The 55,029-nt window shown below is 49.8% G+C and overlaps 5 protein-coding genes across 8 annotated transcripts; all 5 read right to left on the bottom strand.

Moving 5' to 3' along the window:
• Positions 1-4,344: 4,344 nt before the first annotated feature.
• Positions 4,345-8,639, bottom strand: LOC120669123. The gene is made up of 2 exons (XM_039948931.1): positions 8,545-8,639; positions 4,345-4,921 (listed from the first exon to the last, which is right to left on the bottom strand). The coding sequence occupies exons 1-2, from the start codon at positions 8,637-8,639 to the stop codon at positions 4,345-4,347; spliced, it is 672 nt and encodes a 223-aa protein (XP_039804865.1).
• Positions 8,640-12,328: 3,689 nt separating this feature from the next.
• LOC120670112 (probable glutathione S-transferase DHAR2, chloroplastic) lies at positions 12,329-27,727 on the bottom strand. The gene is made up of 7 exons (XM_039950116.1): positions 27,321-27,727; positions 22,277-22,367; positions 22,019-22,162; positions 21,471-21,588; positions 20,232-20,372; positions 13,535-13,648; positions 12,329-12,620 (listed from the first exon to the last, which is right to left on the bottom strand). Exons 1-6 carry the CDS (start codon positions 27,535-27,537, stop codon positions 13,562-13,564), a joined length of 798 nt encoding a protein of 265 aa, XP_039806050.1. The 5' UTR covers positions 27,538-27,727; the 3' UTR covers positions 12,329-12,620; positions 13,535-13,561.
• A 1,707-nt stretch (positions 27,728-29,434) lies between these two features.
• LOC120670797 (urea-proton symporter DUR3-like) lies at positions 29,435-35,262 on the bottom strand. The gene is made up of 5 exons (XM_039950958.1): positions 35,118-35,262; positions 34,846-35,044; positions 31,827-31,934; positions 31,033-31,695; positions 29,435-30,932 (listed from the first exon to the last, which is right to left on the bottom strand). Exons 2-5 carry the CDS (start codon positions 35,032-35,034, stop codon positions 29,697-29,699), a joined length of 2,196 nt encoding a protein of 731 aa, XP_039806892.1. The 5' UTR covers positions 35,035-35,044; positions 35,118-35,262; the 3' UTR covers positions 29,435-29,696.
• Positions 35,263-38,042: 2,780 nt separating this feature from the next.
• Positions 38,043-43,538, bottom strand: LOC120670784. Of its 4 annotated transcripts, none has more exons than XR_005673368.1 (4): positions 43,021-43,538; positions 38,612-38,724; positions 38,399-38,458; positions 38,043-38,217 (listed from the first exon to the last, which is right to left on the bottom strand). XR_005673368.1 is itself a non-coding variant. In XM_039950931.1 (4 exons), the coding sequence occupies exons 1-4, from the start codon at positions 42,975-42,977 to the stop codon at positions 38,105-38,107; spliced, it is 300 nt and encodes a 99-aa protein (XP_039806865.1). In that variant the 5' UTR covers positions 42,978-43,535; the 3' UTR covers positions 38,043-38,104. The 4 variants fall into 4 exon arrangements, 2 of the variants coding, with proteins under 2 accessions (XP_039806865.1, XP_039806864.1); XR_005673369.1 differs by lacking the exon at positions 43,021-43,538 and adding an exon at positions 38,807-38,825; XM_039950931.1 differs by having other exon boundaries at positions 42,964-43,535.
• A 4,730-nt stretch (positions 43,539-48,268) lies between these two features.
• LOC120671141 (cysteine-rich receptor-like protein kinase 21) lies at positions 48,269-51,271 on the bottom strand. The gene is made up of 6 exons (XM_039951397.1): positions 50,963-51,271; positions 50,335-50,524; positions 49,961-50,242; positions 49,058-49,208; positions 48,811-48,960; positions 48,269-48,693 (listed from the first exon to the last, which is right to left on the bottom strand). Exons 1-4 carry the CDS (start codon positions 51,142-51,144, stop codon positions 49,086-49,088), a joined length of 777 nt encoding a protein of 258 aa, XP_039807331.1. The 5' UTR covers positions 51,145-51,271; the 3' UTR covers positions 48,269-48,693; positions 48,811-48,960; positions 49,058-49,085.
• Between the last annotated feature and the right edge of the window lie 3,758 nt (positions 51,272-55,029).

Here is a 55,029-nt window from a genome sequence, read left to right as displayed (position 1 = left end):
AAGGAACGAGGTTCGTCGCCGCCACTATTCCCACCTCAAAACCCTAACCCGATCAGAGAGGGAGGCTGCAGCGGCGGGAAGCGCCACCACGCCATCACCGGAGTGCCGTCACCACAGCGATGCCACTGCGCTGCGCGTCGCTGCCTAGCGCAAAACTTCACCGATGAACCAACGGTGGCTCTGAACAAAGAAAGTAACCCCTCGATTTACGCCCTACTCGATTCAATATATCTAACAGGTCCTGGTGCGTGTGTGCGTGCAGCAAGGTCTCGGAAAAGGCTAGTAGTTAATTAGTGGTGATTCCCTTTGTTTACGGAGCGAGTTTTGAAGGAGGACAGTGGGTTTGCATTTTTAGCAAACCAATCATGCCTCAGGCCTTGTTTAGATGCGAAAAGTTTTGAGTGTAAAGTACTGTAGCACTTTCATTTGTATTTGGTAATTATTATCCCGTCATGAGTTAAGTAGGCTCAAAAGATTCGTCTCGCAAATTATAGTCAAATTGTGTAATTAGTTATTTTGTTTAGCTATATTTAATACTTCATGCATTCGTTTAAAGATTCGATGTGATGGAAAATCTTGTAAAGTTTTGAAATTTTGGGTGCATCTAAACAAGGCCTCAACCATGCTAAGATCAGTCCCAACCCTCCTACTAGGATGTTGTCTATAGAATTTTGCTGAAGGTTGCATGTCTATTTTCAGGCCTGTCATTGCGCGAAATAATTGTTGCAAGTACTGTCTGCTAGCTCAAGCCTCCAAACAATGCAAGGGGTGTGTTTAGATGTGTAAAAAGAGTGTAAAAAGTGGATGCGAAAAGTCACATCAGTCACTGTAGCGCACTGTAGCACGTTTCGTTTGTTTGTGGCAAATATTGTTCCTATCATGACCTAACTAGTCTCAAAAGATTCGTCTCGCAACGTACATCAAAACTATGTAATTAGTTTTTTTATTTAACTACATTTAGTACTCCATGCATGAGTCATTTGCTATATTTAATGTTTTGATGTGATGGAGATGTGATGGAAAGTTTGGAGTTTGGGGGGGAGTTTTTGGGAACTAAACACAGCCAAGGAAGCATGACCACTATTTTCTTTCTTCTTTTTTTTTTCGGTCGATGAGACTACACCGTGCCACATCTGCGCAATCGGTCAGTAATTCAGTAGTTCATCTATCTGACCCACCACGCAACTCTCGTTTTCGCCGCGGTGCATTGCACGTACGCATCATGCCGGCGTCTCGGCGTTCTCTCATTCTCCGGCCTGCTGGCCTCCCCCCAGCGGCAGGCGCGGCGGCGTCGATCGCAGTGCCTGCCGACGAGCCTGGCCGACCGGTCGATCGGGGCGCCAGCGATGATGGCTTGGCCTGGCCGCTTTGGAGCTCACGCATGGCATGGAAAGGCAGCGGGGCGCGCATGATGGTGCCCCCGCGCGGAGGGGCACCGCGGGATGGCCGCCCGCCCGGCCACTCATCACGGCCACCGGGCGCCCCCCGCGCGCGGGGCCAGGCCAACCCCACCCGCACCGCAGAAACCGCGGGTGCCAACGCCAATAAACAACCCGAAAGGGCACGGGGCCGTGCTGCCGCCTGCCGCGCCGCGCGTGGCACCTGGCACCCCCGCGCGCGGGGCGCCGGCCGGCCGGCCGAGCACTAGCCGCGGTTGGGTTCGGCTCGGCGTGGGGGGCAGCGGCTTTCCGTTGGCACCAGCCCTTGCCTCGCCGCGCGCGCGCGCGGGAGGAGGAGGGTGGGCGCGGGATGGGAGGAAGCCAGCAAGGATCGGGTGCGTGCGCTGCGCGGCGTGGCCTGGTCCAGCCAGGCCGCCCGGACGCCGGCCCGTCACCTGAGCTGGCGCGCCGGCCCCTCGCCTGCCGGCCTGCCCGCCCCGCCCGCCCGCGCGGTGGCGCGCGTGTGGGGGTGTCGCACTCGCGCCGGCCGGTCGCTGCCACGGCACGTCGTCGCAGCAGATGCCGTGGCTTAGCGTGCCGGTCTTGGCTCGCAAAACCAGTGGCTACCGTACAGCACACTAGTCCTGGACTTGCTGCTCATCCGATGAGTCAGTCTCATCTCGTCGTCTCCGAACTGGAGATCTTTTTTCTCCCCTGACCAGGGACTCGCTCTTTTCCCTCTCGCTTCGTCACGGCGACTCGAGGACAGGGCGTGCTGGCTAGCTCCACTACCGCCTGCCTTTTTCCCTCGACACCATGAGACCGGCTTTGGACGAGCTCCGTGACGGTTGACGCATCAACGGCTTCCTGTCGATCGTGCCCGACCGACCGACCGACCTTTCCGCAGGCAACTCGAATGGAGCTCGGAGGAATCGGAGCTCGGGCGGTGCAGAGCGTGACAGCGGATCTCACTCACTCGTACTAGTGGACGCCCGACTGGAAAGCAGAAGTCCGATAGCTGGAATCCCATAGCAGCGGAGGAACGGGAGATTCTTGGACATCCTCTGGATCTTCATCGTCATCACTCATCAGGCCCGACGCTCTGGTCCAAAGAGGAACGGCGCAGCGACGACGCGCGTGGCGAAGCCCTTTGTTCCAAGAGGCTGGATCGAGCACGCGGAGGAGCCAATGGGGGCGGCGAAACATGCGCGGCGGCGCTACCCTTTTCCTATCGCCCTGGCAAAAGCGGCGCCGCTTTTGCCGTGCCGCCACCGCATCTGCTCTCGATCGCATGCCGGCCGTGCCGCGCCGGCGTGAGCGTGACCTGTGACCGTCCGGCGATCGAGCGCCTGCCTGAATCTTTCGCCGCTCCACTCTGGCCCCGGCCTGGAATTTGAGCAGTGTGTGTGTGCGAATCGAATCGAATGGCCGGCTAAAGCAAGCACGCACGTACGGGAAAAAGCTTCTTCCATCCCGGCATGGCGACTGGCGTTCTTGTGGATACCAGGTGTCGAGGTTCCATCCGTGCCCTTCTGAATGAAGAATCTTGGATCCGTCGCCATCGATCCGGAGGAGATTTGACGGGCGATGCCAATACCCCCCGGAGTCCGCGGACGGAGCACTTTAGCCTTTGGGAGATGCTACACTGTTGGGTGTCATGATTCAAGACTGGTTCGAGTTCCGTGAGTCGATTTTTATCTTAACCTATGGCTAATTTTAAGGGATAATATTTAGTCTTAAATTGATAGGTTAAGAATTAGTCTAAGATGGGTTGTTTGGATCCATGAGTAATGCCCACACTCTCCTTTCCATTCTCATGTCTAGCTGTGTGTGCATACTCACTTTTTTGTAGGGACCATGCATAATTATTCCCACTAGTCTATTAACCCGTGCTGGCGCACGGGCTAATTAAACTTAATATAAGAATGAGGTCAATAATTATGTATCTCACGTTCTTTTTCATCAATTAAATATTTTAACGCATACTCTAAAATATATATTTATTAGAGTTAAATACACCAGCGGCTCTCAAACTTGTCCCAAGGTGCCACTTAGGTCCACGAACTCGCAAAATCGAAATCTGGCTCCCTGAACTTTTTAAGTAGTGCCACTTAGGTCCATACCCCTTTAAAGGGCATGAATATATGCAAAAGACCCTTGAATTTTATCGTCTTCTACCTTCACATCCTTGAGGGATAGAAGGCAGGGCTGCCATGCGCCTGCCTCTGCGAGCCGCCGGCCTCCACGCCGCGAGCGCACCTCCCGCGGCCGCGAGCCACCGGCCTCCATGCCGCACGCCCACCTCCGGCGAGCCGCCGACCTGCGCGCCGCTCCTCCCTTCGCCGGCGCGCCTCTCCTCTCGTGCTGGGATGCAATTTGGGATCTTCTACGATTGCATCCCAGCACGGACAGGCAGCACTCCCAGTGCCACGACCCGTGCGTGGTCGTCGCCCTGCGCCCCTGCGGCGTCGGCCCCGCACAGCCGTCGGTGGCGGCAGCGGCGTGTGCAAGCCGCAGCAGCAGTGCCGCCGCCGTGACCACGGACTCGCCGCCCAGCACCGGCGCCCTCCGCCTAGGCCCCCTCCTCTGCGAACGCCCTGCCGCAGCGCACGTACCCGTCATACGCGACCTGCCGCCGCCGCTACGCCCTCAACCCCGGCCCCGGCCCCAGCCCCCACCTCCGCCGGTGATACCGCCGTGGCCTCGGACTCGCCGCCGCCATCGTCGTTGGCAACGGCCGCAACGCTGCCGCGGCCTCGGACCCGCCGCCACCGTCGTCGTCGGCGTGCGCAGTGGGCACAAATAGCAGTAGCGCCACCGCGCCCTCAGACACTGCCACTCGGCGCCAGTGCCCTCCGCGAGCGCCCCGCAGTGCCACACGTCCTTGTCCTTCAGGCTTCAGGGCCTACTGCTGCTGCCACGCCCTCTAGGCCCCTGCCCCGGCATCAACACGGCGGAGCTAGCACTACCGCCGCCGCTCGTGTCCCACCACGAGAGGAGCTTGCAAAGGGTGGAGGTGTGCGTCGGCGACCTCTGAGGCGAGCGCGCAGCTATGGACGCCGGGGCCGGAGCATCCGGCGGCGGTGGGAGCAGGGTGCGCCCTCCACACCCCGGCCTCCGCCTCTGCCGGCAACACCGCCGCGGCCTCGGAATCACCGCCGCCATCATCGTCAGCGCGTGCAGCGAGCGCGAGCAGCAGGAGTAGTAGCAGCAGCGCCATCACGACCTCGGCGCGTGCGGCGGCCTCGCCGCGAGGCAGCCCAGCATGGGAGCCGGCGCTAGGAGGTGGCCTCGCCGTGGGAGGCGGCCCTCGATGGGAGGCGGTCTCGGCGCGGGAGGCCGGTCGGCTGCGAGCGCTCGCCGGCAGCAGGCTGGGCGTAGGCAGGATCCCGGCCCCAGCCTCCCGCGGTGGCTGCCCGGCGGCGGCATGGCTGTAGGGCAGGTGATGGGGCGGCGGCGCTCTGGACGTCGGGGCAGAAGTGGCTGCCGGCGGTAGGAGCAGCGTGGCGGATTCAGAAAGAGGTGAAAGAGATGAGGAGGATCTACATATAGAAGATGATAAAATTCAAGGGATTTTTTTTGCATATATTCATGCCACGTGGCACCACATCAAGTGGTATGGACCTAAGTGGCACAATTTAACAAGTTCAGGGTGCCAGATTTCGATTTTGCAAGTTCGTGGACCTAAGTGGCACCTCGGGACAAGTTCGAGGACCGCTGGTGTATTTAACTCTATTTATTTTTATTATTTAGTTACAATAGATTTCATTTTGCATCCCACATCCACATGTATTCGATATATATATTTAGTTGAACTATTTATTTGTAAATTAGTAGTCTTATCTCTTCCATCATACATAAATACATGTGATACATCGGGGATATTATTTTTATATAACCAATAATATTGGTAATGATAGAAATTGTAATTTAGATTTTTATATTGATACTTTAATATTTTATTTATAATTATGTAATTTAAATTCTGATTTAGAATAATTTAACTTCTAATAATGATATAATTAGATAATTTATATGCAAATTTAGCAGGCTATTTGTATTATAATGGCATAGGTGGGTAATTTACACGAAGATTAGGGGGTTACTTTAGATTTTTTATAATGGCATGTGTGGGTAATTTAGATATATGTTTAGGGGGTTACTTTAGTTTATTTTCATAATGGGAGATGCGAGTAATTTATAAGAAAAAATAACAAATCTGATGGCTATTATAATTAGAGTTGTTAGATTTATGGCTAGATGTTTCTGATTTTTGTGAGAATTTATATGATTTCTCTATTTTTTAAGAGTGTCCACCTAGGATCCTAGGTGGCTTCATGTGGAGACTTCAAAGGAGCCTCCAATTAGTAATAGTAAGATTATCACCTCTTGGAGGGGCTAAGAATTTTGGGAGGGATAATCCCGTTTAGCTCAAAATTATCCCACATGTTTGAATGCATGAGAGATAATTTGAAGTTAAAAGGTGAGGGCTAAGGATTATCCCTTGCATCCAAACATGCCCCAAGAAAATGCAAGTGCAAGTTCGAAAGTGGATCATTGGACTTGTCGAGTTGGAAGATGAAAGAAAATTGAGTTGAAAATTTGGCTTTGTTTTTCCTCTTCAGCTTCGTACCGTTGGTAATCCACTAGTTTGAAAATCCGGCAGGCCGTTGCATTTTCGACAAAACAAAGAAAAGAGGACCAAATTTCTTACGGATTTACTTAGGTCACTTAGATCGGAGGCCAGGATTCTGATTTGGCCCCCGCGTCGCTCTCCTCCCAGGGCGACACGGGAGGTGCCCAAGCCAGCTGCCGCCAGCCCCTCCCCACCCTTCCCTAGGCCTCGCCGCCGCCTGAGCTGCGCCTCGGAAGTCTGCTGGTCTGCTAGGACGGCGGCGTGATCTCTTCGACAACGAGCTTCGCCCGCGCAGATCTGGGAGGTGATGGTGCGCGACGGTGCTCGTTCTCCAGCGGAGGCAACAAGGCACGGGCGGAATCCCCCCACCAGGCGGGCGCGGCTGTGCTGGGCGGTGGCGGTGCCGGCGTGGCCGGATCCGGGGCCCCTGCGGCCGGATCCGGTGGCCACGGGACTAGATCTGCCTTCTTCATCCGGCGGCGGCAGGGCTCCTCGGGCGCCCAATCCGAGGCGATCCGACATCCCCAGGACATGATCCACATGCGCCGTTGTGTCCATCGGCCTCGGCGACGGTGGCCGCGGTGGCGACTTGGGCGTCGCTGATCTTCAGGCTATAGCTGCACAGTCTAGCCGCCGGTTCTCGGGGTCGCCGGGATATCAGCCCAGTCTGGCTACCGTGGTTCCTCGTCGTGAGGGCCTCCGGCTTCGACGACGGAGAGGCTAGCTCCGGGTTTCGCGACTACTTCTAACAACGACATCTTCATTCTATTTTCGCATGTGTGCTCCACGCAATTCCAGAGACTCGTGTCATCTTGGCTTCAATCTGCGGATTCTCTACTCCGAAGACAGATTCAATCTGCACTTCGTTCGGTGGACTATGCACGTATCCATATTGGCCACTTTGTAGCATGGTATTCGCGGCAAATGAGGCTACTGATGGTTTGCTAGACTTGGAGTTCGTGCCTGTTTGAAGTGGGCCAAGTCTGGTCTGTTTGGTAGCATTGGTTTGGCAAGAAGAGGGATCAGCACCAGTGACTTTGTCTATGTGGTACTTGTTTGGTACTGATTCTTCGATGTCAGGAAGAAATTCTAAGGTCTGACCTTAACTAGTTGTAACTGGCAATGGCCTTGCTGAAAGCATTGTTTGGATTCTGAAAAATTGCTCTCTAGGGTGAAAATCTATGATCTGGCCTTAATTGGTTGGGTCACTGCAATGGCGGTGCGTGCGCGTACCGTTTCCTCGTTGGAGGCGTTGTCTTGGGAGCCTAATTCGAAGTCTAGGTCATGCTATGGTAACGAAGGAGGCAAGGAGCAGAAGATGAAGTTGTATGTTGTAGTTTGCTACGGCATGATTTTTTATCATGTCGCTTTTTTGTTCCTTTTACTCTTTAGGCTGCGTGCATCCGAGTTATACAGAGGTCAGGTTGTATTTTAGTATGATTATATCATCTTGATGTAATTGTCTAAGATCAATAAACTTTTCTTTTTCCAAAAAAAAAGGTCACTTAGATCTTGTATTTGCGCAACTCATCAGTGTTGCCCACTCAACTGCTTTTCCTCTGTTTAGTTGTTTTTGTGTCTTGTTTTTTGTTCAATCGATCATGTACTCTATCTGTAGTGCACCCGTTAGGTATCTTGTTTAGTTTTTTTTTTTTTGTTTCTAGTGTTCCCAATCAACTCCCTTCCCTTATTTAGTTGTTTTTGTGCGTTGTTTTTGTGTGTAGTGTTACCCAGTCAAATATGTGACTTACAAGAATGTAAGTATCTAAGTCTGATGAGGAGACGGATCCAATTTCTTAAGCAACTATTTTCATGCATGTGTATAATTTGAACGGTGGATTCTGCCCGCGTGGTACCTAGTGGGTTGAAAACTAGTTACTAGGGATGCAACTGGGTTCGCAGGCTTGCCCACATGCATGAATTGGAATATACTAAATTTCGTCTAAAAAAAATGGAGATCACTAACCCATGACTATCATGAGAGGCCAGTTTGTTTTTGTTACGAGTGAGAATTGTTTTATTTTGTTGCGAGGAAAGTGTAGGTGATATAGTATCTTATCTTCTTTTTTTTTTTGAAGAAGAATATTGTATCTTATCTATCTGGAATTTAGAGAATGATGTTTCTAATAAACCCTAGATGAAACTTCCAATAAACCTTAACGAAGTCCTCGAGAGTTACTTCATCTCTTCCACCGAAATTAATTATATGTCATGCTAGTTTAGTTTATTCTACTAAATTTAGGGTTGACCAGTAACTCAACACAACAAGTGGAAGTACCTCGCGCCACATGACATGAATAGTAATATGACTGAAACATCTTCGAACATTTAATGAAAAACCTGGACGTTCGAAGGCTCGAAGTTACTGCCGGCTGCTATCCTGATCTCTTAACGGTCTCGCTCATGATCTGCACAGAGGATTCAAACACATGACATCTACTAGGCGCCATGCATCATCCCGATCTTCTGATGATGATCTGATTGGTGATGTGCCGTGTGCAGCCGGGCGTGCATGCAATGCACATGCACCTTTCCATCATGCCGACGATCTGCTGCCCGTTTCCTCCTGTCAGCTTCCACTCTGGCGGCACGGCCAAACTGTTGCCCGGCCAGTGGACAGACATTTAAGCAACCCTGCGCGCATGGCAGCTTCGTTCCCTCCCGCGCGTGAGCTGCCAAAGCATGGGGGAGGGGAGGCTCGCCTGCACCGCACCTGTCGGGTCGCCGGCGAGAGAAGGCAAGCGGATCAGACACCCATCCCCCGGCGAGCACTGGTCGGCGGCCCGGCCAATCGGCCACGTCCGTGTCCGTCCATGCAGGCGCCTACGAGGGAGGCGGCTGTGCAGCCTGCCCCCATCCTCCGTCCGTGCGACTCGCGATCGCGATCATCGATCACGCGTGGGTCGGCGGCGAAGCGCGGCGCCATCGGCGGCCATGTCGCGCGGCAGTGCCGGAACGCGATGCGGCGTCCGGATGCGCCCGGCCTCGTGCGCCCGCGGCATCGGCCACCGCGCGCGTCCAGAACGTGCGCCCCCGGCCCCTTGACGTGGACGGGGGGAGGCGCCTCGACGCGACGGATCGGATCCCGGCGCGGATCGAGCTTGCAAGGTAGCCCGTGGCGGCTTCCTCCCGCGCGACAGGGGGCCATGGGCCGCCGGTGCGCCGGGACATGGTGGGGGCGCGCGGCAAGTGAAGCGATCCGCGCTGGCCGCGCGGTCCCTTCTATTCATCTCGTCGGCCCTATACCCCTAACCCCCGTCAGCGTCCTACTCCCAGTGTTTACCTTACCGCCGGTAACCGATTTCCCGCCGTTCAGCGGTATCGGAAAATTTTAGCGGTAACCGTTTTTTTTTATTTTAATTTTTTTTAAAAATTTTAAATTTCGGCGATTTTTTTTTAAATTTACTGTCGGTATGGGTTACCGCATAGTAGCGGTATCGGTAAATTTTGGCGGTAAGGTAAACCCTACCTGCCCCCCGCCGGCACTGTCGTGGAAGCAGCAAGCGGACGACCTGCGGCGCCGTGGCAAGCTAGGCCGCTGGTTCGGTGTTCCGTGGCGATTTGGACGCGCGCGACGCGAGGATCGCGGTGGGCGGGGACGGGGGCCCGTGCGGTGCGAGGGGCACGCGTGGGGCTGGGGCCGCCGGTGCCCGGCCCGCGGCCGACCGGGCAGCGGTTGATCGGAGGGGAGGGCAGGCGGGCTACTGGTACTTCGGCTGCCTTTCTTTTCCCTTTCCCTTCCTGTTTGCCCGGGAGAGATGTACCGTCTGGCTCTGCAGGCTCCAAGGTCAAGTCGGCAAGGAACATGTTCAGAAAAGGAGAGCTGGAATGAACAGTGCGCTGATCGCTTGCAGGCCTCAGAAATTCAGAATCGGAATGGCAGAAACGCCCGACGTGCCTCGCATGGCCTCACTCATGGAGTCATGGGGGAGGGGACCCGGGCGCCTCTCGACCGCCCGGAACGGCGCGTGCCGGCACGGTGATCGGACGGTCAGGGCACGGCGGCGACGTACTCCTAGCTCTCCAACCAGCCTGCGCGCCGCCCACTCGGATGCACGGCAGACGGCAGGCGCCGAATTGAATGTCCCGCGTCGAGACACTCCGGCCGCCGCCGGGTTCTCGACGAGCTTCTCTCTCTGCTCTGCTCGCCCGGCATTAATGCGGCATGGCGAGCGCCGGATGCACCCGTGCGCGAGGTCGCCGCCGCCGCACTGCTCCCGCTCGTGCCCGAGCAACAGTGGGATTCCGGCCGGGGGGAACAGGAGCCGAGCGCGGCCTCGCCGGCGGCGGTGCCCAGGAACGCCGCCCCAAGTTCCCCACTGACCGGGGAATTTCTCGAGCGATCGAGCCATGTGCGCGGGCGTGTCTGTATCCCACGGGAAAGGGACGCGACGGGAGCGGCCTACAGTTTCGCACAGAAGGCGCCCATGCCCACGCCCATGCCCGTGCGATGCGGCCGCCGATTTCCCGTTCCGCGCGCGGTGCTCACCTCACCTGAGAGCTCACCTGGAAACTGACGGCGACGGCTTCCGGTCCGGCGCCCGTGGCGCGTCGCCGTCTGCCGGGCGAAGCGTCCATGCTGGGCTCAGCCGCCATGAAAACGAGCTCCCTTGATTTTTCAGGCGTACGGTGTGCCGTCACGCAAGGTGCTACTGCAACCTCGCTCGTGCCGGGGCGGCGTCAGCGCACGCGACGAGAACAGTGGAGCGAGCAGCACTCCACAGCCAGCGGGGAAGACGAGCACGATTCCTTTTTGGATGCCATCATGGCACCTGTGGGACGTGAGAACGCACGAGCTTGGACGTGACCTCTTCGGCGGATACGGGTAGCGAGTCACACATGGGGAGCACGGCAAGCGTGGTCGATGCCCAATCAATCTAAACCCTCGGCGATCAAATCACTCGATGGAACCTCGACGATCAATCAGGTGCCGCAATTTCTCCACCTGCACCCGATTCTTACCGGCACGAAAGAAAGAAAAAGCCGAGATGCCCGGTGATCCGACAAAAACAACCGCTAGAGAACTAGAACCTCCACAGTCCACAAACACAGGACGTGACAGAACAGTTTGGCAACTCGAAATGCCGTGCTCTGCTGGTTGCCAGTGCGGCACACGATGGGAGCACCGAAGCGCATCCGTTGATCTCGACTGCTTCCACAACGTGCCTGGATGCAACATGTATACGGCCCATCATACGAGCCGAACCCAGCAGTACAAGCTTATGCATCATGTGTGTTCACGAAAGCTGGCAGGAGTAGGACGGACAGTCTTCCCTGACTTTGGCCTCTAATCGCAAACGGACGAGCCTCCTCTGAAGCTACAGGGCCACATGTCAGTGGGTCCCGTCGCAAACGTGTGGTCCGGATCCCACACGTCAGTGACTCAACCGTATAGGAACCAAAGTCACGGGAACACCCCTTCCGGTTCCGGGCAGGACGGTAAGCAGAATCATTGTACGCAACGAATTGCAGGGTGAACTGACGTAAACGGTGCTTCATACCACTGAGAAAAGTGCGCAGCGGCTAGTGGAAACGCAGTACGCACGACCCAGTACGTCCAGTAACATTGCGGAAACATCATTGGGACAAGTGACCAGCGACGACGGACGCACACATAACAAAAGAGAAAAAGGAACATAGCAAAGCATCCATTCCAGATAGCATCATCATCTTATCTTATGTGCGGGCATTCTTTTGGTCGAGCTGATGTGAAGGCCGGAGTTGAGAGGGAACGAACATGCTTATCTTACATGGAACGCACACCGGGTTCCTCTGTGAAAATATCAGGCTATAGGCAGTAGTCAGATCAGGGAGATATGAACAACCCACATGTCAGACCTCTGCTGCTATTGTGGCTTCCGAGTCTTGCAATAAAACATACAACTCCTACCACGGGCATAAGCGTGACGGTTGGAACTTCCACGCCTCAGACCATGTATGCTGAATGCAAAGCTCTTGTCAATCATTGCAGGTTCAGTGTCTAAGTGTTGCAGAAACATGGCGAAAGAGAAGCGGCAGCGAATAATGCAGCAGCTCAGCTTCACGGACAGTGATGCTTCAATGAACGCAAACGTCTGGATGAAATATATTTGGAGGTTTGCAGCTTGAAATCAGCGGAAAGCTATCTCACTTTTTGTGGGGCCTTGGATTAGGATGGGCAAATGATTGCAAGTACCCTTGGATCTAACATTCAGTGTTTCTGCAATTGCATCCTTAAATCACAAGGAACGGCCACAAGTACGTTATGAAACGGGCAATTCTTTGTTTAGGCTATCATGATTTCACCAAGAGGTTGTGTCAGCACCACGGATCATTGGTTTGGAATGTTCGTTTGTTAAATAAAGTTGGTATTGTGCGTTAAACAGCTATACAACAGCTCCCCTTTGTTCAACAGAACGGTGTTGGACAATAATGCTCAATTCCATGAGAGGTTTCTGATTTTTATTGATATTTTCTATCTGACAGAGAAAGCAAAGGAGATCAGATATGAATACCTTACATGCTATGCTCTGGAAAACTCCAACAAAAACCCAACACCTTTCATGTACAGACTTAACACATGCGACGAACATGTGCATCTTGATCCTCTGATAGCCATGTCTCTCCTAATACAAAAGAAACATAACATCACATGATAAGCCATTTGGTACAAGCCAATTAGCCAAATCAGCATGTCTCTATTAAAATCAGTTGCACTTCACGTGAAACTGATTTAAGCAAAGAATGACATCACACGTCTCTATTGCAAACAGCAGAATGGTAGATTCTCACTTTTCAACAGAGATTCACAAAGCTCACATGGAGTGTCAACTGGCAGGGTCCATTGCTAAGGATACAGAGATAGTACTGTGACAACTGACTTGGGAAAATAGAAACACCTTATGGGTTATGGTTAAATGCAGACATGTTTGCGCACAACCAAACCTTACTTTTAACAACTAAAATTGGATGATCATAATTGCGAAATATTATATGATAGTCTGGCTGCGATATTCAGCATTATCAAAGAAGCTAAACATCATGTGTTATTATCTTCTATTTAGTTTCTACATGTGAATAAGTTGAGCTGACGCCAAAGTGCAGAAAGGGAAAGCAGGATTAACTATGACAATATATTGGTTGCTGGGCTTGGTAATGGTAGGAGGCCCATAATAAGTTCACAACAGTTGCAGCCACTAGCTTCTAGCCTAACATAATTTAGAAATTAAAGGCCAAAGGCTAAACTGCTACATAATCATTAGGCCATCATTAAGTGGGGGAACAACTACTATTGGAGTACTCTTAACCATCAACAACATTATAGACAGTTCTCTACATGTATTTTACACATATGATTGAAATATTGCTTTTGCATAGCCAATAACAAGCCTGCCTCCATACTTCTAGTTACGACATAAGTATGAACTGTGCATCCTATCATCATTATTGGCTTATTGCCACAAAAGCAAATTAGCAAAACAAGCAAATCTAGACATGCAAATGTTCTTTCTTCGACAACAGGAATATATATGCAGTTTACCTGAACTTGTTACTTTACAAATGTGATTTAACCCATGACTTTTGGGCGCCATCCAGCAATTACATCCTCCTGCAGAGCTTGAGTTTTGACAAAAGAATCCATTGAGAAAATTGACTGCAAAAGAAAATTCAAATGTTCCGGTAAGGATAGAATCCCAAGGCCAACTCCTTAGGAAGATGTCAAACAAATGGAAGAGATAAAGTAAACCATATGAAATATTAAAATGATATCTAGCTGCAGAAACATTTTACTCTGGAACGATAGATGGCCTCTGTTATGACCGGCATCACCTATGCCAGACGCCATCCAAGTGGCTAGGCCACATCCAGTAAGGGCCCAGGGCCCATAGAAATTATCAGGCTTTATTGTTTAGAGGAGAGTCCTAGAGACATATATTTGTGAACACTTGATCAATGAGAATTAAGCAGCAACAATTATCTGTTGCCGGCTTCCTGGAAGCCCTAGCCGCCACCCCGTCTCTCTCTCTGCGCCATCTCCTTCCTCGCTGCAACTCTCTCGCGTGGGAAACCCGAGCTCCTACCAATCTGATATCAGAGATGTCAGGTCCCCCGCCTGCGACCTCCGGCCCCCCACATCCTCCCCCTGCGCCACCGCCGCCTTCCACCCTTCCACCACCACAGCCGCCGCCGCCATCTACTACATCCGCCATGGCCATGGGCGCCTAGGGGCAAACGCAGGACCCCTGCTCAAGGTGCTCACCGACATGTCGTTCGCCATCCGCGACATCTACGGCCACCCGGCGCCCTACCAGCCGGCGCCGCATCCTCCTCAGCCCACCATGCCGCTAGGGTGCCAGTGTGGCCTCCCGGGCTACGGATCTACAACGACATCATCGGTGCCGATCCACAGGCTGAGCATGCCGCCGTCGCCGTCGCCGCTTCCGTCCTATGTCCAGTCGACGGCGCCCGTGTTCACCACGACACCACCTCAACCGTCGCTGCCCTACGGCGGTCACGTCGGATCGTCGGACGGGTCCTTGCCCTATGGCGACGGGACAGGCCACGGGGGGACGCCTGACCCTCTGCGCTACTACAAGTTCGACTTCCCGACGTACGACGGCGCGGTGGATCCCCTGAACTGGCTCAACCACTGTGAGCAATTCTTCCGCGGCCAGCGTACCCCGGCTTCAGATCGCACGTGGCTCGCCTCGTACCATCTCACTGGTGGCGCCCAGACGTGGTACTACGCCCTTGAGAAGGATGACGGTATGCCTACGTGGGATCGGTTCAGAGACCTATGCACACTCCGCTTCGGGCCCTCGTTCCACGGCACACGCCTCTCCGAGCTGGCACGCCTGCCCTTCGTCTCCACGGTGCAGGATTATGCCGAGCGCTTCATCGCCATCCTGTGCCATGCGCGTGACCTCACCGCCTTGCAGAAGTCGAAACTCTTCACCGGCGGCCTGCCGGACCACATACGCGTGGACGTCGTGCTGCGCCACCTGAGGACCTCCAGACGGCCATGCATCTCGCGCGCGCATTCAAGCGTCGTGCGGCAGCCACATCTGCAGTAGTGGCGCTGCGCAGGGCGCGACCCCCACAGCGCGCCGGGGTGCCGGCTCCTCGCCCTACTCCAGCAACGCAGGGCGCCCCGGGGGCACCGCTCGCCCTCCCTGCACCGCCGCCGGCGGGCGCCCCACCCCAGCAGCAGCGTACGTTCCGCCGTCTCACACTGGCGAAGCAGCAGGAGCGCCGTCGACAGGGCCTCTGCTACAATTGCGATGAGCCGTACGTGCGGGGCCATCAATGTCAGCGCCTATTCTACTTGGAGTGCGCCGACTTCGTGGAGGACAACACCGCTGAGGCCGTCGCGGCAGTGGAGGCCGCAACGGGCGAGATGGCCGCACAGCCTGCGGCCCAGACAGCGGATGTGCAGCCGACCGTCTCCCTCTACGCCATCGCTGGGATTCGGACGGCCAACGCCATGCGCTTACCCGTGACCATCAACGGGTGCCGCCTGGTGGCCTTGCTCGACTCCGGCTCCACGCACAACTTCATCGACACCAAGCTCCTGCGCCGCCTCCGCCTCGCCACATCAGCTCACCCGACCATATAGGTCTTGGTGGCGAATGGAGACCGGGCTCTGTGTCATGGAGTTGCCCCCAATGTCGCACTGGCTACGGCACAGAGGACTTCGACCTCCGTTTCTTCGGCATCGACTTGGGCGGCTTCGAGGTGATCCTGGGCGTCGAGTTCCTGCGTACGCTGGGTCCTATCCTATGGGACTTCGACGACCTGTGCATGACGTTCGACCGCGGTGGCTGGCGCCTTCTCTGGAGAGGTCTGGACTCGGCTCAGCATGACATCGCCGAGCCGGTCACCCGAGCGGTGGTGACCACCGACGGCCAGCCTCTGTTGGACGCGCTCCTTGCTCAGTTCGCGGCAGTGTTCAAGGAACCCCGCGGACTGCCCCCGGCACGACCACCGCATCCACCTCCTGCCGGGCTCAGCACCAGTGGCGGTCCGACCGTACCGCTACCCTCAGCTGCAGAAGGACGAGCTTGAGCGGCAGTGTGCCGCTATGCTGGCATAGGGGATCATTCGGCCGAGCACATCTCCGTTCTCCGCCACGGTGTTGCTGGTGCGCAAGCCAGATTTGACGTGGCGCTTCTGCATCGACTACATGGCCCTCAACGCCTTGACATCCAAGGACAAGTTCCCTATTCCCTTGGTTGTCGAGGTCCTGGACGAGCTCCATGGGGCCCAGTACTTCACCAAGCTCGACCTCCGCTCTCCGCCCCGGTGTTGCTGGTGCGCAAGCCAGACTCGACGTGGCACTTTTGCATCGACTACAGGGCCCTCAACGCCTTGACATCCAAGGACAAGTTCCCTATTCCCTTAGTTGTCGAGCTCCTGGACGAGCTCCATGGGGCCCGGTACTTCACCAAGCTCGACCTCCGCTCTCCGCCCCGGTGTTGCTGGTGCGCAAGCCAGACTCGACGTGGCGCTTTTGCATCGACTACAGGGCCCTCAACGCCTTGACATCCAAGGACAAGTTCCCTATTCCCTTAGTTGTCGAGCTCCTGGACGAGCTCCATGGGGCCCGGTACTTCACCAAGCTCGACCTCCGCTTGGGCTACCACCAGGTGCGGATGCACCCCGATGATGTGGCCAAGACGGCGTTCCGCACACACCACGGCCACTTCGAGTTCCTGGTCATGCCGTTCGGGCTCTCCAACGCCCCGGCAACGTTCCAGGCCCTGATGAACGACGTGCTGCGTCCCTTCCTACGTAGGTTCGTCCTCGTGTTCTTCGACGACATTCTAATTTACAGTTCATCGTGGTCTGAACACTTGCAGCACCTACGCGCCGTCCTCGATGCACTCCAGGCGCACCACCTCCATCTGAAGCGCTCCAAGTGTTCGTTTGGAGCCTCTTCGGTGACGTACTTGGGCCACGTCATCTCCGCCGATGGGGTTGCCATGGACGCCGACAAGGTCGCGGCGGTGACCGAGTGGCCTGTACCTCGGTCGACGCGCGACCTGCAGGGCTTCCTGGGCCTCGCGGGCTACTATAGGAAGTTCATCCGCGACTTCGGCACGATCGCGGCTCCGCTGACGCGTCTCCTGCGGAAGGACGCGTTCGCTTGGTCTGCCTGAAACAGGCGCTCTCCACCGGGCCAGTGCTGCAGATGCCCGACTTCGACAAGCAGTTCGTGGTGGACTGCGACGCGTCAGGTGCGGGGTTCGGCGCGGTCCTTCACCAGGACGCGGGACCCCCTCGCCTTCTTCAGTCGACCCTTCGCCGCACACTACCTCAAGCTGGCGGCCTACGAGCGGGAGCTGATCCGGTTGGTGCAAGCTATGCGCCATTGACGACCCTATTTATGAGGGCGCCACTTCCTCGTCCGCACCGACCAGTACAGCCTGAAGTTCTTGCTGGACCAGCGGCTCTCGACGGTCCCTCAGCATCAGTGGCTCAACAAGCTCTTCGGGCTCGACTTCGCGGTGGAGTACCGCCCAAGCCGCCTGAACACAGTGGCCGATGCTCTGTCCCGTCGGGACATGGAGGCGGACCCTGCGTCCCACACGGCCCTCGCCATCTCTGGGCCGACGTTCGCCTTCATCGAGGCGGTCCGCTCTGCCACGGCCACCGCGGAGGATGCTGTTACACTGCGCCGCCAGCTCCAGGACGGCAAGCTGGGCGAGCCGTGGCGCTTCGACGACGGCTTGCTCCTACACGGCTCCCGCATCTACATCCCGGCACACGACGACCTTCGGCACCAGGCGCTCCTGCTGGCCCACTAAGCCTGCAGAAGACGCTCCACCGCCTAAGGGCGGACTTCTTCATCCCGGGCGACTGCAGCCTCGCCCAGGATTTTGTGCGTACATGCACGACGTGCCAGCGGAACAAGACGCAGGCGATGCAGCCTGCAGGGTTGCTGCAGCCCCTTCCGGTGCCGTCCCAAGTGTGGGCGGACATATCGATGGACTTCCCAAGGTTGGCGACAAGTCGGTCATCCTGACTGTGGTCGACCACTTCTCCAAGTACGCCCACTTCATCGCGCTCGGCCACCCCTACACCGCTCTCTCGGTCGCCAGGGCATTCTTCGACGGCATTGTGCGCCGCCACGGCTTCCCGACGTCGATCGTCAGCGACCGGGACCCGGTCTTCACCATGTGTGGCGCGACCTCTTCAAGATGGCGGGCGTTGCCCTACGCATGAGCACGGCGTTCCACCCTCAGACCGACGGGCAGTCTGAGGTGGTCAACAAGGTGATCGCGATGTATCTGCGCTGTGTCATAGGTGATCGGCCTCGGGCATGGGTCGACTAGATGTCGTGGGCGGAGTACTGCTACAACACCTCCTACCACTCCGCTCTATGCGCCACTCCGTTCGAGGTGGTCTACGGGCGCTCACCACCGCCCCTGCTGGCCTACAAGGCGGGCTCTGCCCAGACGGACGCCGTCAACGGCCTCCTCCGTGATCGTGACGAGGTGCTAGCGGAGATCCGCGAGCGACTTCTCCAGGCGCAGCAGATCTCCAAGAAGTACTACGACGCCTCTCACCGCGAGCTAGAGTTCGTGGTGGGAGATTGGGTGTGGCTGCGTCTGCTCCACCGCACCACCCAGTCCTTGGCGCCACGGGCCAAGGGCAGCTGGGGCCTCGCTTTGCCGGGCATTTCCAGGTGCTGGAGCGTATCGGGTCGGTAGCCTACCGACTCAAGCTTCCGGAGGGCGCTCGCCTGCTCAACGTCTTCCATGTCGGCCTCCTGAAGCCGCACAAGGGTGATCCGCCGACGTCTTCGCCGCCCCTTCCTCCGGTGCAGGATGGTCGACTCCTTCCAGTGCCTGACCGCGTTTTGCGCGCCCACCTTCGTCGAGGTGTTTGGTACATCCTCATCCAGTGGCACGGTCTTCCTGCAGAAGAGGCGACCTGGGAGCAGCTCCAGGAGTTCCAGGACCTCTACCCCGCCTTCCAGCTCGAGGACGAGTTGTTCGTCGAGGGGGGAGAGATGTTATGACCGGCATCACCAATGCCAGGCGCCGTCCAAGTGGCTAGGCCACATCCAGTAAGGGCCCAGGGCCCATAGAAATTATCAAGCTTTATTGTTTAGAGGAGAGTCCTGGAGACATATTTGTGAACACTTGATCAATGAGAATTAAGCAGCAACAATTATCTGTTGCCGGCTTCCTGGAAGCCCTAGCCGCCGCCCCCCCCCCCCCTCTTTCTCTACGCCCTCTCCTTCCTCGCTGCAACTCTCTCGCGTGGGAAACCCTAGCTCCTACCAGCTTCATGGGCAGCGGATCATGGATCTTGTGCCTCATCTCTTTCCCTGGTGCCCAAAATAAACATACTGTTCTAGAAGCTCCCACAGAGAACGCATAGATTTCCGATTTCTGAGCTACAAGGGGTACTCTTGGTGGGGGGTCATTGCTAAATTCCTTGAGCTACAGGATGCCCTTGCTAAAGTGGTGCTGCAGCTAGATGTGCAGGATACACGTGTGACATTTCTCCATATCTGGTCAATATACAGCTGAGTCGACCTATGAAGGTTTTTTCCCCAGGGCTCTATTATTTTAAACCTGGAAGCGCATTTGGAAATCCTGGGCGCCAGGCAAGTGCCGTTTCATCATGTGGCTGGTAGCACATAACAAATGCTGGACTGCTGATCGACTTGCTAAACGGGGCCAGCTGCACCCTGATCGCTATCCACTTTGTGACCAAGAGGCAGAGTTGATTAATCACCTAACAGTCACCTGTGTTTTTGCTTGTCAATTTTGGTTCAGACTTTTGCAAAAGGTGGCCTTACATAGCCTTTCTCTGCAGCCTGGAGAACTCTCCTTTGATGATTGGTGAGCTAAAGTTTTCTGCACAGGTCAATGGCCAAGTGCGGCAGATGTGTCTTTATGGAGCCTCTCCATGCCTGGCTGGGGCCTTAATGTTTGCTAGTGATGAGATGAATTTGTGTGGGTGGGTGGGTGTGGGGGTTTTTTTTGGGGGGGGGGGGGGGGGGGGGGAGGTCCTGGGCCAGACGTATCTCTCACCTAATAGCCCAGGCATCTGAAGGAGAGGTTAGGTTCTTTGGCTGAGATCGTTCTTGTTTTATAGTCACGGGCACAACCTAGTGACATGTTCCTTGGATCGACCTCTGGCTCAGTTACAGGTCAGTCCCAGAGAAAAACAAGTACCAAAAAGATGAGAACAAAATTTCTTGCACAAAGATGACAATGTACCTTCATGTATTGTTTTACATGTGAAAGTGAATCTGGAACAGACCAACTCTTGTAGTGACCCAGAGCTATCTCCATGTGATATAGTTTAGGACCCAGAGAGAGATCAGCAGCAGAAACTGCTCCGCCATTAATAAATGGACCCTGGACCAAACAGCATCTCAGAATAAGAAGATAGTCAATTTCAGATAAAGTAAACAGAAAATATTAATTTATTAAATAATAAAGCATACTCTAATCATTAAGCCCACATAAAAGGGGCTCTTGTGGAGTAAACAGCACATTTCACACAAACTGAATGTAATTTGAGGTATTATATAACAAATTCGTCTTGGCTGATAAAACTTCCTAGACTGAATTTGAGATAATTAACAAAAACATAAGGCTGTTCTACTTCTGATTAATGATGGTTCGCAAATGATATCACGATATTCCATATTTGAAATTTAACAGATCTATATAAGAACTGATGTTATATTAAACAAACTGAGAACCATGAAAGTGATGCATTTGGTTTATTAAAATCTAAAATAGCCTAACATGTGCGAACTTTTGCAATCATTTGAGAGCAAAACTACATTTTAGATGACCAATAATTCTAAGGAACCATACAGTTGTAAGCAATTCAGGATTAGCAGTCAGCTTTTTTCTAACTTCGAGCATGCATGTAACCACATTTCCATGGCGTCATGAAACTTATTTTCTCATTTTTCACATATACGCATGACTTGAAAGTCATTTCAGAAGAAAAATTTTGCAGCTAGTATCATTGGTCACAATGTAGCTTTAACCATTTTAGCATGTAATGCAGCAGAATATGAAACAATATTAGTGTCAGGGGTCACAAATTTGAGTCTTTTTCGTAGGGGGGGAAAGGGCAATAACTAATTTGTATATTAGATATGTTGGACATGAAAATTTTTGATATCAGATGTCAAAATGTGCACCAGCTGTTGGGACTCGAGAGGGATGGCCACACATAAGGCACCCCCCCCCCCCCAAAAAAAAGGAAAGGAAATAAAGAAAGAAAGAAAAAAGGGGGGCTATGGATAGTGTATTTTTTCAATGCCTGTGACCAAACACATGGTATAATTCATGCAACACTGAACAGGGGTTTCTGAAATGAGTATGGATATGGCTAGTAGAAGGGCCTATAGACATTAGGTAATATTGCAGCTCATAAAACCACAGTACTAATTGGAAGCAGTCATGTAACATTACAATTGACACTAACCCACTTACATTATCCTTCAGATAAGTATCAAACGAAGTCAGCTCATCAAGTAGTGCCCGTTCTGTTCCATCACTAGGATCTTTGCTTTTGAGGAAACCGATGAAGGTGGAAAATATTTTTGACCCTCTGCAATGAAATTTATGGACAATAATTATGATGCCGGTACTAGCATTACTGCCAAGTATTAACAAAAGGAAAGGAAGCTAACAAAGTTGTAGATAGCTCGAAGATACAAATCAAACAACTTATCATGTAGGATGTGCCAATAAAAACACTGATTTAATGCATAAATACCAGGAGTCCAGGTCAATTAGTCACAATTTATGGACAACCGCAAAGAATAGCTACAGCACAGTTACATTAAGTGATATAGAAAAATGAAACATAATATTTGGTATGGTTAGTCATACATAGATGCTCTGAAAAAGGAATGAAACAGGAGAGGAATGAACACAAAACATGCATGTATGGCTCACCATTCACAACAAGAGTGCTGAACAGAGAGCCCTTACAAGAAGGTAAAACAGGGTCATTAGGGCACTGAAAAATCACATACATTGAAGCTTTGTCTGCTGGAGTTGCCAAGGATGGTTCAGGGTACTTCTCCTCTAATGCTTGTGTTATAACATCAGAATCAGCTATCCATTTGTCCTCAACCTTCACAATAGGCACCTTACCTTCTGGATTAATTTCAAATAACCTGACGAAGCAACACAAGAATGGTGATTCAGGGCCATCGAACAATGAAGCCGAGAAACATCCACTAAAAACAATCTAAATTCAGAAAGGTTAGTATCAAATTTCAGAGAGCTACCAATCTGGTTTATTAGCTAGATCAACTAGCTTTAGATCATATGGAAGATGCTTCTGCTCTATTGTCAACAAAACCCTTTGTGTGAACGGACCTGTCGTCAACATGTCAAATAAATAACGGTGTTTCAACAATCAGAGCATAAAAACTTACAATAGCCATAAGTTATGGCACTTCAATGAAAACATGATTCAAACTCTTCTATTCTGGGAATATCAATGCTGCCCACCTTTTTTCTCTTTAGTAATTAGTATCAGTAGTTTTCAAGAAAAAAAAGTAATTAGTATCAATCACATAATAATATCAAAGTGACCTTGCAAACATTTAATTATATTAATGAAGTCACAATTAAACTCTGCCTATGCTGACTGGAAGACTCTCTCTCCTGAGTCGTCTCAGCATAGCCGGTCCCGAACCCGGATAAAGGAGGAGGGTTGCGTTAGGTTTTGGCAAACCAGCATAAAAATAGCCACTCTAATGGATTTGAAACCCACAAGAAACTCGTTGGGGCGTAACCCTCTTAGCGACGCGCTACATCGGAACCCGGGTGTGGTGATAAATGGGCAAGGGCCGGGTCGCCATCCCCCCAAGGGCGCGTCGTATCATGACCTGGTTACGATGATAAGTGAGTAAGGGTCGGGTCGTCACCTGAATGGCGCGCTACATCTACGCCCGGGTGTAGTGAAAAATGAGCAAGGGTATTCGCACTTCCCTCGACGGGTGCGAAGGGTAAGGAAGCTAGCCGAGCCAATTAGGATTCGTATAGGTAGCTGGAACGTAGGGTCCCTAACGGGTAAGTTGCGAGAGCTAGTTGATGTAGCAATTAGGAGGCGTGTAAATATTCTATGCGTTCAGGAGACTAAATGGAAGGGCCAGAAGGCGAAGGAGGTTGAGGATACTGGCTTCAAGCTTTGGTACACGGGAGCAACTCCGGGTAGGAATGATGTAGACATCTTGATTGATAGGAGACTTAAGGATGGAGTCGTAGAGGTTAGAAGGCAAGACGACCGGATTATCCTAATCCGGTTGGTAGTTGGAGATTCGGTTTTGAATATGATCAGTGGCTATGCCCCTCAGGTAGGCCTTAGTGAGAGCACCAAAATGCAGTTCTGGGAAGATCTAGATAGCATGGTTAGTACCGTGCCTACCAGCGAGAAACTCTTCATAGGAGATCTCAACGGCCATGTGGGTGCGACTAATGTAGGGTTCGAGCGAGTGCACGGGGGTTTTGGGTACGGTAGCAGGAGTCAAGAGGGGGAGGATGTGTTGAACTTCGCGTTAGCCTACGACTTGTTGATAGCGAATACCGTGTTTAAGAAGAGGGAATCCCATCTTGTGACGTTTCGTAGTGGACAATACTCGAGCCAGATCGACTTTATCTTTGCTAGGAGGGAGGATAGACGTGATTGCTTAGATTGTAAGGTGATACCTGGGGAGTGTGTTGTCCCTCAACACAAGCTTGTGGTGGCGGACTTTCGTCTTCGGGTACGTGTCCACCGGGACAAACGTGCCAAGATTGCGAGAACAAAGTGGTGGAAGCTTAGAGGGGAAGCGGCACAAGCGTTTAAGGAAAGGATGCTAGGTGAGGAGCCTTGGGAAGAAAGAGAAGACGCAGATGACATGTGACTAAAGATGTCAACATGTATTCGGAAGGTGGCCTCAGAGGTGTTTGGCGTGAGTAGGGGAGGCAAACAGGAGGGGAAAGACACCTGGTGGTGGAATGACGAGGTGCAAAGGGCTATTAAGGAGAAGAAGGAGTGTTTCAAGCGCCTCCACCTTGACAAGAGTGCAGCCAACATCGATGGCTATAAATTAGCGAAGAGGGTTGCAAAGCGAGCTGTGAATGTAGCAAAGGGTAAGGCGTATGATGACCTGTATCAGCGGCTAGGCACGAAAGAAGGGGAGAAGGACATTTATAGGATGGCTAGTATCCGCGAGCGGAAGACAAGGGACATCAACCAAATCAAATGCATTAAGGATGGGACAGATCGACTGCTAGTGAAGGATGAGGAGATCATGGATAGATGGAGAGAGTACTTCGACAAGTTGTTTAATGGGGAGAGTGAGGGCTCTATCCTTGAGTTAGATGACTCTTTTGACGATACCAGCAGACGTTTTGTGAGGAGAATTCAGGAGGTAGAGATCGGGGAGGCTTTGAAGAGGATGAAGGGAGGTAAATCGATGGACCCTGATGGTATCCCCATTGAAGTGTGGAGATGCCTAGGAGATAGAACAATAGTATGATTAACTAAGCTTTTTAATCTCATTTTTCGGTCAAACAAGATGCCGGAAGAATGGAGGAGAAGTATATTAGTACCTATCTTCAAAAACAAGGGTGATGTTCAAAGTTGTACTAACTACCGTGGGATTAAGTTGATGAGCCATACGATGAAGCTTTGGGAGAGGGTTATCGAGCATCGCCTAAGAAGAGTGACAAGTGTGACCCAAAGCCAATTTGGGTTCATGCTTGGAAGGTCAACCATGGAGGCGATTTTCTTAATACGACAATTGATGGAGAGATATAGGGAACAGAAGAAGGACTTGCACATGGTCTTCATTGACCTTGAGAAGGCATATGACAAAGTACCGAGAAATATCATGTGGTGGGCCTTGGAGAAGCACAAAGTCCCAACTAAGTACATTAACCTCATTAAGGATATGTACAAGGATGCGACGACGTTTGTCCGGACATGTGATGGCAACACCACTGACTTTCCTATTAACATAGGCTTACACCAGGGGTCAGCATTGAGCCCTTATTTATTTGCTTTAGTGATGGATGAGGTCACAAGGGATATACAAGGTGAGATCCCTTGGTGTATGCTCTTTGCTGATGATGTGGTGCTAGCTGACGAGAGTAGGGCAGGGGTTAATAGGAAGTTAGAGCTGTGGAGACGCACGTTAGAGTCGAAAGGGTTCAGACTTAGTAGGACCAAGACCGAATACATGATGTGCGATTTCAGCGCGACTAGGCATGAGGGGGGAGACGTTAGTCTAGATGGACAAGTGGTGGTCCAGAAGGATACTTTTCGGTATTTAGGATCGGTGCTACAAAAGGATGGCGACATTGATGAAGATGTTAGGCATAGAATTTCAGCTGGCTGATTGAAATGGCGGCAAGCTTCTAGCATCCTTTGTGACAAGAGGGTGCCACAAAAGCTAAAAGGCAAATTCTATAGGACAGCAATTCGTCCGGCGATGCTATACGGTGCTGAATGTTGGCCTAAAAAAGGCGACATGTCCAGCAACTGAGTGTAGCAGAGATGCAGATGTTGCGGTGGTTTTGCGGGCACACAAGGAGGGATAGAGTCCGGAACGAAGTTATTCGGGATAGGGTCGGAGTGGCACCAATTGAGGAGAAACTTACCCAGCATCGGTTGAGATGGTTTGGACATGTCCAACGAAGGCCTCCTGAGGCGCCGGTGCGTAATGGAGTTCTTGAGCGGGTTGATAATGTAAAGAGGGGTAGAGGTAGACCTAAACTGACGTGAGATGAGTCGGTTAAGAAAGACCTTAAGGATTGGAATATCTCTAAAGAGATAGTTTTGGATAGGAGCGCTTGGAGACTAGCTATCAATGTGCCTGAACCTTGAACTTATTTCTTTCGGATTTCATCTCTAGCCTACCCCAACTTGCTTGGGAAAAAAAGCTATGTTGTTGTTGTAATGAAGTCACAATTAATATGATAAAATGGTGTTGCCTTAAATACTATGTTGTGTAATATGCAACTGGTAATTTCCCTGCTTGAGCTAAACATGTAGTAGAGGCTGCAGAGCAACTTTTGCTATTAACAGGCAAATGTAGATTAGAAAAAAGATAAACCTAGTTTAGTTTTTTCCTGAATTCCGAGTGCTGATAATTCTATCTCAGGAATTGAAGTTAATACTCCCAGTATAAAGCATTTTTATTCTACACAAAAAAGGAGATCTGTCACTCTTAGTGTGATCATCACATACAATATTTTATTTTTATCAATCCTTACAGATTGGTTACACTCGCACAAAAAATTATCGAAAAGGGATCGCAATGCAAAGTTATTAAAACTTAAGCATAAAGAGACCAAAGCATGTATCAAATTCAACGTCCAAAACATTTTGCCATAAAGGTTTAAACACATTATACAGTCGTGGATGTTAGACAGATTCTGTACATACTTGTGTGTGGGTCCTGCGCTAGGCATGTATAAGCCGGCCGGCCCTGTGTTTGGTTAGGGAGATATGGTTAGTTAGAGTCCTGAGTAGATTTGGTTTCGAGGTTTCCTTTAGCCCCAAGCTAGAGATATGGTTAGTTAGAGTCCTGAGTAGATTTGGTTTCGGGATTTCCTTTAGCCCCAAGCTATTCTCAGCCCTATATATATGTAACATGTGTATCTCCCAATTAATCAAGCAATTATTCCACACAAATTACATCTCTTTCAGTGGAAAACTTAAAGAAGGCAGGACAGGAGGCAGCGTTTCAATTAATTAAGAAATCAAACTCCAAAGATCACTTTAACATGTCCATCTCCCAAAACACTACAACAATATTAACTCCCACAGGCTCCAAACACTGACGAAACAAATAAATCAACCTTCTCAAAAGAAAATTGATCATAAAAGTACACCTTGGGATTTTGCAACACAGTATGGTTGGCTACATTATTCAGAGAACTTGCACGGTTTATTTTGTCATGTAGATGATGGCTCGAACAAGGACACCAAGTGAAACACATTTTGTTGCAAATTGGATAAGTGCATATTGCTGATTGTTTTAGGACAATTACATGTGTTCACGTGTATTCATAAACCACTCATGACTTCATGAGCCATGATAGCAACATGGAATCAAATTTGCAAACCTACCATTACTCTAAACGTGAAACGTTCAAGCTAGCGTTCGCGGTTCGAGCCTTAACGCAGAAAATGGAACTCAGAATAACTCCCTGAATCGAAATAGCGGCCAGCACAACCTGCATTGTCAGTTCAGCTTACTACCTCAAGTTCTACTGCTACAACTACAAGGAGCCGCGCGTGCGCGCACACAAACAGAGATAGAGTGAAGAGCTCACAGTCGCCTAGGCGGCCCGGGACGGTGATGGACTCCTTCGCGCAGACCTCGAGCGGCTGCGCCGAGGCGCGGGCCGCGAACGCGCGGCGGAGCCGCGGCGCGGCAGGCAGGAGCAGCCCGCAGCCGCGGGCGCGGCGGAAGGTGGTGGCGAGGAGCGCCGAGGAGGGGTCCGCGGTCGCGGCGGCAGCGGCGGACGTGCCGCGGAGGAGGACGGCCATGCCTAGCTCTCCGGAGCGGGTCGGCGCGCGGGGGGAGAAGATGCGGCTCGTCTCGAAGGGGGAGCGCGCGGCGAGCGGTTGGTTGTGGGCTGTGGCCCTTGAGCGGAGACGGAGCTGAGAAGCTTATCTTGGTGGTACTGGTCCCCACCGTGCGTGCGTTTCCAGTTTCCAGAGGTTTCGTGTCGCGGCCTCTGGTCCCGAGCACATAGGCCTTGGGCCTCAGGGAAGTGTTTTTTTTATCCTTTACGGGCTACGGCCTATGGAGCATTTGCAAGACATTTCGTTACAGCTACACAAACAGCTACACAGACACCTATTCCGTTTCGCTTTTTTAAAAAAAACAGTCCAAGCCGTTTGTCGTACCTTTTTAAGAACTAGAGGTGGTAAAAGGGTTTGAAATTTAACTTAGATAATTCAAAGATCGGGCTTAAAAAGATCGGGCTTTAATCATATACAATTTTTGAGCTAAAAATTATATAAAAATTAAGTTGGATTGTGAAGAAGTCATTAGAGCCATGACCCATTACCATCCCTATTCAGGGACCCGCTCTCTGCAAACTCTTTCTGTAGCATTGAAAATGATATGTACAATATTGGGAATTAACATTGTATCATTATAAAAGCAAGTATAAAAATTGATGATGTCATGCATATGTTTCCACTCATTCCAAGTGAAAAATTGTCTCCACAACATCGCTTGAAGATGCAATCCCTTGGTGTGCGGACCAAGAATTTGTACACGAGTTCAGTTAAAACCATTGTAACATCACGAATGGACAATTTCAACAGGTCATCTCATTTTTAGCAACAATATCAAGACATAAATTCCCAAATCCTGTTTTTTTTTGCAAAAAATTCCCAAATCCTGTTGACAATATCCCACAGTGAAACAAAAAGATGAGATGGTCAAACCAAAAATTTGCAACATCCCAAATCCTGCCCCAGCCCTACGCTGCATCCGCCCCTATGCCCAAACCACAATCAACTCTCAACCTCCCACGGCAGGACGATGTGAAAATGAAGCTAACATTAGGGCAATGAACATGGTCTTTGTTTGAATACAAGTAGTATATTGAACATACTAGCTAGCGAGCCTTAGGGTAAGTACATTGCTACACGTCAGCAGTCTCGAAGGTCGTCTCATGCAATGCTATATAGGATTTTTGGTGATGTGGAGGAGAGAGAGCGAGGTGAGAGAAAGAGGTGGTTGCCTCGTGAAACAATCATCTCATAGGCTAAAATTTAGTAGTACGAGACTACTTCTCACCATTGTACGAGCTGTTGTTACCATGCAACTCAAAATATTCTTTATTTCATCCACAAATTAAGAGGTGTGGTATAACTTTGAGATAACTAAAAAGACAAACTATTGGTAGATCGTCTCAAGATTATGTCTCACTGTAGATCGTCTTTAAGACGACACCAATGTGCTTGCCCTAATGTGGATATGCTCAGAGATCGTTGGGAATGGTGCATCCTCATAATCCTAACTTTATTCCATAATCCATATACAACTTCCATCAAAAAGACACATCCTTCTTTCTTGTGATTGCTCCCTGCCACTTCTTATCCATGCTGGTCTAAGAGGCTCGTCAGGTTGTTGGCAATCAGCCAAAGATTCACAATATAAATATTTCGACCAAAAAACTTCACCAAGACAATCCATTTGTAGAAAATATTCCTTTAGTTCTTGCTATTAAGAAAATGTTTAGCTCCTGTAATCATAAAAGCTTTCCATAAGACAAGCATGAGTAATGAGTTGCAAATTTCATCATGTCGCAAAATTTCACCCAATCAATCCATTTGTATATATCTTGCAAATTGCACCATCGCAAGCTTGTCGGAGCTAATGAAAAAAAAGGGTGGAGATCGAGAGAATTTAAAGGAACAGTGCAGGGGAGATCCAAGAGATATAAATTTGAATTATGCGTCGTTTAGCAAAGAAAACAAGCAACCCCAGACATATACACACCAGATAACTAGACAAACCCCTACTGGAAGTGCAAACAATCGACCAAGTCTATCGACGTTCAGTGCAAGATTTATTGACTGTACAAAACACGACGCAGTATTCTGCTAGCCTGCTACTGAATGTGTGTGATGTGAATCATCAATACGGAAGAACAGTGCTAGTATTTGATCTTGATTGATCTTAACTCTTAAGCATGGGGAAGATCGTCTCCGTCGTCATTGGCGACCGTGGACGGGTGGGTGCCGGAACCAGGATGATGCGTCATCTCCATGGCGCCGAGGCCCTTCTCCTTCTGCATCTCCTGGTAGCGCTCCTCCGCCCCGGGCATGGCCCCCATGATGGCCCTGAGGCGCAGGTTCATGTCGTCGAGGCGCTCGTAGACGGCGTCGTTGGCGAACATGCCCTCGCACACCTTGCAGATGGTGTCCCAGCTCTCCACCAGCGGCAGGAAGATGATCACCGCCGACCCGACCGTGCCCCACGCGATCGCGACCGCCGCCCACAGCGTGAAGTAGCCGGCGCTGTACCTCCCCGCCGGCAGCGACAGCACGGGCCACAGGACCACGATCACGGCCGTGAACGCCACGCCCCACCTGACGATCCACCGCTTCGCGTGCACCAGCCGCTCCTCCTTGAGCTCCTCCGCCAGCTCGCCGTCGGCGGCGACGCTCTCCACCGTGGTGATCTGCCGGCTGCTCTCCCAGTCGTAGTGCTGCGGCCACGCCAGGCTACACGCCGCGTGCACCGCCCCGCCCAGCAAGATGGACACCAGGTTGCCCGCCAGCATCGGCGCGTTCCGCCCGGTGCTGTCCAGGTCCACGCGCCCGTACTGGACCTTGGCGACCGTCAGCCAGACGGTGACGCCGAGGGCGCAGCCGGTGACGGTGCCGAGGATGGCGCCGACGGCGTTGGCCTTGCTCCAGAGCAGCAGCAGCGCGATGGGGATGACGGCGGAGCCTATGATGACGCCCATGGCCAGGTACATCCATCCCAGGGAGACGCCGGCGAGGTTGAGGATGACGGCGAGGACGCCCATGAGGCAGCCGAACGCGAGGACGACGGCCCTGGACACGCGGAGGATCTGCTTGCCGGTGGCGTCCGGGTTGATGTAGGTCCTGTAGATGTCGTAGGTGCAGAGGGAGGAGACGGCCACCAGCTCCGCCGAGCCCGCCGAGGTGACCGCCATGAAGAGCATGGTGAGGAGGAGGACGGAGCCGAACTTGCCCATGAGCGCGGTGGCGGTGGCCGGCGGGACGAGGCCCCTGGCCGCCTCGGCTGCCGTGATCGGGAGGTCCAGGGCGAGCGCGCCGAGCCCCAGCGAGGTTGCCAGCGAGAAGGGCACCGCGAACCACACCAGCCCGCCGAGCAGGTACCCCTTGTGCGTCGACGATGGCCGGGCGGCGATCGCGCTCATCCAGTAACCCTGCACACCCCATTGCATAAATGAAGTTGGAATTTTGGATGCATATTATCCTGAATCCAAATCACCGATCGAATTGAAGAAATGTGCGGGCCGGGCTTACGTTGTCGACGAAGACCGTGCCGAAGTTGCCGACTATGTTGATGATGCCGAAGACGAGACCTCCGGAGCTGAGCATGGTGAGGTAGGATCCCTTGAAGTTGCCGTGGACGGGGCCGCATGCCTGGTCGGGGTGCGAGAGCGGCGCGGCGCAGTCCCGCGCGGCGCTGGCGACGGCCGTGAGGTGGTCGTGCACCACCCGCGGGCTGCCCAGGCGGCTGCTGGAGGTGTAGACGAGGAAGACGAAGATGACGAGGACGACGTGCACGACGACGGAGTGGATGTAGCTGGCGAGGAAGGTGGCCTTGAGCCCGCCGGCGAGCGTGTACACGACGACGCCGAGCGGGATGAGGAAGCTGGCGGCGTAGACGTTGATGCCCGTGAGCGCGTTGGCGACGGCGGAGCCGCCCAGCAGCAGCATGGCCGTGACGATGATGTTGGTGGCGAGGCAGAACACCAGGAACACGGCGTGCGCCGCGCCGCCCCACCGGGCGCGCACGATCTCGCACACCGTGTGCGCGTTGGGCGCCTTGCGCTTGATCTCGATGGCCATGACGCCGAACAGGAGCACCTGGATGGTGGCGCCGCTGGCGTACCAGAACGGGCCGCTCACGCCGTACTGCCACGCCACGTTCGAGCTCTGAAGGATCGTCGCCGCCCATGTCCACTGCTCGATCCGGCAATGCACGATCCATCAATCCATTCCTGGCTTTCGTTAGCTACTAGTCCCAAGCTGAAGACGGACAGATCAAGCTAGGGAAATTGATCAGCAAGTGTCAGTAGAATCAGTGTGTGTACCTGGGAGACGATGACGCTGGCGATGAGGCCGGTCTTGACGCTACGGCCTGCCGTGTTGAACCACTCCGAGGTGTGCTGCGATCCCACATACCGCTTCTCTAGCCACACCTGCAGTGCAGGGGCACTCACAGTTATAATCCTACACTGGGACCTAGCTAGCATGACTCTTTGGTATAGAAATCTCCTTTGGATTCAAATAATTTGGAATCTTCCTATTTTCTTTCTTTTGTTCTAAAGAGGCCCGGGGATGGAGTTCATGGGCATATTAATTAGAAAAAAGGGAATACAGAGGAATTCCTTTACGAGGTTGTACCTTGTCTAAGAAAACAAATTCATATGGAACAAACCCTTCCATGAGAGTTCCAGGCACTTTCAAAGGTCGCAAAGTCAAAGGGCTTTTAAAGTTTCACAAGTGACACTTTGTAGCCTATTTGGAACACAGGAATAAGGACTGGGGGCTCAAGAACATAGGGGAAAAAAATATGAGATAAGATGTTTGGAAGTAAGATTTTTTTTCCTCTAAAACATGCATGCTGTGTAAAGTTAGAGGTTGAATTATGGAGCATGGGAAATATTAGTCTTCTTTGAACATAGGAATGGGGAAATATGAATTAGGTAAACAAAGTACATGGTCTAAGGAATGCAAGCTAAACTCAGATAATTGTAAAACATAGGTCATATGCATGCTGTGATCCACAAACATAAAAGAAGTCACTCTTTTCTGATTTCAATTAATGCAGTTTCACACTGATATATGTCATTCTTCTGGAAAACTGATGTTACCGTTTTACCATAATCAAATATGTCTTATAAATCAAGTATAAAAAGTGTTATATAGTATAGCATATATGAAGAAATGAGGAAATTCAGTATGGACATCAATTCATGCATCAAGCATCCAGTAAATGCAAGTTGAATTAAAATTAGCATAGTATATTTCTGTAACAAAAGCATACTATCTGGCTCCAGCCATAAAAGAGTGTCGTTTTGGTTGTATATATGGGGTGAACACATTTAAACCTTAAGATCGATATACTTCTCAAATCTCAATAGTTCTATGGTATAACTGGATTGACTGTAAAAATTTGTTCAAAAATATTACATTATTTGTTATGAATATTCCAATACTTGTAAAGTAATTTACCAGTGATCATGTTTTTTTTTAAGAAATTGCGGAAGCACCGCTTTGTCATTTAAGCTAGGAGGAGAAGAGTAGCGTTAAGGGAGTTTACACTGGCGATATTACAAAAATAAAGGGGTTCTCGAACTCTAGGGAAACTAAATAGTGATCATGTCAATGTATGAATATTACCTTTCTGTAATTTTAGGGAGTATATACTCTGTGTGCCTAATATGATTATTAGTACTTTGATCAACTAATTAAATAGAGATGATAGGCAGAGATACTCATAATAAACTGAAAAACAACTTAATAAAATGGCTATGCAATGTTGCCAATGTAGGAAAAGCACATTGATATACAAAAAAAAAACTTCACATATAACTAACTTGTAAACTAATTACAGCCATAAGCTTGTTGTATTAGGCCTTCCGATGTATAATGTTCCACCACTAAAATGACTTTAATTTGAGCCCTATGTCCTGATTGTAAAATAGCTCTATGGGTCAAATTTTGGTTTAATTTATTTTTGGTGTAGCAGAAAGGAAGGCCTATTGTTTTAGTTTGGCGTAGCAATTTATGTGCAACAGTTCTAACTCATGAGTACGAAGTTACATTATGCTATAAGCAATGCATAATTGCAGTGTAGCGGGACAATAAACGATGACGGAGTTGATAAATATATATGGTGGAAATATATAAAAATGAGCTAACTTAGCTGCACAAATTTAGTAAATATATATAAAAATTATATGGTGGAAATGATCTAATTGCTATTAGTTTTTTCTTCTTCTTGGTGCAAAACAACGATTACTCCTACTCATTACATAGTGACAATATAAAGGATATATGATCATTATTCATGTGGTCCTATCATTTTATTTAGTATGAGTTTAATTATATCTATGCTCCCAGTTGATAGTCCTGGACTTTGACGCATAAATCAATTCATAATTACACCAATAAAAGGAACTACATGCGTCAATTCTATTTTTCTGTAACTCTCGAAAGGGACGGCACAAGGACAACTGTGATTTCAGTACGCCAGCTTAAGCTTTTGTTTTCATAAAAAAGTCAAACTTTAGCTAAATTTCTTATATATATGGATGGTGGCATGGTGCCTATGCATATATCATGTTGACTGTTGCTTTAAGAAAACCCAACTGTGACTTAAGAAAATAACAAAAAAACATTCAAAGTCAAATCAGGCCGCACATGCAACTCAGAATGTTGTTCAATTCCGCACGCAAGATCCAGCCCATATTTAGTAAAACGGAATCTGAGCACACAGAATCATTCTATTTCTCGCAAGTCAACTATTCATTTTTCTAAAGGGTGTTTGGATCCAAGTGCTAATGTTCAAAAATGCTAAGTACTAGTCTATCCAAAGAAGTATTAATGGGGTGAACTAAATTTTAGCTAGGATTCAAAAAAAAAAGTAAGGATATGAGTGCTAATAGATGCTAAAGTTCAGTATTCAACTTTAGCACATCCAAACTTGGGCTAAGATCAAATGGGAAAAAATCCATGTATTAGTAGTCGATTAGAGTTTGGTTTTATGGCTGCAAGAATCCTTCATTGAATCTCCCCCAGTTTCTCATACACAGATTGGTGAGTTAATTTCATAGTTTTATATATCGTGCAAATTTACGCTCTTACTAAATTGTAAAAAGAATCTACCATCAATCATGCATGGTAGCCAGCAATAATGCATGGTCGATTGACCATTTGCGTGTGCAATGCATACGCGTGCTAGTGGGAATCTGCAATCAATATGTTCAGACTTCAGAGTCTCAAATAAGACTAGAGCAAGCAGAACCAAAGCGCTGGAGTGTGGAGTCACGCATGAGATGGAGACGTTGGTGTCTCGGTGAGCAGGATAAGGTAAAAAAGTAGTACCAGGAAGGAGGTGAAGACCGCGAAGAAGGCGCCGAAGCCGAGGACGACGGCGTACCCGACGGCCTGCGCCAGCACCGGCTTCCCGCCGAAGAAGCTGCCGTCGCGGCTGCACACCCCGCCCGCCACCGAGTAGTACTCGCCGCCGAAACCCAGCCCCGGCGGAGGGCACGCGCCGGCGCCGCCAGCCATCGCCGTCGATCTGTAGGGAGCCGGAGAGAATTAACGAGCCGCGATTTGCGTGAGAGGCCTACTGACAGAACAATAGAGCGTACCTCGATCGGGTCCCCCGGCGAGAAGAGGAGAAGACGGCGGCGGCGGGAAGCGGGAGGCGGGAGGCTCGGAGTGAAGCACCGCGGCGGAAGAATCGTCGTATATAAGAGACAACGGCCGCGCGCGCGATCGCTGTCGCGAGCACTCGCCAACAACTCCCAACTGGCACTCTGGGAGATTCTTTGACTCGGCTGATACTGTATCCTGAGTTTTTTTAATAGTATACGTAGCAAATAATTTCAAATTTGATCAAAAAATATTAATATTAATATTTTCAAATAAATCTAGTATAAATAAATATTACATAGACCTATGATGTACATATTTGATCAAATTCGAAATTGTTTGGTTTTTAGAAAAGGTACATGGACGGATGGAGTATATATTAAGATGTAAATAAACAGTGCAGATACTTTATCCTAATGAGCTGATATTATTTCTGCGGAGAGGAAACGGCGAGCCAGATCCTGATTCCCGCTGTCGAGGGGAACGGTGGGATCGATGTATATAGGGCGCGTTTAGTTAAAAAAAAAATTCACCTCGAAATTTGTGTCTCTCTCTTTGGATGATAAGTGTATGAAGTACTAAATATAGTTAAAACAATAAAACTAATTGCACAGTTTGGATGTACACGGCGAGATGAATCTTTTGAGCTTAATTAGTGCATGATTAGCCATAAGTGCTATAGTAACTCACTTGTGCTAAAGATGCGATCAAAAGCCTCACAAGATTCGTCTCGCGATTTTCAGGTGAGTTCTGAAATTAGTTTTTTAATTAGTATCCGAAAAATCATTCCGACATCTGATCAAACTATTGATTTGACAACAATTTTTTTGTTTTTGGAACTAAACACGCCCATAGGCGCGCACGATTCCTAAAGCGCCAACTGCGTTCTCACCTGACCGCTTCTCGTTCGTTTCGCAGCTTTCGCCGATCCAGTCTGTCCCCCTCCCACCGCGTCTCGCCGGAGTTAGGACAGCGCCGGGGGCGGCAACTGCAGGAGGGTCCGGGCGTCCGGCGAGCGTGGCGCCACGCCATCCACCGTTGGTCCGTTGCTTGGCCACAATCCACGCTGCCAAGGCAACGATCACCAGTGTTCACTTTACCAGCGGTAAATCATTAGTTACCGGTGATTTTTACCATTACCGTTATTTGGCGGCAACACTTACCGGTAGTGGTAACTGGTGTTTTCCGATTCAAAATTTAAAAATACAAAAATAAAAAAACAGTTACTGCTACATTAACAAACGGTAAAATCTGCGGACGACGACCCAGCGCCGGCGGCGCGACGCGGAAGGTGGTGACGACTGGTGACTGGGTGAGGTGCCAGTGCCACAACCACAAATTCATTGTCGCGGACGTGTTGGGCCATGCGCGTCGTCGTCGGCCTGCCCGAACGATCTTCCCGCGCATCTGCTTGCACAGGCCGGGAGGTTCGGCCCATGGTGTGGGCCTGAGGAGCGATACGTGTTTCTTGTTAAAGGGCTACGGCCTGCAAACGGGGGTGGGTATACCTAATTTGCAGGCGAAAAGAAAAGGACCTTCGTACTCGATTCTTGCGGCCCAAAAGCATCCCTTTCTTTCCGGGCAAACTAGAAACTCCACGCAGCCTTGCTGCGCCAGACCTGATTTGTACCATTTATTTGTATTATTTAAAACTTTATTTGATAAATGGAATAAGAATGTAATTAGGTTGCTATGTATGTGAGATGATTTGGTCAATTTGTTCTCTATGTATTTTTTTGTTTTGGTCGCAGGTTATTGCTGCATTAACTGTTATTAGGTTGAACAACTTGTGTAGTGGAACAACAGTATAGCATTAGCATGTAAAGATGTGTTTTTATTTTATCCACATTCTTAAATATGTGTCACAGGCTAAGCACTTTTTTTGGCCATCGGGGTCACGCGGGGACCCGGACACCTGTAGAGTAATGCGGCAGGTGTGTGTTTTGTCATATTATTATAGTGAATGAATTTTTATTTCTTTTGTCGAGTACTATTTGTACGTCTAGAGTCTCTTCTGAATATTTTGTTCTGATTATTGAGATTCTTTATTCGTATTGTCATCAAAATTGTTTATTCTATACGAAGTGTCATAGGCTGTGAGACCCACGTGTCAGTTTTTTTATTACCCCTCCCCCAACCGACGCCCTCCTCCGTCCCTGCCATTTTCTCTCTCTCTCCTCACAGCTTCTCTCAGGTCCCTCCCGGCGCCCCCTCACTCACTTGGGCCCTCCCGGCGGAGCCAAGGACGGATGGCGGCGTGCGAGGCCGGCGACGACAAGCTAACGGCGGCGGGACTCCTGCGCAAGATTGGGCCTAAAGTGCATAAGGCGCGCTATCACGGACGTTCCTAAAGTCTTTGTATCTCGTGTTGTTTTTTCACCTTTCTACAATCGTTTGCATCCGAAGGCATACTTAGTTATATTTCGAGATTTGTTAATGTGTCAAACCTTCAAATATTTGTTCCATGGTCCAATAATCCACTTATTTGGTACATACGATGGATGTAATATTTTTTTATCTAGTTGATCATAACTTATTTGTTAATTGGCCATCGATCTGAATAATGAAATTTGTAAATTTAGTAGATTGAGATTGTAGAGAAGAAGAATTTACTTGTTTTATTACACCAAAATATAATAGTCCTTGCAGTTATATTACAATGAAAGATATAATATTATGCTAAAGAGTTTTAGCATTTGTTGAGATGACAGCTCTCAACTTCATAATGTAAGATAGAAATCTGAGACATGCATATGGTTATTACAGCGAAACAAAAGAGTTCCGTAAGGGGACCATTTTAGATCACAGAAGGAATGGATATCATTTGTCATAGTTTGTCTGAGGCTTAGCAATCCCTGAGGAACTATTGTTTCTCAGTATAACCATATCTCATAAAATGGCGTGAAAGACCAACTCTGAAGTTCAAACCAATAGAAACTCCATGCATACAAGCAATGAATCATAGACCTGTTTCAAGTTTCCTCTAGATGGCTGTGCATTTACTGCAAATTTGCAAATGAATATATACCAGCCTCTTCGTCATCTCCAATCTTGCGATGTCTCTTTTCATGAAAGAATGGACACAGTCAAAGCATCCTTGCAAGAAACAATTAATTCATGATGTAACCATGCATGACATACTAAATTGCATACGCAGGAATTAATAATTTTTTGCATGAATGCAAATTAACAAGAGACTAAAATCTTTGTTGTACCATTTTTGCAAGAGAAGCAAAATCATATCTGCTGCAATCTTTGTAATCAAGGTTAGACTTACCGTTATCATCGAACAACAATGTCACTATTGCCAAGGAAACACAAATAATTATATCTTCTCCTGAAGGGGACCAAAACAACAAATTAGAGCTCAATTAATTGAACAAACAAATGCAAGAAAGTATATGGCATTCTGATCCGTAGTGCAAGAAAGTCAGATGAGACAACCCTTTTTTTTTGGGGGGGGGGGCGGGGGTGGACTCTGTTAACTTACCATTTTGACAGCATACAAGTATAATTTTATTTCCAGCGAGCAAATTCCTCTTAGCAAAGTCAATTGCCTTTGAAAGATTTTTCATTGACTGAAAATCGGTCATCCTTTGAGCCCTATCATCATTACCAGCATGAAGTAAACAAATATTAGAAATTCTTATATAAAGGAAAAGCACATATAGAATGGTTTGATTACCACAATAGATAGCTCAAGGCAAGAATTTTCTAATGAATTAGAAGGTAACTTTGAGGTGATGTCACAGTTCAGTATGCAGTCCACACCAACTAAGGCATCTTCATCTAAACAAAAGTGCATAACGCAATAACTATCATAAATAGTGTGATGAATGAAATATGAAGGATTCTAAGTGCAACTAAACAAAAGTACCTAACTTAGTTCTTTCCTTGGAAAATGTACTTAGTTTAGTTTGCCACATAAATAGCTGAAATACAGAATGATTCTAAGTAACTGAATGCCACACAATTACAAAGAATTGCAAATAATAATGTGATCCTTTATAATATGAAGCGTCCCCTCATAAGAGAAGACTTAAATGTGTTACAAACATCAGTCCCAGAAGGCTGATGACACATTTATTACATCAGATGGTTCATTACCGTACAACTCTACGCGGTAGTGAGCAGAGAAGCGCCACTATCGCGAGGATTACAATCCGCACACACGCTAGGATATTAAATATAAAAAGAAGATCATCAGAGTCTTGCGCCATGCGGTATCTCCTGCGGGTGACCCTAATCCACAGGCAAGGCTGGGTGCAGGACGGTACCCTACTCAACGTCCTTTGGAATGAAGCCTGGGTCTTCCTCTGTAAAAATTAAGAATGAGGTGAGTACAAACGTACTTAGCAAGTCCAACCACACCCACGGAGGGGGTGCAAACAGAATAAAATGCACACAGGGTAATTCAAGGATAAGGCTAGGGTTTGTTTTGCGGAAAGCAATATTTTATGCAGGGGTTCATTTGAAAGAAAGCATTTTCCAAAAACCAGTTTTCTTGTACCGAGTAACACGAGGGGTTGATCCACATAGGATCCAAGTTTTAAGCTACTACCGGACTCCTCATCCGCCGAAGCACACGGCACAACTGCCGGACACATTTCCAAAACAACTCACGCCAACCCATGCCACAATAAACACTAGTTATGTGACCACACCGTAACTCGCCCAGTACCGTGGGCACGGCTATTCGAATAGATTCTTAACTCTGCAGAGGTGTGCAACTTTACCCACAAGCGGAGTACCACAACTCGACCACCTTAGTGTCGGTGCAGATCCCAACAAAGCCATTACCCACCTTAGCTAGACCTGACTAGCCATCACGGGATGCACCAAGGGGTCATTGACCTATCACAGAGGTTGTAACCGGGGCATAAGTCACACAGAGCTAATCCCTTCTCCTTGATCACCCGTTGCTCTCAGCTCTCCTGATGGCTATCAGACTAACTAGTGGGGTTTATGCTAAGCCGTTGCCCATACAACGGTCGAGTGGTTTGCACGATAGTGGAGTTAGGTGAGATGACACATCAACTCGGTCCTTAGGGGTGACAAGATGGATATCTCCCTTCCTTGCCCTGCCACACAGGCACGAGCACACCAAACGGCAAATCACACAGAAATGCCATCCATCCCGTCTAGACACATCTTTCGAAATCTCACTTTTATCCCTTCCCACACACACACCCCTTTTCTTTATAAAAACAAGTCGTATTGTGTATAAGATCCTAAGCGTTCTAGCAGCGATTAACGTCCAAACAATCACATTCATACATTAATCTAGGTGGTCAAGGAATGGTTATAACAAATCAAGGGGTGGCTATCCAACCGTGTTTTCATGCAAGCAAAAGATATGCAACTTTGTAAAATAGGCCAATGGGTTGTGTTTATAAAAACTAGGACAAAAGCATGCATCAAAGGATGTGATTGAACTTGCCGTCTTCGAGGCCTTCGGGGAGGTCCTTGTCGAAGCACTGTCCTTCGGGCTCGGGGTCGCAGAACTGGTCCTTGTTCACTGGCTCGCAGTATTGCTCGTCAACGGGATCTCCTTTGTTCAAACCGTGATCTACGACGCATACAAACAAACACACAATCAAGAAAAGAGATAAAAGTTTTATCGTTGAGCTCGAATCGGAAATAATTAAGATATGGAGGTAGGAATAATATTTTTGGGTGGTTTCTCAATGGCACGGCCTAAAACTATATTAGAAAAGGCGTGGCAAAGTTTCGGGTCGATCGGAGTTGTTTTGGAGCATGAAATGATAAGTTAACAGGTTAATTAGGGGTCCGAGGGCTCATTTGCGAATTGTTTTTTGGAATGGAAGGGACTTGGTTGTAATTTCTGGAAAGGTTTGGGTTATTCGGGAAAAGGGTAGGGTCCTATTTATAATTAAGTTTATGTAGTGGAGTTTTTGTTTGTGATTACCATAAAGGACAGGGTTTTATTTGAAAGAAAACCAAAGATGGAAGGGTTCTTAATTAATTAGAGAGAAGGAAAGGGGGTTATGGGCTAATATGCCCTATCTTCTTCCTCCCCACGCGCTGATGAACAGGGGAGGGAGAGGGCTCACCGGCGGCGGCCCTGGGCCGGTGGTCTGGGGCTCTAGGGTGGCCGGGATCATGGGGAAAAAGGAGGTGGAGGCTTGGGGGTTAGATTCCCCTCTCCAATTTCGGAGGAGGGGTCCTGTAGGAGGGGTGCGGCGGCCATGGCCGTGGCGAGCGGGCGGCGGCCGTGGGCGGCGCAGGCAGGGGTAGCTCAGGGTGCGTGGTTGTGGGGGAGGAGGGAGAGGAAGGGCTAGGGCACCTACCTCAGCCCTTGGCTCGAGCAGGAAGACGGCGGGGCGGGCCGGTCGCGGGAGCAGGCGTGGCGGCGGAGCGGTTTCGCGGCGGCGGTGCAGCTGCACCTCGGGAGAGGACGTGCTACGGTGGAGGCGGTCGTGGAGCGAAGGAGCGGCGCTGGGGGCCATTTTAAAGGCGAGCTAAGGCGGTGGAGCGGGAGGGGCGGGTTGGTGCCGTCCGGCGAGCGGCGCGGCGAGCCTTAATGGCGCTCGGCCGCGTTCGCGTGTCGGGGAGCAGCGGGCGCGTCGAGGGCGGCGTCGACGCGACGTCTCGGCAGCGGCACGGTGTAGGAGGGAGGCAAGCACGTGGAGGGCTCCAAGGGCGCTGTGTTTGTCGCGGGGCGGCGGCGCTGTGCGGCCGGCGGAGAGGGCGGGTGCTGTGCGCGGCGGCGTGCGCGCGAACGGCGCTGGGCGGAGCAGCGAACGCGTTTGTGCGGCAACGGCTTGCGCGGCGAGCGGCGCGGCACGGTGCACTCGGGAGTGAGGGCGGGCGCGCATGGAGTCGGCCGGCGCGGCAGGCGGCTTGGCGCGCCGAGTGCCTCGTGCGTGCGCGTGCGCACGGGCAGCCGGGTGGCGCGCGCGTACGGGGCGAGGAGCAGGGGCTCGAGCGTGCGCGGCAGGGAGGAGAGGCGCGCGCGGGGCAGGTGGCTTGGTGTGGCACGGCCGCGCGCATGGGCGAGCCGGTGTGCGCTGCGACAGGGGAGTGCGCGTCAGGGAAGGAGGGGCGGCACGCCGAGCGGGGGTGGCGGGGCGGCCATGTGCGGCAGGACGCGAGGGGCACGGGCAGGCGATCAGGGGGCCGGTGGCAGGCGGGCCGAGCCGTGCTCGGGGAGGAGAGAGGGAATGAAGGAAGGAGAGGGAGAGAAAAGAGAAAGAGAGAAAAGGGAAAAAAGAAAAGGGAGAAAAGAAAAAGGAAAAAGGGAAAAGAAATGGAGAAAAGATATGAAAAATGGGAAAAAGGAAAAGGGAAAGAAAAAAAGGGGGGCGAGTGCACGCCGGCGGCGATCGCGGCCCCGGTCGGCCTCGCTCGGTGTCGGGCATGCGTACGCGGGCAGACAGGGGAGGCGGGGTACGCGTGGCGCTTGCGGTCAAGCGGCACTCGGGTGCACGCGGCAAGGAGGAGAGGGAGGAAGGAGAGAGAGAAAAAGAGAAGGAGAGAGATTCGCGGCGACGATCGCGAAGGGCGGTCCCGCGTGGGCGACAAGCGGCCGTGTGACGCGGGATGGGACGGCGGTGGAAAAAAAAGAGAGGAGTACGGTCAGCGGAGAAAAGGGATGGAACGACAAATGAAGTCGGGTGTCGGTATGGCGGAAACCTCTGGGGAAATTAGGGTTTAGAATTAATTGAGCTCAACGATGAAAAAGAGTTTTTGAAAAATTTTAGCGTGTGATTTATTTGGTGAATTTTTCGGGTCGTTACATAATAGCAGCACGGTACAAGACAAATATTTGACAACAAAAATGCCATAGAAAACTTGCAGGAGTCCAATTAATCATTATACCTTGGAGAGTACATGATACTGCAAGGTTTGATGTTCCAATCTAGAAGAGAAGAGGACCATTATTGGGACATTATGCGTCTGTTGTACTGGTACTGGGATCCGAGTTCATAGGCCACATCTTCAACTTTGCCAAAGAATTTCTCCTTTGCCAACAGAGCTCCAAACATCATGTCGTCACTGGAGCATTTTGTCGAGCACCTTGCAGGCAGCAATTATGGCTTGATGTGAGCTGCAGTTAGAATCAGAAAATGGACAAATCTTAGTCAAGACTGTGAAGTTGGGGATCAAGGGGGCACGGAGTAGCCCCGTCACTCCCATGGGCCAGGTATGGCCGCTGCTCCCTGCTGCTTCGTCCAGGCATGGCACAACCATGATGGAGGGAAGGCGATGGCCGAGTGTTGGAAAAAGGTCTTAATAAAATGCAAGGCAGCAGTGCGCAGGCCCGTGCACGCAGTTGGGGGCGGCGGAGCGCCGGCCCTCGTGCACAGGCAGCAATGACGGCGACATCGCACAGCTCCGCAGGCAGCCGCGGTTTCCCATCTCCTCTCTGATCGCGCGAGGTGGCCCCTGCTTAGTTCGTAGCTGGTACTCTTTGGCAGGCAGCGCCGAACTCCGGCGGCGGCGCGGCAGAGCGGGCAGCACAGGCATCCAGCGTGCTAGCTACCTGCAGGCTACGAGGCCGTCGGCATGCCAGGCTGCAGTGGCGACGCGGAGGCCTCGGCGGCGCCCAACTAAAATAACGGCTCACCGTGCGGCCGTCACCGCAGCCAGCGGCGCTCGGGTTGAACTACCTCAAACGAAGTCTAAACCGCCGCCGCCGCCGTCACGTTTGGCCCCGCCGCCGCCGCCGCGCGCGACGGCCGGCCTGCATGGGCGAGGGCTGCCCGCGGCGCCGTGCTGCCGTGCGCCCTTCCCTGGCTCGGTCCCTCCCCACTCTCCCCTCTCCTTCTCTCTCTCCCCCGGGCGCGGCCGGAGCTCTGGCTGGCAGGGGGCGACACCTCTGTCGAGCATGGTTCACCTAACCGACCGGTCTCCGGTAACCGCCAGGCTCCGGTTCCGGTTTACCGGACCGGTTGCACCAGTTACCGGTAGAAACCGGTCAAATTCAAATTTAAATTCAAAAAACTCAGTTCAACCGGTTCGTACCGGCAGTGGCGAAGCCAGCCCAGAAAATGACCTAGGGCGGACTTTTACGATAAAATTTTTGTACGACCAGAGCGAGACGCCGAGACTTGCTGCCCGGCTGCAGGCGCCCGACGGGCGCCGAGATGGGGCTGCTGAACGGACGGGCGTGGAGTGGCGTCGCGCAACGGCATTGACACGCCAGCGTGAGCGCCTGAGCGGGACTGCAGGGGGGTAGATGGTGAACTGCCGAAATTGGCAGCGGCATCTGGTGGCAAGATGCGGTGCTGGGCTGGGGCGCTAGGTTGAGCCACTTAAGAGGCCGCAGCCCACTCGACCTCGCGTTCGGGGGGCGCTGCCGCACCGCCATGAGCCCCTGCCGGAGTTGAGAACGGGGATATTGTCAGCACCCACGAACCAGAGAAAGCATCTCCTACTATGGGCCGCCGCACCAGGAAGCCTAGTGTCTGTCTTGGCGCGAATGGGTTCGCTAGATGTGCCTGCGCGCACGTATCAGGTCAAGTCCATGTAAACGCAAGAGAGTCGCTAGTTAAATACTGAGTGCGTGCGAGGAGGAATGGTATCGAACAACTTGTTTGAACTCTTACTCCTTTCTCAAGTAATCTATTCTGCGGAAGCCAATTTCCTGTTCTCTTATGTTCTTCCTATGTTTTTCAGATCCATCATTCTTTCTCTTTTTCTGCTACCTCTACTGTTAACAAATATACTCTAGACTTCACTTAGAGGGACCTAGGGCGGCCGCCCTGGCTCGCCCTAGTGGTGGCTCCGCCACTGCGTACCGGTATACCGACCGGTTAGACCGGTTTACCGGTCTGTTTGACCAGTTTACCGGCCGGTTTGAATTCAAATCCAAATTTAAAATCGCATGTGTAACCGGTATACCGGCTGGTTAGACCGATTTACCGGCCGGTTAGACCGGTTTACCGGCCGGTTTGACCGGTTTACCAAGTGGGCCTTAATGGGCTGTCTCATTTTTTTCTTTTCTTTTTTGTTTTAACTTTAAATGCCCGAAAAGTATGTTAAACGAACGAATTTTTGAGAAAATTTGACACCATTAGATTCGTTGCACCTTGAAGTATTTTTAGGAATTTTTTGGGAATTTTTCATTTTTTGGAATTCAAATTTAAATTTTGAATTTGGGCCGGTTTGGTACTGGCCCAAACCGGAACCGGACCGGTTTGACCGGTAACCGGTCAAACCGGACCGGTTACCGACGGTTCGGTTAACCCTCATGTCGAGCAGGGGCGCGGCGGCGGCCTCGAGCGGGGGCGCGGTGCGGCATCGGTCCCGAGCGGGACCACGAAGGCGTGGCGGCGTCCATGAGCACGGATGCGTGCGGCGGGCGCGGCGGATCCGCTGGCGGCCGAGGTGGCGCACGCCGGCAGCTCGACTCGGCTTGTGGAGCGCGCGGCGGCGTTCGCCGCGGCCGAGAGCTACGTGCGATGCCGTGCTGGCCTACGCTCCTTTGCTCCCAGCGTCGCCCTGCAAATGGTTTGGGCTGGAATAACGATAACAGTTTGGATTTTGCTTTAGTTTCAATTGGGCTGGATGCTAATAAGCCGACACTGCAAATGGATTGGTTTGGTTTGGTTTTCAGGCCCACAGCAGTTTGTAACGGTTAGTAACCATGGGCTGTAATTTTGATGCGATGGGCCACCAGCCACCTGCAGCGACACTCGAGAGGGAGAACGACTCTGTTTCTCCGTCCCTCAAACCCTCGCCTCTGCCTCCTGCCACCGCCGCCGCGACCCATCGGGATTGGCCACAGCGTGACGGCGGGGTCCTGACCTCGCCCACCGCCGCGGGGGCCGCCGGCGCCGCCGCGGGAGGCGCGGCTGTCCAAGGACCAGGCCGTCTCACTCCACCGCAAGCCCGGTGCTCCTCGGATCTCTCTGACAAGCACCCCTCACCTCCGGTATGCACGCATAGATTCGTCAGTTCATTCAGTTGTTCTTTTGTTCTTGCTATAGTTCTCACTTCTCCCTTGTTGAAGGCGATGGGGGTTCGCCTCTGCTACTGATGCAGTTGAACTAGTGGATGGCGATGGGTTATCGATGGAGCGGCCGTCCATGGAGATCTCACCGACGTTGACGCACCAGGCCTTGCGCGCGACCTCGCCGTCGGCTCCCTGCGCTAGCTCCCCGAGGTGCGACGGGCTGGGGAACCACCCCGGAGACGCCGCGGAGCCGTCCGCCGTCGACCTCCATCCACCACCACTAGAGCAACAAAGTTTAGGAAACGGGTTTTTATTGGCTCAAACTATAGTTTGACTAATAGTTTATTATGTTATTAATGAAATGTTTGGGCTGGGTTGGTTTACGATGGTGGAAGTTTGGGGTGGGTTGGGTAATATTTATTTCTCTTGTATGAATGGATTGGTGTGGATACAACTCGGTTCCCGGCCTATTAGCAGGGCGATCCCGCCGTCCCTCCTCTCTCTCTGTCCAGTAAGCTCGAGCTGGGGGCGAGCGAGGCCTCGCGACGCTTGGCCGGCGGCCGGCTCGTGGGGCGCGCGGCGGTGGCTGGCAGGAGGTGTGGTGGACTGCGGGTTGATTTCAGAAAAGTTTAGGGGCTTATTCGAAAACAAATTTGTGAGAGAAGAGTGGACGGCGGATTGTATTTCGAGAAAGTTCGAGGACTTTTATGTAAATTTATTGAAAAAAGCAAGATTCGGACGGTCGGGAGCGGCTGGCGACGTGACGCGCTCCGAGGGTAGGGAATTGGCCAGGAATCGTAGGGTAAGATTTTAGCGTGAAGGAAACCTATAAAAAAACGGAAAACACTCAAATTACCCCCCAAAAAAATGCAGAGCGAAGATATAAATCACGAGGTAGCGGTTGTATCACTGTTCAGCAACACGCATGTAAACGTATGTACTACTGCCATGTGGTTTGCAGGTCGATCTTATGATGATGATATCATAATCCAGGCTTGGGGGCGATCCTGGGAAAAATTCGAAGATAAGTTTTGCTGCGCTGAGATCCCAGAGTCCAGCAGGCTTGGGCCGATCCTGACCGCAGAAAGACAATTCCAAGAGAACCGCGCGTAGCGCGGGTGGCAGGAGCCAGTGGGTGGCTTCCTGCCCACCAGGGTTCGAGCCTCGGACTCGCCTGGTGTCGCACCGGGGTTTTTCCCAATTTCTCCCGCTGCAAGTTCTGCAGCTGTTGCCTCACGCGTGGATGTGCCACAATGGTCAGGGTGACGTGCCCGTCACGTTCGAAACCTGGTTAACTTCGGATACCTCTCAGCCACGTGCAGTCTCTTCATATAGGGGTAGGTCTAGCTTGCACACTAGGGCGTGAGTGTGTGAGTGTGTGCGTGTGGTGATGTGAGTTAGTGCGTGAGTTCAGATACTACAGCTTGTATTAATAGCTGTATTGAAGAGTTGAGGCATCTAAAAAAAGAAAGACAATTCAAAAAAAAATATTGGCGGCACTATGCAACAGTCATGGTCATGGACCTCGTTTATGGGCCTTGTTTGGTTAGTATTCTAGCGGGCACGTTTCCCAAAAAAAATATAATTTGCATGGAGTAGTAAATGAAATCTATTTATAAAATCTATTCAGGGATGTGTGTAATTTTTCACGACAAATCTAATAACGGTAATTAATTGATAATTAGCTACAGTGATGCAATAGCCATCCTCAAAAGACGCGATCAAAAATCTAATTATAATCTTCAGGGTTCCTAAAGTAATGGTTGTGAAGTTGATTTTATAAATTAATTTTATTTGACACCGTAAGGTCATGATTGCATCGGCACCACGAGTTTTTACAATCGGCTTGTATTAAATTGAGTTTCCAACCACTTGGATTAAAATGTCAAGCGATGCCAGGAAGGACCAACCCAACCTTGTTGCACAGAGACACGGGCCAATGTCATCAGAGCTAGCTAGGCTCCATCGGTTGTCGTGCCGCTTTTCTTGGTGGCATCATCATTCTTCTTCTCCGGAATCATCCCTCAAAAAAGAAGGCCGCGTTTAGTTTGTGAAAAATATGATGAAAAGTTACTGTAGCATGTTTCGTTGTTACTTGACAAATAATATCCAATCATGAACTAATTAGGCTTAAAAGATTCATCTCATGCTAATCAGTTAGACTGTGTAATTAGTTATTTTTTCAACTACATTTAATATTTCATGCATATGTCGAAAGATTTGATGTGATGGATACTGTAGGAAAAATTTTGGGAACTAAACGGGGCCGAAGTACAAGCACTGCAACAACAAACAAAACGGCGTAGTCTCGGTGGCCGAGGACTAGAAGTACCATAGCTCCTACGGCAACTAAGGTTACCCCAGCCACGATGACAAACTTCACATTTGCTGCTGCTGATGACCCTAGAGCCAGAACTGCAAGCCAGTGTAGCCCCCATGGTGAATAAAATCATCTGTGGCCTTGAATTACAGTGATTCTTCAAGTAGGTGACGAGACGTATAGCCGGTCCTCCTATGGCAAGTAAGGTAACCAAAGTCGTGACCTTATTCAGGGTCGATATTACCAATGCCCAGATGAGAACCACAGCCCCAACTTCAATGGCAACACGTTTCGGGTTGTTTTGCACACATGAACTTGAGCTGTTGGGTTCCTGTGTAGGATCGGACGAGGAGAAAAAAATGCATACAATAAGATGAAGAAAACATCTGGACTTGCGCAATCAAAAATCTTTAATTACACATTCGTTAGAGGGTGGAGAAACCATTACCTGGCCTCCATTAAGCCTTTTGATTATGCATTCCGTGGTAGGCCTTTTATCTCGGTTAACTTCTAAGCAGTTTAATGCAATCAAGACGCAGGTACTAACTTGTTGACTGTAGCCCGCATTTGATAACCTGTTCCTCCATTTTTCAACCACCTAAAATTTCAACAGTAAGTTTATCATGATAAAAGATTGTATTACATGATCGAGAAACGAAACAGAATACGTTAAGGTGTTGACTGGTTCATCTTACACCGTCAGTGAATCCCTTGAAAGATGCCTCACTTTGGGGATACTCGGACTTGGAACCTGTAAGCAGCTCCAGGATTACCACACCAAAACTGAATATATCTGCCTTCTTTGATATCATCCCAGACTCGGCATACTCTGGTGCCATATACCCCCTGCACGATATATACACCATGAAAGACGGTAGCTTGTTAAACTGGAAAAATAAAATACAATATGAACAGCATTCTCTAGGTGTTTCGCATACCATGACCCCACCCATTTTTTCTGTGATAATTCGAGTTTCCTTACTATCAAAGAGCCTTGAAGTACCGAAATCTACAATTTTCGGCACCATATTGTCATCCAGTAATATATTCTCGGGTTTAAGGTCCATGTGAGCAAGATCACGCTCCGTGTGAAGGTAATGCAAACCAGAGCAAATCCCTTTGATTATCTCAAATCTCAGGGGCCACTCGAGACCACATGATGCATCCGTAAAAATAAAACAAAAATGTGTAAGGCAAGAAAATCAATAAATAATTGCATGCCTTTTACATGCGCTTGAGTGGTTTTGTTAGTGTGTCCATTCTATCTAAACTAATAAGTATCGAATCCTATGACCCATGATTCTCACCACCGACACTATATACCCAGCATTCTGAAGCTTTCGATCTAATGTTCCCTGTATTTTTATGTCTTTCCAGAACAATGTTAACAAATTTAAAAAATAAAATTATGAAAAATTAATCATTTACACCAACTCAAATGATTGTGTTAAAATTCTCCTTTCAGGAATATTACTATATATTCACACCTACTCATTGTGTTATTTTGTTTGAAAGTACTTCGATTTATTAGACATTCAACAACATGATTACTGCAAGCAACCATGCAGATGTTTACAGCATTTCTCAATTTCTCATACCTGAAATGTGCTCGCGAAGGCTTTTGTTAGATACATATTCAAAGCATAGAGCCCTTTCTCGTTTTTCAGCCATGACAAATTTGCCTCTTCCTTGGGAGCGTGAATCTGGCCAGGGGACTTGCCATGAGTCAGCACAAATAGCCTTTGAATTGTACTATGTTTTTGTGCTCTAACCCGGAAAGATTTGTAATTAAGTTCTTTCTGGAACTGATCATCATCTAAGTTCGTATCAAGAATCTTCAGCCTCTTCACAGCAATCGCTTTCCCATTTTGAAGGATTCCCTGATCAGTCTCATAGTTTGCGAGATATTAGCCTCTGGTGATTTGAGTGTCTACAATAAGAAGGATAAGGGGGAAATAAACAATTAGCATACCTTGTAAACCTCTCCGAATCCGCCACGTCCCAGCACTCTCTCCTCGGAGAAATCATTTGTGATGCTTTTCAGAAAATCAAATGGCAATTTCACTGGCGTGGCACATGAATCTTGTAGCATTCTGTCAAATTTATCATATTCCCACTGTTGCCTACTAGCTTCACTGTCCACCATCGTTTCATCAAAGAAACTATATGTGCAGAAAATGCACGTTAGTTTCGCTTGAAGATACTGCCCGGACATCAACAGACGACCTCAGATCCTCATTATATTTTCCAACTAGGTGGGAACCAAAACTGAACTTAATTGAAACAGTAAGCTTATATGTAACAGAATGGACAATTTGTGTGCCTTAGGACAAGATGTTTAGTTCAAAACGGAACTAAGCATCTTGCCCTAACGTTAACAAAAAGAATCCAGAGGGAGTAGTATTAGCAGAATGGGACGTGCGTTTCAAAAAAAAAAAAACTAATCTCACGTGAAAGGGCTCTGCCGCAGGCAGACCATCCAAGGTGAGCTCCAAGCACCTTGGCGCTGTTAACAACTTAGAACTGGCTCGTGCCAATCAAATGGTCTAGTGGTAAATTTTCAATTCATGTCTGCACGTGTAGAGAGATAGAGAGAGAACCTCATGTCGCTTCCCTGCAGGGCCTGTACCGGCGCCGGCGCCGTCTCCTGCGTGCCCGCCACCGTCTGCACTCGGGCCAATGCCGCGGGGCTCGTATCCGAGACCCGTGCCTTCCCATGGACTAGATCACAGCAAGATCCATGGATGGATCCCGACGAATCTCCGCTGTGCATCCCCGCCATTGATGGCAAAAAGGGAGAGAGCCTGTGCTGCTTGAATAGCACCGCCGCGCATACACTGGACTGATGTTATAATGATTGGTGGAGGTGAGGCTCCACGGAAGAGTGTAGAAGTGGAGACTTGTCATGGGACGGTCCAAGTTGTTAGTCTCTCAGCAGGAGCGGATTTGGGTGTAGGGCAACTAGACCCACGGTCCTAGTCGCAGCCCAAAAAATCTCTTATGCCTCTAATAATTTAGGAATTTTTTTTTGCCTCCCTCAACTTTGAACCGAATTTATTTTTCCTCTTTGGATCACAAAATCGTCCGTCCAGCCTTCTCAGACTCATAAAACCGTTCAAATAACCTCCCTGAGCGGTTTGAGGGTGAGGTGGCAGCGGTTTTTCTAATTTTTTTATTTTTTTATTTTGAGTAAATATTTTAAAAATCACAGTAAATCACCAAAAAATCATAAAAGAGAAAATCTAATTTTGTTGAACTCCACATAAGTAGATCTACGCATTGAATATATTATATGATATACTTTAGTACAAATTTTTTCTGTAGTTTTAGATATATGCTTCTCTGTAAGTAATTTATAGTTATAGTCCCCATCATCAAATTACGATGAAAATTTTATTATGGGCTAATCATTATATGATTAAGTTATAGTAAAAAATTTATAATTATTAGATCATGTTTGACTAAACTATAATTATATGCTTTTGAGCTAGACAGGTTCGTTTCACAGCCCACCAACTGCCCGCAGCCTGCACGCGCTTGCCGCCCGGTCCCGCAGCACCAACTCTTATAAATTAATACTTATATCTTCAAATAAATTTAGTAATAATACTTATTTTTTAATATAAATATAAATATTATTTTATATACATTTGAAATTGTTTCATTTTCTGAAAGGCAGAGCTACATGGATGGATGGAGTATATATTTAAGATGCAAATAAACAGTACAGATACTTTATCCTGATGAGCGGTTATTATTTCCGCGGAGAGGAAAATGGAAGCGAGATCTTGTCTTGATTCCCGCTGTCCAGGAGAACGGTGGGATCGATGTATATAGGCGCGCACGAATCCTAAAGCGCCAACTCGTTCGTTTCACAGCTTTCACCGATCCAGTATTCCAGTTTGTCCCCCTCCCGCCGCGTCTCGCCGGAGTTAGGACAGGGCCGGGCGCGGCGACTGCGGGAGGGTCCGGCGAGCGTGGCGCCACGCCATCCACCGTTGCTTGGCCACAATCCCACTCACATGTCACATCCACGCTGCCAAGGCAACGATGACCCAGCGCCGGCGGCGCGACGCGGTCACGCGGAAGGGGGTGGTGACTGGGGACTGGGGTTGTGCCAGTGCCACAACCACAAATTCATTGTCGTGGACGTGTTGGGCCATGCGCGTCGTCGGCCGCAGTTTTTTCTTTTTTATATTTTTAAAAAATAAAAATTTCAAAAATATATGTCCGTTTTGAAATATTTCAAAAATACCCCCGGTCGCCCTCCTGAAGGGCGACAGGCCCTAAGTGTAATTTTTTTCTTTAAATTTGCAACGAGGTCCCTAGAAAAAAGGGGCCTGTCGCCCCCCAACAGGCGACAGGGGGACCTGTCGCCCCCCCTCGGGCGGCCACTGGGCCCAGCCCACGGGCGCAGCAGGGGGGCCTGTCGCCCCCCCCCCCCCCCGCGGGCGACAGGGGGCCTGTCGCCCCCCCCCCCCTCGGGCGACCGGGGTGTGCCCCCTTATATAAGCTCCAACCCTCTCCTTTACTCCTCATTTGAGCCCGAAAATTCCACCAAAAATCCAGAAAAAAAGAGATGAGTGAGGAGAAGGAAAGCGACGAAGCCCTGCCGGATTCAGCACTTGTTATCTGCAGGTTAGTACATTTAGTTTATATATTGTTATATTTAAATACTACGTATTTAAGTATGAGTAATTTAAGTAGGGGTGAGTAATTTAATTTAATTAGTGCTATAGTAGAACCATTTAAGTAGGAGTTTAATGATACTTTAGTTTGTAGTTACGTAGTAGTAAATTAGTTTAGAAAATTAGTACTACGCATTTATTATTACAATTGCAGTACTATTAGAGACGTGTTTATAAATTAATTATGATTTAGAATAGAATTTGGCATATGCAGTATAGAATTTGAGTGTCATCACGTAGTTATGAATACTTATACGTTGTAGTTGAATTTCATACTTAGTTTTTACGGATTATTGAATAAGGTAGTGAAGTAAAGAGTACAACTCGATAAGTATTATGTGATATACAGATACGTCGAGCAAGATGCAGTTTCAAGTATTTTATTGTGAATATAATGTTATGTATGGGCCAAATGGAGTAGATCTTTCTGACTTTAACGCATATCTAGCGGCATAGATAAACCTTTGGAAAGGAGTTTTGGTTCCATATGTAAATGGCTGCAGCGTGGGTTCCATGTTGATCCGTTGACACATGTGATCACTGTCCAGTCTCTTGTTAATTGGGAGGTAGAAAGTGAATTATGGGAATTGATGATGATACACAGCACTGATGACTGGCAGAAGTACATGCAAGCAGCTTTAGAGTGTAGGTGGCCTCTGGCCATTCTTGTTCAAATCCGGGAGAAGACACAAAATGAAATTCAACATTGTGCAGATCAAGGAACTCCGAGTATTCGAAGAGAGACCAATTATGTTGAGCAAAATGAGTCAGAAGAGACAGAGAACCAAAACATGGGACCACAGGGCCTTGCTGATGAGGGAGAGAGGATACATAGCATTGTGAACGAGATGGAGGCAGAAGACCAAACCGCAATAGAGATGGAAGAATATGAGGGCTCATCTGATGACGAGCAGTACTCATTGCCAAAAGAGTGGAAGGAGCATGGTTTTGGCAGTCATGTCGCAGAAGATGTACGAAATCAGGAGTGGGAGTACAGAGGGAATGAGGTAGTGCAAGGTGCAACATATCCAAACATTGAAGCCGTAAAAGATGCTGTGAGACTATGGGCAATATCATTGAAACGAGAATTCAGAGTCGTAAAGTCTGGCAGTAAAGAATATGAGGTGAAGTGTGTGAATGCTGGATGTCCATGGCGAGTACATGCATTCAAGGGAAAATGAAAGTCAAACTGGAAATGTTCCATTGTCACAGAGCACACTTGTTTGCTGTCAGAAGTTCTTCCCTCGCATCGCAATATATCATGCGACTTTGTTGCAAAGCAAATTTATGGGTTTATTATGGACAATCTAAATTATGAGCCAAAAATGAATGTTCGACACATTGAGCAGACTTATCAGTACACCATCAGTTATTTGAAGGAATGGCGGGCTAAACAAAGGGTGTTCGAGATGCGGTTCGGCACATACGAGGCATCATATGATAACCTACCTCGTATGTTATCCCAGGTTGCTGCTAGAAATCCTGTAAGCTTTTATGACACATACCTTGTACCAGCCTTGACTAGGGGACAAAGAATTATTCAACGAGCCTTCTTTTGCATAGGTGCTTGTGTTAGAGCATTTCAGTTTTGTCTTCCGGTGATCTGCATTGATGGCACATTTCTGACTGGAAGGTATAAAGGTCAGATACTCACCGCAATCGGGGTAGATTGCAACAACCAAATAGTTCCGCTCGCATTTGCATTTGTTGAGAATGAGAACTTAGACAGTTGGTATTGGTTCCTTGAACGAGTTAAGATTCATGTTGTTGCTGCACGTCCAGATGTGTGCCTTATTAGTGATAGACATGCAGGTATCCTGCAATCAATACTGAAATTGCAACGTGGAACTGCGACAACTCCTCCATTATGGCCCGATGTCCAAAACAGGTGGTGCATTAGGCATATGGGTGCAAACTTCTATGACCATTTCAAGAACAAGGATCTTAAGAACCTGTTTAAGAGGTTGTGCACCCAAAAT

This window comes from Panicum virgatum, chromosome 4N (genome assembly GCF_016808335.1).
Source record: "Panicum virgatum strain AP13 chromosome 4N, P.virgatum_v5, whole genome shotgun sequence".
In the NCBI taxonomy this organism is placed as follows: Eukaryota; Viridiplantae; Streptophyta; class Magnoliopsida; order Poales; family Poaceae; genus Panicum; species Panicum virgatum.
Note: the sequence above shows the minus strand (reverse complement) of the source record. Positions and strands in the feature narration are given on the sequence as shown.

Excerpts from the sequence above, each read along its gene's own strand:
- LOC120669123 (XM_039948931.1), bottom strand. The coding sequence starts at position 8,639 with ATGTCTGTCCACTGGCCGGGCAACAGTTTGGCCGTGCCGCCAGAGTGG. Across the intron at positions 4,922-8,544 it reads ATCGTCGGCATGATGGAAAG|ATCCTCCTCATCTCTTTCAC; the intron begins GTGCATGTGCAT and ends TTCTATATGTAG.
- LOC120670112 (XM_039950116.1), bottom strand. The coding sequence starts at position 27,537 with ATGGCCGTCCTCCTCCGCGGCACGTCCGCCGCTGCCGCCGCGACCGCG. Across the intron at positions 22,368-27,320 it reads CCCGGGCCGCCTAGGCGACT|GTCCGTTCACACAAAGGGTT; the intron begins GTGAGCTCTTCA and ends TGTTGACGACAG. Across the intron at positions 21,589-22,018 it reads CCAGCAGACAAAGCTTCAAT|AGGGTCAAAAATATTTTCCA; the intron begins GTATGTGATTTT and ends ATTTCATTGCAG.
- LOC120670797 (XM_039950958.1), bottom strand. The coding sequence starts at position 35,034 with ATGGCTGGCGGCGCCGGCGCGTGCCCTCCGCCGGGGCTGGGTTTCGGC. Across the intron at positions 31,935-34,845 it reads CGGTCTTCACCTCCTTCCTG|GTGTGGCTAGAGAAGCGGTA; the intron begins GTACTACTTTTT and ends CCTGCACTGCAG. Across the intron at positions 30,933-31,032 it reads GCACGGTCTTCGTCGACAAC|GGTTACTGGATGAGCGCGAT; the intron begins GTAAGCCCGGCC and ends TGGGGTGTGCAG.
- LOC120670784 (XM_039950930.1), bottom strand. The coding sequence starts at position 38,926 with ATGCACTTTTGTTTAGATGAAGATGCCTTAGTTGGTGTGGACTGCATA. Across the intron at positions 38,725-38,855 it reads AACTGTGACATCACCTCAAA|GGCTCAAAGGATGACCGATT; the intron begins GTTACCTTCTAA and ends TAATGATGATAG. Across the intron at positions 38,218-38,398 it reads ATTGTTGTTCGATGATAACG|GATGCTTTGACTGTGTCCAT; the intron begins GTAAGTCTAACC and ends GTTTCTTGCAAG.
- LOC120671141 (XM_039951397.1), bottom strand. The coding sequence starts at position 51,144 with ATGGCGGGGATGCACAGCGGAGATTCGTCGGGATCCATCCATGGATCT. Across the intron at positions 50,525-50,962 it reads CTGCAGGGAAGCGACATGAG|TTTCTTTGATGAAACGATGG; the intron begins GTTCTCTCTCTA and ends CTGCACATATAG. Across the intron at positions 49,209-49,960 it reads CCTTCGCGAGCACATTTCAG|GGGGTATATGGCACCAGAGT; the intron begins GTATGAGAAATT and ends TATATCGTGCAG.